This window comes from Meleagris gallopavo, chromosome 10 (genome assembly GCF_000146605.3).
Source record: "Meleagris gallopavo isolate NT-WF06-2002-E0010 breed Aviagen turkey brand Nicholas breeding stock chromosome 10, Turkey_5.1, whole genome shotgun sequence".
Taxonomy (NCBI): Eukaryota; Metazoa; Chordata; class Aves; order Galliformes; family Phasianidae; genus Meleagris; species Meleagris gallopavo.
In genome coordinates, this window is record NC_015020.2 from 23,625,744 (window position 1) to 23,687,851 (window position 62,108).

The following is a 62,108-nucleotide window of genomic DNA, read 5'->3' on the forward strand; positions in this document are numbered from 1 at the left end:
ATATTTAAAAACAAAAGAAAAGAGTGGATAGCCATAAGGGAATCCAATTGAACACCAAATCTGTATCTGTTTTGCAATACTTAGTTAAGTTAATAGTATCCTAGGAGGCTTACACCTGTATTACGAGTGATCTCAAAGCTATTAATGGTTAGCTTTGGAAATTAATTATAAGCTTGCAATAGAAAAAAGCTCTAGATTTATACAATACTTTCCATTCTTTGTAAAGGAGTTAACAAATTAATAATAATATTTATTAATAATAAATTATTATTATTACTCAGCTTCATTTCTTGGGGGGGGGAGGGAGGGCAGGGAGGAAGAGAGAAAAGGATTTAAATATTCAAACATATAAGTGCCTAGAAGATAATAAGGAAAGGAGTTGCACCCAACAATGATTCTCTCAGGATGTTGCCTTGCCAAGAAAACATCATTTACTTGCTATTAGGTAACGTGACCAGTTAAAAAAGATAGATGCTAAAGAAAAGATATCTGAGAAGGGGTGTTAATACTTAAAAGACACTCTTGTGTAAAAAATAAAAATAAAAAATCATGCAAACAGAAAAAGAACAACATACACCCCATGTCCTTGAGAACTGAACAAGACATACTCAGCTAATGCAGAAATAGCCAAGTTAAACTGAGAAAAAACACACCAACACAGGCAGTGCAGCCCTGGAATATGTTGCTTATGGCAGACTGAGTTTCCCACAACTGAGGTCTTTAACAGAGGTCAACAAAATACTACCAGAAAAGACAGGATGGTGCTAAGTGGGGGGCTGCAGCCAACTCAGATCCCCGTGCTGCTAAAGAAGCATGTTTGCTTCTAGGCTGCCAAGAGGCATTCTGTAGCCAAGGGGCAAACGTACAAGATTCTCACGGCAAAGACAAGATTTCTTTATGGTAGCACTTACCAGCAAAGGAAAGATGCCTATGCAGATTTTTATGAAATATATTTATGTCATTTTCTTGTCTTGCACGGACTGCTGCAAGCTTCTGCCTTCATTCTCTCCTTCACATTTGGAAAATGTGCTTTTACACTGGAACTTCTGAGTTTGGGAATAATTCCAGTTGCACTATTTGTGAGAGAATGCCAAAAGCAGATTGGATTATCACTTGCAGATACTTGGCTATGCCCACAGTATAGGACCTGGGAGTTCTTCCCAGATCCTCAGCCCAACTCAACACTTCATTCACCTCCTGACTCCACCACACGAGACAAACCAGATGGGGAAAAGCTTTTTCTCACCTTACACATCACCTTGGAGAATGCATAAAGGCATACAAGTCAGGGAGAAACAGGGTCCCCATCGCAAAGATAGACTGAGCACATAGATAACCAATATATAATAAATAATGCCTGACTTTTCAAACTGAGACCACTCTCTAGAATCAGGCTACAATGCTTTTGCACAAGATTCTGGAACTGTTTTTGTATGTGCATTTATGTTTCAGTAACACATTTACGTTTCTTTTTAAGACATCACTCAGGTTGTTTCCACACCCGAAGTCACAGCTGTTAGCTGCAGTGAATCTAAGCCAATCAATAGTTTGATTCCATTCAGTTGCTGCTACAGAAAAAAAAAATGGAAGCAAGAAAGAAAGGAAGGAGTAACAGAAAGCTGGCCTGGTGAATAGCTGTGCTGCTCTACTCATTTCCTGTGTGTCTGCTGCAAAGTGAATCATTCTTTATTAGCACTGAGATCAGCAGCATTACTGAGGCAGAAGTCCTGCAGGAGTCACATCTACTCTGCAGCTGGTCTGAAGAAAAGGGCAAAAAACTCTCAAAAAATTGTCAGTTATTTACTATTCGAACAGAAAAGCTCATAAGATATTTGCAAATCCTGCAAAGTCTTCATAGTACTGATTTATACCAACAAATCCACACATTGTGTCATATACCCAAACTCTGTGAGAATAGTTCATTCTTAAAAGAAACACACAGGAGGTAACAAATGCTTAAAATTCCTCTGTTCCTGCCAAACAACTGATTTATCGCACTGAAAACACAGTAGGATTCACACAACTTATTTAGTGATACCTATGTAACAAAGCATTTTGGATAGGTGAACAGAGGAATCTATGGGAGGTGTTGAATCAACAGTCTGTGACAACACAATGATGTTACTTCTGATGTGGCATGCTACTGCCTGCAGAAGCACATCTTTGCCTCAAGATCCTGCCTGCATACCCTAAACACCTTTCTGTGCAAGAGCAGCTCATTCTTAGCAGCCTCAATATTAAAGCCACAAGTTTGTGTTGTCCTGGTTAGATTTTTGACATGTAACCATTTTTATTGAATAGAGGAATGAAAAAAATCTCATGGTACAAGAGTTTTAGACTGTAGTCTATCCTACAACAATGCTAGACACCTGATAAGACAGTCCAGTTGCAGACTATATCAAAACAAACCCTGAAAGCAATACCTTTGAGCAGTGGTAGCAATAATTTCTTTCTATTTCAATAAAAGCTTTCCATCACTGTATCTCAAAAGGCTTTTTAAATATTAATCAAGCCTCTGAGCAACCCTCGAGATGCTAAAATACTGCAGTCAATGATCAATTAAACTGCACACAGTTTATCCAGTTTACAGCCAAGTTATGGCACAAGTGAAGAAATACCCAAAATTGCGCAGCCAGCTCAGTGGCCAGGAGCCACTTTAGCATCTGAATCACCTTGTTCAGTGTGTCCCATGGTAGCTGCACCATCCAGGTTTGTCCATTTATGCCAAGCATCCAAACCTCTACCAGAAAAGTGACTACAACTTCTATTTTATCACAGACGAGAGACTGAGGTACAAGGAGATAAATAATTTGCCCAAGGTCACAAAGAGGCCTGTAACAGAAAATAGGGGATTGCTCAGTATTCCTGTTTCTTCACCATAGCTCAAATAGTCCTTTTTAAAACATTTCTTTTTCTGTATAGTCCAGAGGGTATTGAATCAATCTGAATGATGTGTTATCCTGGCAGCATGGGGATTTTTTTTTTTTTTTTTACAGTTTTGACATGTGCAATGAGTAAAACATTCTGTACTTGTAGCATTATTTATCCTCTAGTCTTAACTGCAGTGTTCAAAAACTAACACTGACTGCACCTTTCAGAGCACATGCAAGAATAGCATGTTATTTGTCAAAGCTCACAAAGGCACTGCTGATAGTGCAAGCTTTGTTTATGAGACAGAACACTCTTCCCCTTTTTATGCTGTGGAGTTCTGGGCAATGTCAATACCAGTTTAAGAGGTCTCCCATTCTCCAGACTCCCTCTGTCATGCGTTGACATCTTCTAGGAATCAGCAGATTTTATGCCTCTATTCAATCCACTTGACCTGACTCTAAATATGTTCCTGGCATCTGAAAAGCCATTCCCCACACAAACATATGATGAGGTAGAGATCAATAACACAGGATAAAAACAAACAAGCAAACTAAGGCAAGTCTGAAGAGGTATCCACAGACGCTCCTATCTGGACTGTTCAATATGAAGTTCTGAATTGCACACAGCAGGATTTCATTTGCTACAAATAGCTTTGCACCAGCAGCATCTTCAATAATTTTATCACGCAGTGTTCCCTAGATAGGACAATATTTCATTTAATAAACAGCAAATTAAAATAGCAAATATAGTGAAAGACAAAGCATGAATAGATTTGTTTCCAAGTTTTAAAGGGAACATTGATTTCTTTTTATTATTTTTTTTTTTAGTATTTCTGTATTTACTTATAAGGTCACCTTCATGACAATTCCAACAGGGGTTTATCTTGTAGTGCTCACTCTGACATACAGCCTGATGATTTATTATTGCTTAGTTCTTGATACTGTTCACTGCACAATCCAATCTAAGAGACACACATATTTCTCAATTCAGGGACTTCTTTTATTTTATGAAAAATCAGCTTAGTGTTTTGTGGTAAAAACTAGAGCTGGCATTTGATCTTAATTTTTTTTTAAGTATTTTTCTATTCTGTGTTTCTTTGCTGTATCTTTGATGTATTCCAGAATCATTTCTGTTTTCTTCTTCTTTGCTTTTCTTCTCTTATACCCTATTTTAGTAGCTGCACTCATAACAAAAATCTGCCACAGCTGCAGCTCCTTCCAGCTATTCTTATCTAGATTTCTGTTCCCTATAAGTAGGTGACATAGTGATAGATTTCATAGGTTTCCTCTCCTCATCTGGGAGGGGGAATATAATTATGCAAAGGAAGGTTAGATGGACAGTAGAAATATATCACTATTAACCCACCAGAGCTCATGTAGATTTACTGTGGTTATGTGCTTAAAGAAAAAACCTTCCCATGCTCGATGAGGGTGTTTTTTTTCTCCTCTTGTATTAATGTCAATTCAAAGGGAAGTCAACAATTCTCATTGTGTCGCCCCTACGTCTACAGTCCTATGAACAGTGCTACTGAAACCCTGTGTGATAGCAAAGCTGCCTCCAGTACTCCTATAGACTCCGCCATTTGGTGCCATTAACCCTCGTGGTCTGGGCTGCCCGCCATTCAGCTGCGTTCCTTTAAGTCTGCCAGTCATTAGTTGGTACGTTAAGTAGCTAATGGTGCTCTCACAATATCTGCTGCATCATGCAGGTGCAACAGAACAAACATTTCTTTTCCACTGGTGCTTTGCCCTAAATCATTAAAGACCCAGTCCTGTAAAGATTTATGTGTGTGAATAAGTTTACCCACATGAGCAATTTCAAGCCTCTGAAACACATGTTTGTAGGGCGAGAGCCTTGATGATCAAACTCAGTACCAGGCACACTGTTAAAGGCTTTTTAGGAAATGCTGAGCAGCAGCCCAAAACGCCAAAAACATTTTCTGCTCTGTATTTCGTTTTACCAAAAAAATATTTACAAAAGCATTTTTTCAGGAACAAAGATTAATAGCCACACTTGCTATTCTATGACCTTGTTATTTTCTCACTAATTGATCACTATATAAAAAATATATAGCAAGGCAGTACGAATATTCCCCAACTAATTGCTTGCTTGTAAGGGAGATTAACCGAGGGTACATAAATTATTAACGCCATAAACTGCTTCTGGAGCCTCCTTGCTCTCCTGGGTGAGGGTGGGGGATCAGCTGGCTGTCCCCAGTGGGGCAGAGCTGGAGCAAGGTTAAGCAAGCAACCCCATCTCCACGTCTGCATCTATCAGACACCTTTGCTGACTCTCTGGCGCCAAGAAGCCAGGCGCCAGCCACCCTCTGCACTCAGAGAAGCACAGGAGGTTGCAAATGGTAAATTTAATACCGCAGCAGGAGGTGCCATTTACAGTCCCAAAGGATAAGTCTCCCCCTCTTCTCTTTCATTCTCATATAAACAAATTGTGGCTGAGGCAATTTTGAATTCTGTTGTCCTATTTTATTTTTAAATATGTAATTTACTCTTTATTTCAGTGTCTATGCAGGGTAAAATTAAAGGATTTTTGTACACATGACTGACGGCTAAAATATAATGAGGATTTATACTTTATGAAACCATTAAAGCATTGATGAATACAAGCAAAAAACTGGGAGACATTAGTAACACACAATTTAAAAGAAAAGGAGATTAAGGTGTCTGAATAACCAAACCTGAACACAGTGTTGTCCTTAACTTATTTTAAAAGAAAAACCAAGTGTGTGGCAGAAAAGAACTATCAAATATTTATGTTATGTTTGCCTGATTTGCTATACCTATGATGACATGTCCTGATTTCTTTCATTCTCAGAACAATGTGTTAGGGTGGCAAAATTCATGTAATTTTTTTTTTTTGACATATTATTGGGCACTCTTCGGAAGACTAAAATGAAAATTTAGTGAAAACTGCCTCTTCAGTAACCAAAGCCATCCCCATCTGCACAATGCTGGAAAAAAATACAAGAGAGCATTTTTTGTACAATCAGAAATGGGGGGAAAAAAGATTATTTACAGTCTATATGGCAAGGAAACCACAAATCAATATTTTTACAGAGGCTGCTTACATTTAATGCAGATTGGAGGGGTGTGAGAAGGAAGGAAATATGTGGTTGTAATGCCAGATTCAGAGAGCAAAAGTGAACATATCTAAAGAAAAGATTGACGTATCATAGATTTTTGATGCTCATGGGACTGTATGAGTTCTTTGGTCCAATTGCCAGAGAATATGGTGGCCAGAGAACGCCACTCAGTGATTTCTAAATCATGCCCAGTCATGTGAAACTGAACCATAACATCAGTGTTAGAAGGATAACAGTGCTGGCGTTAATTGACTACAGAACCTACTTCATTTCCAGGCAAATCCTTGCAGCCATCCAGTTGCTCTCACTGTTAAAGTAAATGGGGCAGCAGAAGCAAAAGAAGAGCTCTGACAGCCCTGAGTGACGGAGTAGATGGCAAGAATGGAAGAGACGTGGAGGAAAATAGGCCAAAAAAGTATCTAGAATCAGAAGAGCAGGCCAGTACATTTGCAGGAAACATCATTTCTCTTGTCAGCATAAATATCTGAGACGCTTCAGCCATAAATTGCACGGTCCATGACAGGCCACAGGGTCCTAGCTTCTGTTCTATATTGTATTACAGCACATCCATTAGCACTGAGTTAGATTTATCAGCAAAACTGTTAAGCCTACAAGATGAGACAGAACATCTGACCACTAGAACTACGGAAGAGAGAAAATGGGATCCGGTGTGGTTTCAGCAGACTATCTTACAAAAAGCAGACTCAGGGCTGTGCACATCAAATGCAGGCATTCAGACAGTAAATAATTAAGTATAACACATTGATTCAAACACAGAAGAAGGGAGAACCTAAGGACACGAAAAATGTTTAACTCACATATCTCACGCACAGGCTTCTCAGTGCAGGCAAGGAGAGTTGTGAAGGCACGCAGCCTCCCAGTCCACTCATTGCTGCACAGAGCACATGTCTTGGGCACAAGCTACAAGGACAGGCTCCTAGCTCACAACCTCACCACCCGCACCTCTCTCCATCTATACATTAGCTACATCAAGGCCAGTCTCTATGCATGCAGGGCAGATTTACAGTACTATTTAACCCTTCCTCTTCTCCTTTTTGTCCACAGATAAAATGCAAAATCCATCTCTGCTTCTCTTTTAGTGTAAGGAAAGGACTGCGCTTGACTATCTTTGACATATCACAACGATACGGAATTTTCATTAAAGATTTATAGCAACATCAAGCATTCTGTTTTACTTTCAATTTTGTCACATAATTCCAATAAAACGGTGATTTAGCCATATCTGTTAAAGTTATTTGTCACTGCTTAGTCCTTCCTGTATCATTAATGACACATACACGTAAGCCAAAGAATGAAGTCAGTCTCCACGGGGTCTGGCTCTTTTGGGAGAATTTTAAATGTTTTCTTCTGCAGAAATCCATAGCTGCCAGTCATTCTGTGCTGTATATTATTTAGGCTTTCCAGTAAAGGAATAAAAAGAACTTTTAAGTAATGCATTAGTGTTATTCTTATCTAGCGAAAGCTTGTGGGACTGAGCGAAAAGATAAAGGAAATAACAGGGACATGAGGCAGTGCTAATGTTAATATTTGATTAGAAATATTCCAAACACGATGTCAAGACAAATTCAGTTCTTGTTATCCAAACATACACCAGCCTGGTAAGGCTGAAGTTGTACATTCAGGAGTGCCGTTTAGAAGACAAATAATCTGAAAATAGTTTGTGTTCATAAAATTAAGATACAAGTCTCAAACCAAACAAATAAACAAAACAACACCCTAAAACTTCTAATGCAATGTTTAGAATTAATTATCAAAACAAGCACTATTGGAATCAGCTTTGTACCTGTTTCTCCTTTACTACTTGAAGTTGTTTAATTTAGAATAACACTGCACAACACCTAACCACTTAACTTAGCCTACCTAAAGTCTTAAATTAAATAATGAAAGTGTCTAAAGTCCTCATAGTTAACACATTTTCAATTTTTGTTTTTTTAACCTTAGTTGCTACAGGCATAATCTCCTGAAACTTAAAAGTGGTACAACAGCGCTGTTTTCTTCTACATCATGTCAGCACACTCACCGCTTTCAGATAGTTTTCTGTGTTTGTTAGCTGTAACTGTTTCTCTACAGGACTTGTCTATTGCAGCACAGAAGAAAACAGAATCACCAAGAAAAAAACCTGCCTCAGGTTGCAAGTCACAGTGATGGTGTCAATATTGTCATTGTCGACAATGACATGCAAGGAGAAGATGGAGAAAGAAAGGCATACAATTAAGTTTAAGCTGATGGCATAATACCCAGGAGCAATTGTCAGATAGAGAAACAAGAAGATGGGATTGGATGGAGACCAGTCAGAAGCAGAGGAACAGAACTGCATCTCAACTGTGTAAAAACAACAGGTAAAATTATATGACTGGACAAGACCATCCAGAGAGAAAGCAGACAAAATAAAATACTGGCAAAATAATTCAAAAATAAGTATGGGAAGAGGGAACTAAAGGAGAAATGTGTTGCTGAGTGCGATCGGGAACAATGAACGCTAAGTGCCAAGGAAAGCTGGGATGTTAAGACTGAAGAATGATGCAGAAAGATCAGGCAGGCTGGATGTGGAAGTCTGGATGGTTGAGATCTTGGTAAAAGCCCATCTGAACTCAGCCCTGAGCCTGGGTGCAATTGCAGATGAGAAATTTGCAACAAGAGTTCCTGGCTCTCTCACGGCTTTATCAAAAGACACCTTTGGTAGGAGTTAGGTTACTGGGTACATCTGCCTGTTCCCTCTGTGTGAAACTCCCCAGTGATGCAATTTAAATAATTCTTCACTGCATGGTAATTTTGTAGAAATTAAGGTTGGAAGCAGTCAGTAATGGAGCCATATAAAGACATACAACAAGCACAAGCAGTTCAAGAAAAGAAAATGGTAAAGGATGTCTTTCTTAACAATGAGTAAAGAAGTCAGCAGCAGCCAGAAATCAGGAAAACTGAAGGCAAGCCCAAGGCAGTAGGGCTAGAGAAAATTGCTAAGGGGCATATGGCATGGATAAGGAGTGTTCCTAGTTTAAGCAAGCCATGTTACCATGCATCTGTTACAATCCCTTACCCTTTTAATATAGATTTCCTCTTCTCTTTAAGATACTTCCATAAAAATTTTTACCGTCATTTCAGGTGTCTGTCCTTATTTTAAAATGTCTGCATGTCAGCTTTAACTCATTTATCAAAGGTATTTCACAGAAGACTCTTAAGGCAAAAGAAAAGAATCAGAAGCAGGAATCAAAATCCAATAATGCTTAATTAGACAGCATCCAATTATTTTATGATCCATGAGGTTGCCTATAATAATTTGGTCGGTGAAACAAATACATGTTGGATGATTTCTTTCCACGATAAAGCAATTCTTTCATAATGTTTTAATAGCATTATGACACACTAATAAATGAATGCAACATTTTCAAAGACAGTTGTGAAAGAATCTATAATATAAACCACAGAAGAATTTGTGATATATTTGCTTCTGCTTACCTCCAAGCAGGACTAGCCTAAAATAAAAAAAGAAAATAAGATATAGCTAAAACTGATCTTGGTTTTGTTGAGGGAAATCACTGATAAGATCTGGTGGGAAAAAATACAGGCTAGTGAAAAACAAATCCTTTTTATGTTAAGAAATGTCAAGTTAACATCAGAAATATCGGACTTTGCAACGATATTCTCTCTCAGGCATTTGTTAAGCTTAACAGGCTGAAATAAAGGGGGAGGGGCTGGTTGTAAGCATGATGATGATTTTTCCATGCTGAGAAACAGTGAAAAGCCAGTAGTTTTAAATTTGAGTATTACTGAAAGATATTTGCAAATCATTCAGCAGCTCTGGCAGTGCCAGGCATTATGCATTTCAGCACTTCCATGGTTGTAACACCAGCATAAGTTTGTAGAATCTAAACTAATTCCTCATCAAACGTATCACAGATTTATTGAGAGAAGAACATTCATCCCTTCCATCTCCTGATTGGCGAAGAAGAGACCATAGTAGCAGCTCTCTGAAATATTTCTGGCACAATGACAGGTTTTTTTTTTGCAGTATTACTGCATCCTAATGAGCAAGACTCCAGCCTCTGTAAGGGCTGTTTCTCTCTTACCAAGCAAGATTTTGTGCACGTATATGTGACTTTTCTGAGAATAAATTGTGAACACTGCATTTCCATGTATAAATACTGTGTTTTTGAGGCATTGTGTCTTCCTCCTAAGGCAGCAGGCTACTGGTTGTCACATTGTGTTTCAATCTTAGATGACAGCATATTTTCAAGTGTCCCTGCTTTTACCTTAAAGTTTCCTCTCTTGACAAAGTTGCTCCTAAACAAGCATGAAAGCGTCAGATTCTCTCAAAAGCCCTCAACAGATTTTTGCTCTGTCCCCGCTCCTTCCTTTTTTTTTTTTCTCCTCTTTCTTTTCCTCCTTTTTTTCCTTTTTCTGGGTGGAGAAGGAGCTCCTCCCAGCTTGCATTTCTTCACACTTCCTTCAATAAAGGAACAGTACTCCAACCCTACCAATCCTATTTATATTTAAACAAAAAAACTCAGAAGAAAAGGGACAGAAAACAAACTGAATAGAAGATGCTCTTATTGTGCCCTTAAACAAAATGGATTAAATCTCTTGTAAAGAGACCAAGAACATGACTTCAAAGCAGAAGCCCTCAAGTAACAAATCCTGCTTGATTCATGATGGCTTCATCTCACAGACCAACTGGTTGATCTTTACTATTGCATAGAGAAAACGAGAGGCAACTACAAGATCCTTAAACACAGGCCTGGCCAGTAATTACAGTTGCATCCAGATACAAACCAGAAGTTATTACACTTTCAGATGTATAATAGCATGTTACATATTTCTGAAACAAAACACCTCATATGATTAGCTGCAACTCTCTCCAGCTCAGTGCCTTTTTACTTTTAATTCGACTGCAGTCTTTGTGAGCTATCAGAGGTATTAGTTATCTGAGGACTATGTTTCTGAAGTGACAATGTGGTTATAAATAAGAAACAGGGTGTCTTTACTGCAAATATCAACCCAAACTAGTTGAAAGACCAGAAAAGGGAAGGTTGTCTTCAACATAATTTCCTGAAGTCTCCTATTTGGGGAATGAGCTCAGGAGAAAAAGCTACAGATGACATCTTCTGGGCTTACAGTTCATGTCTTTCTTCAAACTTGGGTAAACTTGCTAGCTTTCCAAAATTAAAGCCTTGAGTTTACCCAACCAAAATATTTTAGAGTAAAACTTTCATGGTTTTGCCACGTTATGTTTTCTTTATTGTTCCTCCAGCCACATTAAATACTTGGAGTATTTCTTTCTTATTGATTACCATTGCAGACTGTTCCTGTAACAGAATTCATGCAGCGAGGTGTAGGCATCATTTCTATATGGTAGCCTTAAAAATGATCTTTTAATATTGCTAGCAATACTCCTTATGGATACTGATACCTGAAAAAATATTGAAATGTGAAATAGAAAAGGAAATAGAAAAGGAATGTGAAAAACTGTTTCATAAAATGTTGTGCTGCTTGCCAATATCGACATTCAGAAAGCATTTAAGTTTTTTGGTTTTTTTTTCAATGCATCTATTTTGGTAGAATTACAACTACAATGTGAAGCAGCAGAAATATTTCTCAATCAGCTCTAAGTGCTGCAGTGCAAGTCTGAGGACTCACTTATCTTAGTTGCAACATATTCCATAAACATGATTGTGTCCTAATGATACCACTGTCCTTTAGCAAAGCCCTGGGGCCACGCAAAGTATTCAATGCCATGGACAGAAGCTAATGTTTTGCACACTGCCTAAGGCCTAAATAGGCCTTTCATACACAGGCCAGATGTTCACTCTTTCTTAGGCCAGCTTAAGGCTAGAACAAACCTTTTCAACCAGGGTTTATCAGAGTTTCTAAATTACATACTGGGAAGAAATTTAATTGGTTTAATTAAGAAAGTTTATTTCATGGTAATTCAGTTTTGTTATGCTGCAAGACTTAATGTGTCCTCTGGTATGAGTGATTTGTTATAAATATTTGCAGCAACCCTCTTGCCAACCAAATTGAAAATAAAAAATATTTAAGTCTAAAGCTGCAAATAAAAAAAATGCCTTTAAATGATTAGAATATAACTGACCAAATCTTCGCACAGTAGCATCCATGATTACTGAAGTCATGATAATCATTGTCTCTGCATAGTTCACATAGTGCTCACGCAGCGCTCACCAATTTAACTCTATTTCACTCTATTTGACACAGATATGTTAAAAGCAACAATGTGAGCACTTCAGTATTTTCTCCACAAACTTTTAGCCATGAGTTTTCTCGGCCATGCTCAGATTGCTGAGTTTCTCTCTTTTTTTCCCCAAAAGCACTGTTAGAAACCAATCAATTTATTTATTGCAATTCACAATAAATATTTTAAAATTGATTTAATGTGCTTGGAAGTGGTCCATCCTTAAGACACCAGCACCACATTTCTGTACCACACCTCCAAGGTTAGAAAAGTACTGTGAAAGGGAGACCATTCTACCTTTTAAGGTCATGATTTAATCCTTCACACTCAACAGACACAGTGACTTAGCAAAAAATCCAAGTTCAGAGGCATCAATCACCACTATAATAGACCTGTGCGTCAGGGGAGACAACAGGAAGAAAACTAATGTTGATTCAGTTAGATTCTTCTGAGACACGGACATCCTTCACACTGTTCTTTTTTTGCCCCTCATCGCTAATCATTACCAAAGTGAGGAGAGCGCAAGGAAAGTTCATATGCTGAACGTATAGCTCTCCAGTTGCAGCACAGATCCATATGGATCAATAGTGGGTTCATTCTTTCAGCAGCAAATTTAGCACAGGCAAACGGTGCTCGCTGACAGCACCGATGGCCTCTGCTCATAATAGCACCGTGTAGGAGGACTGGAGCCATCGCTGTCTACCTGGTCTTGTCACTGTATCCCCAGTCCCAAAATGGAGGCATGAGGCAAAGACTTGACCTTATAAATCAAAATTGAGAAGTCCCTCAATCTTTGTTGTCAGTGTTTGTGCTAGTCTACCCCATAAGCTCCTCACTCTACGTCCATTTTTGCTTGTTGCTGTTCAAGCACAGATGGAAATACCATTTTCCAAAAGATCAGGTTCTAATGTTTTAAAAAGAAAATGAAAAAAGCAGAGAACAATCAGGCATGCTAGGATGTTGCACACAAAAGTGACTGTAACGTTACAGGGCAACTATTTTTAATCAGAACAACCCAGAGTGCTCTGGGTTTATGTTTATTATGTTTAACTCCATTTAGCAACTTTTTCATAAAAAACAACTCAAGGCTTCCAAAACCCTGTGCTAGACACAGCATGACTCTAAAAGTCATTTATTCTGTGTGTCTCAGTTTGGACTTGAGATAGAGGGATTTTAACACTTATTGCTCAAATTTGCATTATTTCCTTAAGGCTTTTAAAAACTGCAGCTTTCAGATATGAGCTAACATATAGGCATTTTTTTCCAAATACTTTAAATTTCTAGGAAGTTATAGAATGCAAATATATCAGGATTATTTATAAGGGTCTGCAGTGGCAACTGAGGTCAGGAGCTACACTGAACAAAAACAGTGAATACTTTGCTCTCAAAGTCTGTTTTCACTCATACAATTTGCAGCAGCCCAAGCACACCTCTTGATTCTATACCTGAGATGGGTGCTGCTGTAGACAACAACAACAAAAGACATTTCCACTGTATTTTTGATTATTTTAATTACTTTCTCATGTAAAAAAAAATAATAATACCTTTAGGAATTACAGAACCAGTATCTAGATAAGGGTCGTTATTACATCAATTAATTACATTAGCTTTACAGGAATGGATTTGGGATGGCTTCACTCATATATATGGCCAAAAGAGACTCAGAATGAAAGGTAAGAACAATTGTATTTTAAGGGATGTGTGCTTTCCTTTTCTTTTCTCCTTTGCTATATTTATTACTATACCGTGCAGAACATTTCATCAGCCAGTCCCTAGGAAAGCTGCAGCGCTTTCTTTCTGGAATTCATGCCAAAAGGAAAAAAACACTTTTTAGTAGACAGGTCAACTTTTTCTTAGCTGTTTAAATTAGGAAAGTGATGAGCTGTCCCTGGGTTACTAAAATCCATAAATCAGATATCTTGACAACACCTGCACCAAATCATAGGAAGAAAAACAAATCCATTTACAAAAACAAAAATTGGATTGATTCAAGTGGTGCTTTCTTTCCACTTCCCATGGCTATATGGGTATTTTAAGCAACAAGATGGAATTAATAACCTTTAACATTGCTATGGACATATTTCAGAATAAGTAGCAGTATCCATCTATTCTTTTTATATCAAAACAAAAGAGGATAAAATACAACAAAGCTGAGTCTTACTGCCAGAGTGTAGGAGGAATCCAGAATACGTAGCTGACACTACTGCTAGGAAGGAAACAATCTACCTTCACAGCTGGCCTATCAGCATTTTGAGGTTAGAGTAGTGCAGTGGAGGTTAGAGAAGTGTAGTTTTATTCCACAAACAAAATGTGCCAGCCTGTCAGAGCACTGCAGACAATAGGTGGTTGTGTGACTACTTACTCTCTACCAGTTCATGATGACAGCTCTCTCTCTCAAGTTTACCATATCTACATTCCCATAATGGCTTGTGACAATGCAGTAATCCATGTCTACCTGCACAGATGCACATTTATTCCTTCTGTTGACAGAAATTGAATTCATTTTTCAGAATCACCAATATAGTTCCCTGCAACCTGAGCTAGTGAAGAACTGTCACACAGCACTGAACTGAGTAGTTTTGAGGACAAACCACTGGGAGCAGACATTATGTAACCAAAGCATTCCAATTTCAAACATCTTCCTTTCAAGGAAACAAGTTTTGACCCAAAGAGCATTGTCTGACAAAAAGGTACCAAATACACGCTGTGCTCCAGAAATCCCATAGTTACTTTATACATCTGAGTGTAGTTTTAATCATTTGCAAGATAGAAATATAAGGAGAAACAACTGCTAGAAATCTCCTGTTTTTTGATGAGATGACTGATCTGCTTAAAGGAATGTAATAAGGAATGCGTGGGGTTGGAAAAGAGAAAAAAAATGGACAAAGATATCAGACTTTCACATGAATTTTTAAGTGTTGTAACAGAGAGGCAGAGATGGTAGAGGGTAACAGGAGAAATACGGGGAATTAACTTCAGTACTGGCTGCAAAAGAAAAAAATTGCATGAGGAGCAAAGCACTCCAGATGATGGAGGAGATCATTTCTGCTATGAATTTTGGAAAACATCAGAGAAATGAGCTACATGCACTGAGAACCAGAAGGAAACTTACAGGAGTCCAACTAGAGGCACCTGTACATGTCACCAGGAGGAACAGTTGGACTCCAAACATCTTGTGGGTTTTCATTTTGGTTCAATTTCAGGCAAACTTTGCTGTTCTTAAATAATATCCATTTGGCACCTACAGTTTAATTTGCTTAATTCACCCTCTTCCAGCATGCATTAAGTCACCGTATTAAAAATTTACTGTTAATACTCCCTATTCTAGAGTGCATAACTTGGTTATGAATCACTGCAAGCATTCTATACATTATCTCTAATTCACCTGCAGATTTGTCTGGGAACAAAAAGAGGTCCTTTTAACATTTTCCTACACTTCTACTACTGCTTTCAGTGGAATTTGGTATAATATATAGCTTTGGCTACACATTCTGTCACTCTGAGTACAGACACACCATTCAACCACAAATTAACTCTGCTTCTCATTACTAATATTCATTCACTGCATGCATTCTATGCAGGAACTACACCTTAAAGCAACATCAGCTCTCTGTGAAATTAGAAACTGAAGACTGTTTCATTAGCCACTTTTTTATTTGATGCAGACAGTGCATGGATTTTAGACTTAAGTTCATAACCTGTTCATAAGCAGTATTTTCTCAGTTCACTTGCTACTGTGGAAAAGAACCAAACCAATTAAGAATGCTAAAATTGCCATTTCATTTTCACTGAGGAAAGAGAGAGGTTCCGCTAATCTGGTAATAAAGAAAAAATATCTCACTACGAGAATTATCCAATTTGACTAGATAGGTCATTTCATTAACTAAAAAGTAACAACATCTCTAATCAGACTTTCTCACCTATAAATTACCATTTTTATCTCTTCAAATCTTCTTTAATTCACTGTTGCTTTTCTTCCCATTTGCTATCAACTGCTGCCTTTGAAATACTACCGTCAACCACACTAAAGGCAATTTTTAAAAAGGGGAGAGGAGGTTGTTTCAGAATGCGCTGCTCTTGGACCATTTTCTCACTACTGCTATATTTTATCACATATTTCCTCCAACCAGAGAGACAACATGTCATTCAAAGCATACACAGTGCATCATAGGAGACTGTCTCTGTGTCAAGTAAAACTTGTCCACCAGACTTCTCTCCAAGCACAAGAAACGGCAACATGAGCACAGTTCTGCTGTTCTGAGAGCAAGGTGAACGCAGTCCCAAAGGTGCCTTCTGAGGGAATGGTGCAAAGAAGTGAAGGGAAGAAAATAGACACATCAGCAATGGAAGATGCTATGTCCAGAAACACTAAAATGGAATACACATATGTATGTATGCATGTTTTGGTGAATGTATATACATATTACTTATACATATGTATAAAAGACAAACATGCAAGTTAAAGCTCCCTCCAGAAAATTTGAATTTATGGGATGGATAACCTCATGCAAACATTGACCTCGATAGTACTGGGATCCTGGCACCAAACACCACAGATCACTGCTGTCATTGCTGCAGATACATTTCTATCTTGCTAGCTGTCTCCGAGGAAATTAAGACTGGATAAGTTAGAGCTGCAAGCAGGGTCTTATCAGTTCAGGTCCCTGTCTGAAATTCTACGTGTTCAGCAGAGCCCCGTCTTTGTCGTCAAAGCTCAGTGAGACCTTACTATTGAAAGGTCTCCCGTTTGACTGTTTTGCCTGCTCTCCCTTTTCCTCTCTTTTGGACTATCTTTCTCTCATTCCCCTTGCAATGAAATGCTGCTCTCACTGAAGCATTGAGTCCTCCTCTTTTCTGAGAATTCACTCATCTGCTCAGTGAACGTCTCAGGTGAACACAATCAGCACTCTAGACAATAGCAGAATAGGTAAGAAGCTTCAAACTTTCACTAAGGAAGCATCTCACAGAAGCTTCCAGCAGAATGTAGGCACAAGAAGCCCCAGTAATGCTTTAATGACATTTAGAAAATAATCCAGAAACAAGTCAGAGTCACACAATTACAGCATTGGTAGGTCAGCCTCATACCATCTCAGAGACATTAACCACCACTCTCAAATTACTGTCAAGGGTTCACTTCTGTTTATCCTCACTGAAGAAAGCGAGTAAGTCCACTGACAGTCTCCTCTCTCATTCTGAACAACTTGCTCTGATGAAACTGATATCAGAAGCCATGGAATCCTCTTCTTTGGTACACACAAAAGTACTGAGCAATGAAGAAAGGGGCAAATTTCTCTAGAAAAGTTGGAAAAGCCTTTTTTCCACCCCAGAAACTGCTCAGAAAGAGTATCACTACAATTTCCTTCTTTGTTGCAACAAATTGCCTCTTAAGTATAAGTGAATATGATTTTCAGCTTTTCAGTGTACTATAGGAGAAGCATGTCACTTATTTGCTTTATGCAGTACTTTTAAAAGACCAAGAGTAGACCTATGAGCCAAGGAGATTTTGGGATGCAAATTTCCCTGAGTTAACTGACTTATGCACAAGCTTTTTCTTTCAGTTTTCTTTCAGAAAACAACTGAATCACTTCAGTCCCAGAATGGTTAGGTACTTATAAATAGGACCCTGATTCTCATTGTGTAGATCCTATCATGCTACTGAACTGACCTGAATATCCCAGTCTTGCTCCCAGATCCTAACCTCCTATGTGTTAGTATGATGATCAGTTTAATTACTAATACAGTAGTTCACAAATAGGATTCAGCTGATCATGTAGAAACAGGCTTAAAAAATAGAACAATATATTTTTCACCTATTAGGAGTCAATTCCTAAGGCTAGAAAGCAGATGAAGCACAGTCTTGGCAGATCAAGAGAATTTATCCTTCAGCAAGGAATCATTTTTGTCTGTTCTCTAATCTCTTCAATATTATATGATATAACTGATAGCATGCAACTGTTTTTGTAGTTCTTGCCATTGACTCAGTTTTCCTGAAGACAGAATGAAATCTAGGAAAAAAGGTACAATCAATCTGTATTTTTTCCTGCCTTAGTCTTCATTTTCATCTGAATGGAAGATCATAGGTAGATTATATAAAATTCAAGGTTTCTGAAACATTGTCATTTATATACTTATACATAAACATTCTAAGCTGTAATAGTTGGCTACCACACCATTTTAGCAATGCACCTTTAATCTGTCAAATTCCAATGAACCTTTTCCCATTTGCTTTATTCTGCTAACAGAAGTGCTTTTTTCTCTTAGCTTGAAGTACTTTCTACGAATATCCATGCAATAATTAAAATAAAAGCCTAACAATTAGTAATACCACCTGGCATTTGTTTCAGATTTTTTCTAATTCAAACGTGTCATGACACTGGGTAACCATTATTAACTGCAGCTTATAACAGATAGAAAAAAATGATTTCTGTAGAAGTGAAGTGCTCTGTCACGTGACACACAGCCTGCCAAAGGCATAACGAGGACTAAAATATTGAATTTCAATCACTGAGATTAATGCTTATACCAATGGTGGATCATAAATGGTCACATGCCTATCCAAACCATTACAAAGAGCTATAGGTATCAGCAGTTGGAGGAAGCATTTGGGGGTGCAACTTCTGTTCTGGTCTAACTCATCGAGATCTTCAGCAAACAATTCCAGCATGCCTTGGCTTCCCCATCTGTAAAATGCAGATATCTACATACAATAACATTTTCACCACAGGGCTAAAAAAAATTGTTTTCTCTTTGGTTTTTGTATAGTGCATCACATTACTTTTACATTTCTTTTGACTGCAGTGTGAAACTGCTTAATTCACATGGGATCTAACAGGATGTGAGATACTGAGCTGAGTTATCTTTCAAATATCATTCAGTATTACAAACAGCATCACCAAGCTGCTGAAAATTATTGCATTTAAACAATGTCAATGAAAAATAAGGAGCCAGAATTTGTCTTCTTGCTTGGATGCAGCACATGACTCAGTGCAATGATATCTGACATTACAGGTCAAATGGAAAACAAATTTGCTGTTGGAGTCACAATTTGCAGAAGATTTAAAACAAATTTTAAAACTTCAATTGCACAAACACTTTAAATCACATCAAGGAAGAAGCAAATTTTTAAGTCATTAATAAATATCAGATGATGTCCCTGAAATCTGGTAGAAATGTATCTTCTCTACTTCTGTATTTTAACAGAGCTTTGAAAAGGTACCTGCTGCACTGAATAAATGAATTTTCTTTCAGGCTCATGGCAGCTATTGGACATATCATTCCCACCTTTACTTTCCCTCAGAGCAGAGAAACATGGATGAAATCAGAGAGAGAGCTTTCTAAATGAAACCTCTTCACACATGGAATAGGTAAAACACCAACTTTTTCTGTTGTTAGCAGAGTTGCACTCAGTGCCTATAACTTCTAGTAAGCCACTTCAGTAGCAGCCTCCTCCCCTGCCTATAAGTGGAACAGTTTGTTCCAAGTGCAAAAGGACTGAGCACGAAGCTCCACTTGTTCTGTTCCCAGTTCTGTCACTGCCTGCATGACTTACATGACTTTGTCCTTAACACTCAGACTTCTTTGCCCTCATTTACAGATCCATAGTAGCTGTGTACAGCTATGTATGTACCCTATAGAGATTATAACTAATTTCCAGGCATAATACTAATTACCATTCAGGTCTTAATAATTTTTATACAATTTTATATAAGCACAAAAGAAATTTGGTGTATTATTTTAAAAAAGAAAGGATTTTAGCTATCCCATGTAATTACAAAGTAGATAAGAATATGGCAGTGGGAAAGCATCAATTTGGGCTTTCTTTTCTGCTCTGGAGGCAATTAAAAAAAGAATTTTCAGACTACAGCATGGTCTATTATAGACCTGCATTATGGTTTTGTTTTTAGATGATGCCTTGTGTGATATCAGAAGGCTTCACATCACTCTCTAATTTGGTTCCTGTTAGCTTCTTTTATTTTAGAGTATTTTATACACACTATTCAGAGATAACTTCTTTCATTTCCTGCTTGTGGTCAATTTTTTGTTGGTACATTGGAAAAGAATGGCATCACTTCTAGGGGAAGGAAAAAAAAAAACCCTCCAGAGCTCTTTCCCTGTGGTTCTGTTGTTTGTCCATTTTGCTTAGATCTTAGTCTCTTTGTTCAGAACTCTGATAAAAGGATTTGAAACGTTTGGTTTTATAGATATCTACTTCTTCTACTTTATAGTCAAGAAGGAATTTTATCTAGACTATTTTAGTCTGTATTGCTACACTTTTCTCACTCAGATTGCTTATGAAAATTCAGTCTGCTCAGTGAGCATCCAGACCACCATCTTCTATACTCCTCATTTGTTGAAAAGTACTACAGTTTTGCATTTTACAGTGGAACAACTCTCTCTTTAGTTCTCCTGTATTTTCAAATTTTCGTAACCATTACAGAAAGAATGAAAACAAAGCTCTGACATCCATCCTGCTGAAAAATCTAGCCTTGTTTTTCAGTAGAACCATAGAGAGATTGCCTGCCAATCAAGAAGCAAAAGTGAATTATTCAGAGTGTATTTTGTCCATTTCCAAAAAGCAGCTTGCAAATATGTCCAAGTGCAATAAATTTCTTGTGTTCCAATGTATTTATGGAAGTGAGTAATCAGCAGTCAATTTTAAACGAGCTCTTTTTAATTTCATGTCTTCCCCAATACTGTTCAATCCTGTGCCAAAGAGAGAGCTACCCTAAACAGCATCATTTTGCCATATCACAGCTGCCAGCGTCTTAGTGGTTTAACAATTTGCTGATGGGTATTGGGAAGGAGGGGGAGTGTAAATGGTACAGTCCTCAAGTCCTCACCACTACCACTTTTTTCCTTTTTTCTCCTAACTCTGCATTTTAAATGCCATAGCAATGTATTGAAAATACACACATTGAAAAAAGAAATAAAAAGAATATATGCCTATGCTAGCTACACTTGCTCCTTCACCTGCCGCACTCCTTCACTCTGCTCTACAATCATAAAATAAAACCCTCTCCATCCTCACAGGTTCAATGGAAGCAGCTGGAGATCGGCAGAACTGGAGCCAGTTACGCACTTGCCACACACTTTTAGATCTGGACCAAATTTATAGCTGAAAAACACTGCCCTCCGCAGGCTGAGAGCTCCAGAAGCACAGCACAGCAGCATTAGCTCTGCTATTTGGGGTAACCTGCAAACGCACAGAGCAAAGCTCTGTGTTTACACCAGTGATTCTTCCTGTGGATGCAGGAAAGGGGTGTGTGGAAAAGCCTCAAAAGAAAAAAATTAAATGAAATTAAAACACTGCAGCTTCTACAGCACAGTGTGAGCAGTGATACAGAAATGCACCAGGATGACAGCAGCCAAGTGTTTTCTCTGCCTCCACCCAGGAACTCAAGGTCTGCATGAAAGCTGCTCACTAACCTGTACAGCTGACAAAGGCTTTCATCCTTAGTGTCAGGCTCCAAATTCACTGCAAACAATGAGAACGTAGACGCAGAGTGTTGGCTCGTGCCTGTCATGATCAGGGAATGACTTACTTGAGGGAGATGACTGGGCCTGTAAAGGGAAACATACATCAAATGTAGACGACTGTGAGGAAATAGGACTAGGAGCAACTGACCCAAACAAAAAATCCATATTAAACGGAACAATTATGCACATACTGTAGGAAAAGGATTTAAGGACAATTTCTAAAAGCCCTAGTTTTAGGTTTAGGACTACAGTTTCAGAATAAAAAATACAACAATAATAAATAACAAATAAAAATAATAACACAGAAACATAGGTGGTGATAGAGGATCCAGAAATGTATTGAGAGTTGAGAAAAATGCAAAGCACTTCTGGCTGCTGTAGCTTAGCAAGGTACCAAAAGGACCATCAGAGGGACAGTCACCATTTGTCACTGATTCAGAGAGGACTTCAAAGTGGTGCAGCAGCACCTGCCAGAACATTTGCTGAATGTGGAGGCTGAATGTGCTTGCTGTGTTCTCAGATATCGCTAGCACCAGCACAGCCAGCTACATATCTGCTTATATCACAGATTACATTTGCTTCTTCCTCCTAATTCTTCCAGCACCTAAAGTAATTGGGATTCCATCCAGGATAGAGAAGATAGGGATAGGACCTCTCAGGCTCTTTCTATGCCTGAGCGAGATAAAAATAAAAGGAACAAGAGTGTTGAGCTAAGTGGCTTTTCCATTCTAACCATCTTCATGGCCTTGAAATTTAGTTTGAAATAGAGCAGTCCGCTATTTCCACATCAAAAAATCAATACAATCAACAAGTTAAAACATTCTCAGTTACAATGAAAAAGTATCTGGGGAAATAATACATGATACCTTAATGAACATCTGAAAATTTAAAGGCCATCAGAAAATAGAAAATCTCTCTGCTTGCCCAAGGCACAGACATGGCATCACACAGAAACTGGAGGAGATAGGGTGTCTATTCCCAGCCCTGTTGTCTTACTGCTCTGTGACCTTGGGCAAGTCACTTCACTGTCCCCTGCCACCAAAAATTATTATTTTTTTAGTTCGCTAAAATTTCTCATGATCTGTACTTAAAATCGTATTTCTCTTACATTCAATGATTCTACGCCTCTAAATATCAGGAGTATATGCATAATTTAATAAAGTGACAGTATTTAGCACAAAGCTGCAGTAGGAAAGAACTTCCACAGACTCTCTGACTTGCAGTAACATATCCAAATGATATTCTTGAGAATATTGTGAACATGCAGTAAAAGTCTACTTTTTATTCACACAGCATAAAAATGAAGCAGCTTTGCACAAAGGCAGTCAGATGAATCAGACTGTGTCTTTTCCCAATAAATTTAAGGGAAAAAGATGTTGCTTTTACTCTTCTCGTGTTAAAGAACTGACAACAGCCTAGTTTTAACTCCTTTCTTAATGTCTGCTGCCAAAGCATCCAGCTGCCTTAGAGATCCAGGCTCGCTCACAGCTCATAGCATTTCTTCAGCTGAGCATCAGCTCCTGGAGAGCTGTAGGGAAACCTTCTTGCCCTCCACCCACCTTGAGATAATAAAACAGAATCGTTTTATAGGTCTGTTTTTAAACATTCGTTCATCTGACCCTTCTTTTTAATAAGAACTGATATCTATGATGAGGATATGGTAAATATGGTAATGAGACTTTTTAAACAGTCTGCTAAGGTGTGGATTATAAGCTCTGTGAATTCCATATACATAGATACAAGGAGGTGTGTGGGTGGGTGTGTAAATAAAATGGCCTAGTTTAGAGCATCTTTAATAACCAATATTTGACTAATTGAACCAAATGGGTGTGAGCTCCCCCTGCTGACTCAGAAGCGAAAAGAAAGGAAACGACTTCGGAAAGCTTTGCAAATCCTTTTGATATTGGCTCAAGGTCAAAGGAGTGGACAGGATAAGGATGTTAATTTAAACACAGCTAACAACACAGGCCAAAAGCTAGCAACAAGAGCATTATCTGCTTTATTTTTATTCCCCTGTGCTGCTTTTACCGATTTTGGAGAAAGCGATCTTGATTTACAGAGGAACAGAAAAGAACCATTTAATAAAAACCTTCACACTCCTAAAAAAAATAGAAATATCAAATTTTAAAATGTTGTCATTAAAAGACAACAATGCATATTCTTCTAATTTAGGTATGAACAAAATATATATCCAACTGCAGGCCAACACCTGCCATCTCATCCATCAGCTGTAACACACGGCACGTGCTGCACTTCTTGTGCTAAAAAATAACCATGTAAGACCACAGCCCTCACATTTTAAAAAAATATGCCAGAGTTTTAACATTCATAGAGGTGCGTCATGCAATGGCCTGATCAAAGATTATCTTTATATATAATCTTTAAAACAGAGTATATTTAATATTTCATAGCTGCCAAGAATTTCTCTGCATTTCTTAATGCCACTTTCACAAGCAGCCAGGAGGAGGCTGTTCGTCCTCATTTGCTGGCTATATTTTATCCAGCTCCTGCTTTGGGGGGCAAATATTTTATATCATATAAGTTTGGATGCGAACAAGTCAGTTCATTTACTGCTGCAATCCCAGAGCCGTTTGAAAAGGAACTGCTGACATCTACTGGCTTGAATTTTAAAAGACTCAATTTATTGTTACTCTCATAAAAAGTAACGGCTAGATTTCATTCTCAGATGATGACAAAAGAGGGAATTCTGTAGAAATTAACAGAAATAAACCCATTCTCTGACATTTAGCAGTCCATCAAGAAAATGTAGAGAGAGGAGTAAGGAAATGCACCTACCAGGCATCAACAATGTTGTGAACATAAAAGACACAACAGCTTGGCATCCGCACATTTTATGTTGAAGATTCCCAAAGGATTTTGCACACCTGGTGAGAAGCTCAATGAGCATCCTTATCCTCACCCTTTTCTCAGAAGTGACCCAGCTCTCACTCAGCATTGTATTTCTGACTCTTGAAGCTGCTGACCAGGAGCTTCCAAGACAAGCTGGGCACTCAGGCTCCCCACAGAATGCACACGATGCTGAGGAACCAGGGAATATGGGGAGAAGAGGAGTGAGGCTGCAGTGCTCCAAGAAACAAACTGAGATTTTGGACTGAGGAGCCTTAAACTGCTCCCTCCATCCCTTGCATGGATCATTCACCAAGCATCTATTCTCTCACAGTTCTGTGCTCAAGCAAAGCCAGCTGCTTCAGGTGACCACATCTTAACAAATATAATAACTCTCTTACCCTCACTCTGTATTCATTCATACCTGCTCAAAGCAGCCACAATACTGTCCTTTAACTTAGCTCTCTCCTCTTATCCTTTTGGATGTAGGGAATGGAAATTGCATTCTATTCAAAAGATGTATTTTCTCGCTGCATTTCAGAAACCTGGTTAAAGAGCTCAAACAGGAACTGCAAAAAGCTTGGTAGCAGTAGAATGGCATTACCCCACAGGCAGCTTAGTGAATGCCACCTGAGGGAAAAATAGGCACCCATAAGGCCAGGGGGCAATTCTGCTTTTAGAATATTTCTTAAGTAGAGGACTGACTGTAGTATGTTAGAGAAGCAGACAGTTACATGAGGGTCTTTGCAGATATGGATCAAGTGAAGCCTATTTAGCATGCAGATATGAGACAACTTCCCACATAAAGTCCTGAGGTTTTATTTATACTGGGCATCTCCTACATGATTCTTTGTTCTTCACAAATCAAAACACACAGTTACTTTGCATAATGCAATTATTGTTACAGTTTTACCAGATACTTACTTTCAGGTAGTCTTTCAAAGATGCCGTCAAGATAGAAAAATATGTTTCACCGAAGCAGTTTTCAGCATTTTAAACACACTCTTAAGATAGTACATTTATACAGGAAAGTAGGAAAGTAAAAAAGGAATTATAGGAATGCAGCTGAGTTTGAGACGACTGGAAAACACAAACAGAATAACCAAAAAAAAACACATTCAGAGGACGATGTTAAAATAAATGCCAGATAGGAAGAAAGCTCCAGCAAACCAGCAAACAGATGCAGGAAAGTATCATCCCCGGTCCATTTCTGTAGTGCCAACAACAGGAACGTAACCGTCTAGCAGTCCCAGTACAACACTTTTTTCCAAAGAAATCCTTTAAGAGTGGATCTGCAGGATAGAAGAGGTCACTATAGAAAACTAGTGTGAATAAGAGAAGCTAGCACAAAATTCCATCTTTTTTTCCTTCTTAGAGTACTAGACCTGATTCTAAAGGAAAGCATAATCGTGCCTCTGTTCTACTGAATGTTTTGTTGCAGAATTAAATTAGAAAGTTGGCCAGGTAAAGAGGAAAGAAAATTGATGGAAAATGAGAATGTAATTTTGGGTCAAGGAGAACTGAAGGAAAAAACAGTAAGAAAGGAGATAGGCAGATAGACAGACAATGCACTTTAATGACTACACAGAGACCCATTTCAAACAGTGCTTTATAACCTTCCTACTGCTCATCAAGTCTCAGCCAGCCAGTAGAGAATGTGCTTGACATGCTGCAGTGAATAGAAAGGTTCAAACATTAATTAATGCACACCAAGATGTGTCCTGCCCTAAGGGCACGCAGTTTAAATTGGACAAATCTAGAACATGAGGGAAGATAAAGAAAAACAATAGAGGATAGACAAAAGTTGAGAAGTATAAAGCAACTTACACATCTTTTGTAGGTTTCTGGGTTTGGGGTTTTTTTTAATATAAATATCTGTGTTAGAGCAAGAATAAAGAGCCAGACAACAGTGAACTGATAGCAGCAAAAAGGGATACCACAGGTGCTTTCACATTCTGGTTCAACAAGCTTTTGATCAGGAAAGCGAGTAAGCCACAGAAGGGCAAAAGATACACAAGTAGTCATTTCAGGTGGAAAAATGACTTTTTGTTTCCTGACAGTTATTAAATAGCATCACATTTGTTTGAGTCAGCTAATGCAGAGACATGCAGCCATTGTAAGAGATGTTCAGTCATTTGTGCTTAGTTCGAAGAGAATGAAGGCCAAGACAAACCTTTTCAAAGTCAAGAATAACTTGGGATTTATGGGTAAGAACACTACACAGATAAAAGACCAGCTGCTGTAGAAGGTAAGATCCAGACCTGTATTGTCCAAGACAGGCCCTTTCAAAGTTCCAGGGTATTTGCTGCGTGTTTCTGTGATGGCAATAAGCAAATATGGCTCAAGATCAGCCCTCAATTATATAGATTGTCCTCTGTTCAGAGGCCCATTAAACATAGACAGTTTTGCCAAAGACTTGGTATCCAAACAGCAGAACTGCTTGAATTTTGGAAAGAGATAAAGTGGGAGGCCTTAAAGAATAAGTCATATTTTGGAGAACTGTACTTGGATTTAGTTAAAACAGAATCATATCTCCTCAGATGCAGCATACAAAATCTTGAGACTGTGGGCCATGCATGGCCAGTCTCTACAGATAATACAAGGCAGATGTTTTTATTAATTGGCCATTTCAGTCTTTTGTTCAGTTACTTTTGGAGACAAACGTTCTTATGCCATTTGGCTGCATCCACAGCAAGGATAGAAGACTGTCATCATTTCATCACACTAACAAGACAGTAATAAAAAAGAACTGGCAGTCTGGAAAGAAACTGTAGAAAATGTTAATGGTGGAGCCACAGCACTGATGCCAAATGTTTCCAGTAAAGGGGTATAATTATTTTCAGGTACTTACTCCATGACAGGAAAGAAATGAAGAGCTTTTCTTTTTGGATCTTTGCTCCTAAAGCAGCAGTGGTAAGGTGTACAGAGTGCTCACAACAATGAGCCTGTCTTAGAGCTTCAGCTTCTGGCATCAGAAGCTGGAGTGACTGAAGAGGCCAGGAGATTATAAAGCTGCTGAGCTTTTCAATTTGAATCACCTGATACTTAACACATCCGTTAAGGCCAAGCATATGGTTAGGAAATTCTGAGCGACTCAAAGTTTTCTCTCTTAATCTGTTGGGTGACTTGTGACAAGTGTCTCAGGCTGCATATAACAGGACACAGAGGGAGAATCTACTGAATACAAATCACCTAAAGAGAGGCTACATAGCATTCCTCCCAACTTTCAAACAAAAAGCTCAGTACTGTGTGGGAAAGAGAAATGGTATGTGAGGAAAAGTCCTGAACAGCAAAATAAATGACAAATGGGGGAAAAATAATCTACTGTAAGAAAGTAATCCTTAATCAGATACTAAATGTTCTTTCTGGAGCATGCACTATACAGACAAGGAGCTCTTTTCCAACATTAAGAGCTTTCTCTATGAGTTTGCAACAAGGTCTGTGCTATTTTGCCTCAGTGAGAAAAGTAGTACATTTTTGGAAGACAGGAGCAAACAGCCGAGTGAGATTGCAAATCACTACAGCAGACCTAACAAACCTTACTCAGATGGCCTCAGGCTTAGAAAAGGAATAATGCAGATCTCACCCCAAAAGCACTCCCTGGCAATTTCTTGTTAATGGCAAGGCTGAGTTTATCCTTAGCTTAGTCACAGACTTTCTGAAATGCTGGGCAAAGCATCAAATGCCACCCTTCTATTCCCCACCTGTAAAATGGGCACACTTCCCCTTTGCCCACACTACCTCAAGGCCTGAGCCACACACACACAGCTAAAGGTACAGGCAACTCCATCCTTTCAGAATACTGTTAAGTCGTAAAGCTTAAGTCTTAAAGTTTCTGTTGCTTTCCGGGCCATCTGCAAAATCCACGCGGGTGTAAAATTTACTCCTGAACAGCGTGAGAATGGTTGTGTTCAGAAATTCATCTGGAGCCCTTTACTTGTTCCCCTTCCTCTACAACTTCCAGAAATAAGTATAGACTATGCCTCAGGAAAACAAAGCTATTTGAAAAGAGAACAGCTGCCATGGTGCTGAGTCAATACAGACAGACCAAATAAAATAAAATAAAAAACCACGCTGCATCTGTGGCAATGTGTTTTTCCCCTCCATAACAATATCCCCAATGCATAACGCCTTGGCAACACTTTAGTAAACAACAGTTCAAGCGTGAGTTTCAAAGAAATGCATCCAAGCCCTGGCATCATTAAAACTATACACTAATTCCTGCAATGGGGCATCCAAGCAGCTGGTATTGCAGCACTTTGCTTTGGAACTCTCTCCTCTGACTCACTCACATTCCTCTTAATCATCTGCTTCAAAGCACCTACAAAAATGAACTGTGAGGTTGTGCAACAGTTATTTATTGCTGTTAGCAACAGTAAGGGCAAAACTCTCCACCATCTTTCCCTAGGCATTAGTAGAGTGGCACTGCTCATCCTCTCCTGTTTACAGAGAATATTTAACCGAGGTTTTCACAAGAGAATTCTCCCTCCATTGCAGCTATTTGCACAGCATGGTACAGGGTTATGTACACTTGAAATTTCTGTTGGTAAATCATAATCAGCGAAAGAAAGAAAAGCAGGACGTAACTCTTGGTCCATACAAAGACCGTCACACTCATCTTATCCAGTGGTCAAGCAATTAGGGAAAACATTAGAAATGTTTTCTCATGACCAGGATATTAACAGTAGCATCCCTCACTCACTCACTCTACTAAGCTTATTAGAACATGCACTAACCAAGAGGATATAAAGTCAAGTAAATGCATCCTTGTGGATGTCCAGAAACACTGAATTTAAGTAAGAAAAGTGTGTGGCATTCTGTCCAGGGAGCTCAGGCTTTTGGATCATTCCTTCAAACTTTTGCTAGATTTGAATGTTCTGTTTATGTAAAAAGACACATTAAAAAAAAAAAAAAAAACCTGCATTAAAAAGTGGGGAAAATCATGCTATGTATTCAGACTTTTAAAAATGGCAGCTTTGTGAACGTTCTGAACCGTAAACTGGTTTTGTGAATATTATGAAAAGCAAAACGTACATTAGCAAATTGCAGCATTCATGCTCTGTGAAAGAGAATTTGTACAGCTGCAGACCGGTACATTTGATCTGCAAAACTTCAGTAGAACAGTTTTTCACAGGAACAAGCCAAATTCTTTAAAAATCTTTAATTGCGTGGGAATAAGGCCTCTTAGAAACTAATAGGCTCATTTTTATTGTTCTGCCCTTGTTCTGAAAAGCATTCTCATGGATGTAAAGGACTTTTCACTGGGGCATAAAGCAGAGCACCAGACACGGTTGAACTAGCACCTAATAACACTAACACTTAAACAAAATTCCTTATGACTTTGTACAGTACATCTTATCCTCCACACCACCAAAACAAGGACAGGGCACTGTTTCAGTCTGCTCCCCTTAAGTCTTTTGGAGGCTGAGTCATTTCTTAAGGTTTCCACTGTATTGTCACCTCCTGCAGAGGGAAGGCTGGATGGGATGCCCCTCTCTGCAATTTGATGTCTGACTACATGAATGAATATTACACAAAAATGAAAGTGAAGGAAAAAAAAACAGGAAAATGTATTTTATGGATACAGATTAGGAATCTTGACACTACCAATCATCACTTTATGGGGCAGGATATAATTAACATGTCAAAAAGTAATAAATTTGCACCAAAATAGAGTGATTTTTATTATTAAAGCTTTCATGTCCATAAAGAACTTTCTCTACTGCACAGAAAGCTTCCTTGATGTAAGAGAACAAAATACATTAGACTTTTATTATCATTTATATCAGCTTTTTTGTACTTTTCTAGCAGCATAAAGGAATCTATATTGCAAACTAGTAACCTACATTTAGCCTTGGCTGGTGGTATTATAGGACTGGTATAAGAAAGCCTTGTGATGAAGATCATACTATACATGTTTGCAATAGTTTTATTCAGGGATGCCCTTGTTAATGGCAAGAAACTGTATCGTCTGTGCTATAATTAGAGAGACTCATAGCAAAGGTATTTTAATATTCCTTTACACATAGCTAGATCAAGCAGCTCTGAGGTTTTATTATTATTCTTATGATACATGTGTATCTACCATCCCCTAGCAGGTATTCAGTGATGAACAATATGGGGTCTCCACTGACAGTTCTAATCACAAAAGGAATCTTGAAAACAGTGCAGTAAAAGCTCAAATTTCTGGAGTTTCTTTGACAGCAAACTCTGAGGTATTTAGGCAAGTGTATCTTAGTCTTTATGCAAAGGCTTGCTGTAACTATGCAAAACTTGGGGCTGCAACTCATATTTATTTATTTTTTCATTTAAACATCACCAGTTAACAGCTCAGCTATTTCTAGGGGCAGGATTATATCAAAATACTTGCTTAAAACTTTGTCATTGATTATCTGTAGTTGGTAGATTCCTGTCTGCTCTATTTCCACATCGACCAGGAATCTCCACAATGACCTTGTTATAAATATACCAGGCTTCTATGTTTTTCTTAGCCTGCAAGTAGGCAAGCGCAAGTAACTTTACTCATACAAGCAGTGCCAATTGCCAAACATGGCTACTCATCAAATACATATGCTGTGCATCTAGTGTGTGCAAGACTGATGAGCTGATCTATAACATTAACTACGAAACTGCATTTCTTCTGTCTTGGAACACAAAAAAAGAATAACTGATGAGAAATTATTCAACTATTATATATAGTTTGGGAAGGCTTTTTTGTCTTAAAAAAAAAACAAACAGATTTTAGTAGTATATCCATTATTTTCCATTTCTATAATTCTATGTAAAAATATTTCTAAAAGGTGAAGGAAGAATAAATAGAATCCCTCACAGAGTACCTGAACACATGGCTCTCTTAATTAACCTGGCCCTTGAAAAGCTGTAAGGAAAACACACCACCAAGTGTGAAACCACTTCATCATCACAAGAGAAGTGGATTTGGTATTTTATGTACCTACTCAGATGACCACATTAAAGTGTTCTTTATGCAATCTTCATAACCATTGAAAAATATTCTCATCTCTACCAAGAGCTCGTTTAAACCAAAAAGGTTGATGCACATTTATTTTGAAGGAAAGAGACAGGGAGACATTATAACCATTCTCTCTGCATTAGCTCAATGCCATCTTCTGGATACCAGAGTTTAAAAGAAAAGGATGTGACTAAAAAGAAAGGTTAACAATAATGTACATTATGTGCAGTGCTTTCACTGCCAAAGTCAGTCTAATAAACTGTACCAACAACCACTTTGTTAATTTGAAGTATTCCAATACATTTAAACTTATTATTAAGAACAGAACAGAATTGTACCTACCAGCTCTGGGCCAGCACTAAGGTTAGTCTCAGTTTAGTGTCACTTCAAACTAATACCTTCCATGAACTGAGTTTGCTGTCCCCATTGTTGGGTTATCTGAACAAGGAGGAGCTTAAGCTTAACTCACATTGATTGAACATCTACATTCCCATGTATATAAACTCTATCCACTCCTATACTTTCTTTCATAGTATAAGGTTGCACAAGGATGGGATGGGTTTTTGTTTTTAGCTACACTTCTATCCTGCTTACAGTGAATTTAAATATGAGGTTTCAATCTCAGAAGTGTTTGCCCATCCTCACGTTTTTAAGAAAAAAAACTTTGCTTCCTTTATTCTTTTTGTTTGTTTGTTTGTTTTAATTGTTTCACAATCTCAAGAGCACAAATTCTTGCTACCAGATGCCTGGGTTAATGCAGAAGCAAAGCTCTAAGTCATTCTCTCTTTAAAATTAAAGTAGTGAAGCAAGAAATACCATTAGCATAAGTGGAAGAGTCAACAACTTAAAGTGGTTTAAAAACCTTATCAGTTTACCAAAAAATATTTCACAGGGAAATGAAAAAGGCACATAAAATACAGAAAGCCATAACAATGTCTGCCAAAATCTAGATGCAAATATATTTAGGATTGGTTCCACTTCATGTTTGTTTTAGTTCCGCTGTAATGTTCAGATTTGCCTGAAGCTGACTCATACAGCTTCTGAAAAGAAACAAACTTTAACGTCTCAATTGAAGAGTGCAATCTGCCCAGAGACTGCATCTCCATGGCTTTTACTGACCAAGGAAAATTATCTGATTTATAAAATGCTTGACATCTTCTAAGAGCTTCTCCACAGGCCCAAATGCCTTGCCCAGGCTGAATTAGCTATAGCAGATAATTCTGCAGAAATGTTTAGCAAGCTTATTAGGCCCTTGCATATTAACACAAAGGAAAAAAAACTATTGCCATGGCTATTGGATCCTTCATGTAAAATATTCTTCAGTACAAAGATGACAGCAGAGCGCTTTATTGCTTTTAGCTTCTGTCACCAGCCTCAGTTTAATTCAAAGTTTATTAAAGTAAATTGGAGTCGGGAATTCAATAAACTTACAAAATGCAACTATTTTGTACTTTCCCTTGGTGGGGTGCTTCAGAACAAGGTACATCTCGAGAAAAGACACAGGCAGATTGCACTATTCCATTGCAAAATCTGGTTCATTCCAAAGATTTCCAAGTTGAGGGGAAAAAAAAAAATTTAGAAAGAAACTATATGAAATAAACAGAAATGGCTGTATAGAGAAATGCACACAAACACACACACACACACACACACACACACATATATAGTTTAAGGCCTAAAGTAAAGTCCAACCAGATCAGTATTCTCCTGGAGTTCACTTACAGCGATTTCTGCAAGTATTTGCTCAGAGCTGCACTGAGCTGGGCTCAGCTGCGTGTGTCATGTCCCATCAGAAATGCTCCTGGTCTCTGTCACTTCTTTTCAAGCTCACAAAAGCCAGCACCCTCCCCAGTGCTCCAGCCTTAGTTGTGGGCACCCAAACCCATACCCACATTACAGCAGGCAGAGTTTATGTCCCAAACCGCTGCACTGTCAGGCCAGGTGGGATAGCACATCCTAGAGAAAGGCTTTGAAAGTAATGTGAGGTTTATTTGCAGGCACTCTGCCCAATCACATGTTTATTCACTTATATTTTTGTCCTAGAAAAGCATGAGACTGTTTGGACTTATGTGATAACATCTGAAGGTGCAGATAGGTGCATCTATTTTTCTGCCATCACCACTCTAAGGTGCTGAGGATCCCATTAACATATAAATCTTCCCCATCTTTGCCTGACACTTGAATTTTTCAAAATAATTTAGCATCCCGTTTGTCACCTGCAGGGCAATTCTCTTCCTTTTAAATGGAAATCAGGAGTTCTGTGGTTTAGCCTGAAGTGTTAAATTCGGAACCATTTATCAGTTTCTCTCACCTTCCCATTCATCTCTCAATCACCACGTTAGAGAAGATCAAACTGTCCTCCATCAAGAATTCTAATCAATAACCAAGGAAATTAAGCAATATAAAATACTCCATGTCTGGGTGACAGAAAGGTTTTGTTGGTGCTCTTTTTGATGGGCTACACAATTTCAGTTCTGGGCTTACCATTCACAGTCATCAAGAGAAGTCTGGGAATCCATGCCATTGTTGTATAACAGCAGCAGCCACGGAGCTCCACATCCTTGCACTTTTCCCTTTGGAACACCAGGTTATCAGATATCCTTGCATGCTCCCAGTGATATTTTGGTTCCACTGCTTGGCAAACACCTATCAACACTGGCGGATCAGGATTTATCCTGCATAGTTTGTACATCGCCTAGAATATGACAGTGACCCACGCTGCTCCAGAGTTTGCATATTTCCTATTAACATATATGCATATATTTGCCATGTTTCTACTTTAAACAATAAGATATGGATATGCCAGGAGCTATTTCAACACCATGAAGCTGATAGAAATATAAATATCAGCTTTACTTATTTATATAAATCAAAGCTTACAGTTTGAATTTAACAAGCAGCTAATGGATAACTTGGCTGAAAAGCCTTCAGAAAGGCTTCCTTTGACTTCAGAAGTTCTAGCACCACAAGAAGATTCAGACAGCACAGCAGCAGCAACCCAAAACAGTGCCATCCCACTGCTGCTGCCTGACAGAGGGCTCAACAGCAGAAAACAGTGTAAAATGAACAGAAAAACCAACGTTTGTTCTGTCAGCTGTACCTGCCTATCAAGTCATGTTGCCCATTAGAAGTTATCTTCCAAAATATCTTAAATAATCATAATATACACAAAGGTACTTATGCTTCTATGAAATACTGCAAGTGCTGGAGCACTTGACTACCAAATCCAGTAGTTTGCTCTCACTGCCAGAGGATTCTAACTCATGGCAGAAGTGAGTAGAAAGGCAGAAGTTTTTGCAATGGTTTTTGGAGAGAAACAGATCCCATATCAGAGCAAAGGGGTTGAAAATTGCATTTCCCTTCCTCCCTCTCTGTTACGTAAGAGTTAAATGTCTCCATTAAGTGTTTACAAACCACGTTATCCAGCAGGCACAGAGCAATAGGTTTAAATAAACAAAACCAAAAGTTCACACAATTTGATGTGAGCGTACACACACACACAAAACAGGTTTGTTTCAGTCTGTTACACTAAATAACTGCCTCAGATGCTGTTATGGGCACTCATCTCTGACATGGGACATTTAATTCCCCATCAGAATCAATTAACTCGTGGTTGAGATTACAACTGCAGGGAATACTAATTAATAACTATTAATTAGTCAATTAAAGGTTGGGACGGCCTGTCAGCCTCTGTCTCAGGTGAGTGTTATACAATACAAGGCTCACTAGAACAACCAGTTTGAAACTAAGCACATTTTCCTTTTGGGAAAGTAATTAATCTGCTGCTTGTAATTCTGCTCAGTTTCTTCATTAAAAGCAGCATTCGTCCTCCTTTGCTGCAGACTCTGCCTAGCAGATAATCTTCCTTGCTGTGCTCACCTGCATCACAACACCAAGACACACAACTCTGGTCATGGTCCATTACATCATCATTAGATCCTGCAGCAAGGGGAACTGCTGCCTAACCAGCCATCACAGCTAAACACCAGCTGTAATGCTCCAACATACTGGAAGCCCTGTCTACAAGCTGAGAGGAGGGTATTGCTGTGTGAGGAGATGCTGGCCTATGTATTTGCCAGCTTGGAAGAGGAATTTGCTTCACCTCCGAACAGCTGACAGATTGAGAATCCCAGATGCAAAGGAGGAGGTCAAAAGCCCCAAGAACAACACAAAGCCACTAGCCCTCGGCAGAGCCACCTTCTAAAAACAGAATGCTGAAGGAGGAGTTCTGCAGGGCCTTGTTTGCTGAGCTGCTGCACACCTGTGGAGCAACAAGAACAGCTCTATGCAAGAATATTAAAATAGCTTGTTAGCATCTCAATGTGAAGGACAGGGGAAATTGGGTAGGATCACAGAAATAAGCAAGATTTACAAATAACTTTGGGGAAAAAATAAAAAAAGTGCAAAACACAACCCAAGAACATTCTCCACATTTTTCTCATATGAGATTTCATTAAAGGCAGCCTTGAAAATAACCAGTAAAAAATGTATTTGGAAAATTAGTGCAGCCATCATACACTGCTCTTTTAGAAAATGTGTGTGCTTTATGTGAAAAGTTAAAGAACAGAATCTAATGTGCTCTTCCAATTTCTAAACAGGACATCGTCCTAATAAATTCACTAATGAAAGCCATGCCGAAAGCAGGCAAAGTGGCTGAAACCCCTGACCCTGTATCGTTCCGTGTATATACACATTGCACCACTGCACAGTTATGCAATTACAATTCATAGGGAAAAGCACATACCAAATACATTCCAACTATAGCAGCATTTATGAAATCTTTCTCCTTTACAAAGGAATCTGTGTGGCTCTTGCCAAGAAAAATGAGCAAGTAAAAGACAACCTCGACTCTTTCTCTCAGTGTAATGGAGACTTAAAGATATGTTTTACTATATTTGCCTGCCCTGTGTCATTAGCAGTACAAAAAAGGATGTCCAAGCCACGTATGCTTCATCATTCCTTAGGGCCTTTCCATGTACTTTCTCTCTAATTTTGATCAACTCAGATATTTAAGTGAAAAGGAAATACTCCTGGTCCTTCCTTACTCAGTTTTGAGACCTTCCATCAGAACCGTATGAGAGCTTTCTCCCCAGAAGCACACAGCCTGCAGCTACACTCCCTGCGAGCCTCAAAACATTCACTCTCCTTCCCCAAACCTAACAATTATGAGAAACTCAGACATATCTAAGAATGGGATCCACCAAATTGGGAGGTCTGCAATTATCTATCACATAGAAATGGGCCATGGTTATTTAGATATAAAATAGCTATGACTACTCAAGATTTCTAGAGGTAATAAAAGTCTTTATTTAAAGCACAGAGTCAAAAAAAAAAAAAAACCAAAGGGAAAAGGAAATTAAAGTAAATCTTGCACCGCTGAGCTGGCACTGACAACTAGATCAATGCCAGCACGCAGCTCTGCTGTATGGGAGCTCTGCATTCTGATCACTAGCAGTCTGCATGTAAATGAATTGCTAAAGGAAGAACAAAGAACAAAGAGAAAGCAAATACAAATGCATATGCCCAATCATTCAATTTGGGTTTATTCATAAAAAGAATTTAAGTCCTTGCTTCCGCTTCTGAAGCAACGTGATGGCTCTTTCTGCATTTGAAATACAGCAAATTTCAGTGCTTCACAATTACACATTTGTGTACGTGTGCTATGAAAGCTGCACCCATCCTTTCTAAAAGTAAAAATGAATTTGCTTTTTCTCTAAACACATGCTCCAGAGAAATGATGTCTAAGAGGAATCTTTTCTCTTGTCAGCACCCCAGCATGCAGTCAGTACCTGGACTGAGGAAGAGGGGAAGCAGTTTAGTTTTTTTGTCAAATTTCTGCAGTACTGAAGGGTTCCTACCTCCAACAGGACAAACAGTTGGGCTTTGGGCTTTCTGATATTCGGAATTTGATTTCTGAACAAGTTTCCTGCTTTCCATAATGTATCTCTAACAGCACAATAACTTTTAAATGATTAATAATAGTAAGCAGGTTTTTAAAGGCTCTCCAGCACCAAACAGAGCAGATAAGCACCTAGAGATTTTTTGCAGTGCATCAAGGAATCCATTTTCCATTGCACCCAGACATTGTTTTGTGTTTGTAAAGATATGTAAACGGTACTCCCAAACTTAGGGGTAGGAATGAACAGGATCCTAGACAAAATCAGTGACTTATTCACCTCAAAACACTGCCATTCCGGTAAAAGCATACTCTTCTACATAGCTGAAAGTAACACAGATCACTCAGTAAAACACATCCAGGCCTGCAGCTTCTGTGCTCAATTCCAGTTCTGACATCAATAGACAGCACAGGTAGGGAAAACAATTTTGGGTACCTAAACAACAGGGTCCCAGCTTTATTTATTTTTTTCTTCCACTTCTACTCACTGAAATACCTTGGCATCAAAACACTTCCTTGCTGCATAGACACAGCATACACTGTGCACAGCATTGGCCCCTAGCACAGAGGAGATTTGTACTGGGACTCAGTGGCAGCAAAGCAAGGACCCATCATGCACAACTTGGACACTTCTGGATAGCACAAGGCAACCTCCTTACACAGATCCGGAAAGGAAGCCCACTGAAAACAAATGCTTATTGAGGAGTCAAAGTTATCCTTTCACTCATTAAAGCTAATTAAATAATCAGACACATTTTGTTCTCTCTAATCAAGCTACTGTCCAAATTACCCTTGACATGTGAAAAGATTGAATTTACTTTTTATTTACTTCTTTAATAACTGAATGTGTGATGCCCCATTTGTTATGTATTTCTTGCTCACACTGTTCCAAAAAGCAAATACAAATTTTAATATTGTTTATGTTACTATCATTTGAAAATTAATAGCTTTTCATATATCTTTTGACTTCCTACTGGCTAAAAGGAAAAAAAATCTCAAATATATTCAAGGCTAAGTGTCATTTAAACTGCCTTTGATATACATGTATTATAGTAAATTACCATAAACATGCTATGCAGTGATGGAGACAAATGCCCAAAGAGAAAACCCATGTAAACAAGATAAGTAAAACTGTCTTATACATATTTAAGGGAGCCATAAATGAGAACTACTCATAAACTTGATAAAGGTAATAGAAGATGTATGTGAAACTTCATTGCCATAAAATTCAGGTTAAAAAGGTGATATAAATATTTTAGTCTTTTATCCAAGACTATCTTTAAAAATTTAGTCTCTTTTCATCTGCTTTGGGGGTGGGCAGAGGAAGGGTAGAGGATTTCTTTTTTCCTTTTTCTCTCTTTTCTCTCTCCACCTTCTGTTAGTTATTTCAAGTCCTATTTCTTTCTTACCAAATTTCTTAGAGAGCTTGTTCAATGTTGATGCAATATATACAGGAATATATGCACACACCCACAGAGTTACTAAATGCTGGTACTCTGATGAAACGGCTTCCAAACATTGGCATCCATTTGTGTTTAGGATTTCTATAACCTGTTCCCTGATACAGCTGCTGTGTACACAGTAACACGCATCTATATCCTCCAGGGTCCTCGCTCATCATCTCCAAAAACCAGATATTCAGGTTTTATGAAACACATACTCAACTCTACCAATGCAACGGTCTTGTATATTAGTCAGTAAAATGAACTTGAGGTTGATTTATTGCATCTAAAATTTGGGATGGATCTTTATATTCTACACATTATCGTTTGGAGAAAATTCCACTGGAACACCATGAGAGCACGTTGGTATTTAGAGTCCTGCTTTCTTGCTCCATCTCCCAGTGATTTCCTCCTCAAGTCAGTTCAATTTTCACATGTTCCCCACCTCAGTCCCAGCAGCCACTCATGAAGATCACCTAGCTCTAAAAACCAAGCAAGGTTTTTTCTGGCTTATGTATTAGCAGCAGCAGATTTTGTGAAATCAGATTGGTTAATAAGATACCAGGAGAGTCTGAACTGTCACTACAGTCCCAGCAGGAGTAGTAACACTGACTTAGCCAGTTAAGTAACAGAGGATAACTCTAAACATACCCAAGTAGCAGAAAACCATAGGATTAAGAATAAAAAATAAAAAAAAAAAAAAAGCAGTCATTCATAAGCAATTGCTTTGGAAACAGAAACCATGGAAAATACACTAAAGTACTCTGACATTTTGCCAATAGAGTTTAAATTTCCAGTGGTATTCATTTCAGATCCTATCCTTAAGGGGAATAGGAGAATTTTTTCACCTTTCTTGCTGTTTTGAACTTCTCGTATTTAATTTGAGCAAAGTTGGGCCAGAACCAAAGACTGTGATCCAAGTATTCCCACACTTTCTGCTCTTCCAAATCAAAATCTATACATTATGCCTGTGATCCATTTCTCACCTTAATGACTGTCTTGTTTCTCTTATTCCCTATCTGAGCCTGCTTGCCAGTCTGTTTGTTTTCTCTTCATCAACTTTTTTGGGAAGAGGCCATTTCATTTTCCATCAAGTCTCTTCTCTCTTCCATCGATTCTTATTCCGTATTTCTCCCTTTTGCCCTCACACAGCACTACACACATTTTCCTCTCCATTAAGTTAACTCACAATTCATCAAGATTGTGCACTCCAGAGCCAAACAGATACGGAGCTGTTTTAGAAGAAAAGGCAGAGATTGCTCCAGCTCGCTAATAAAGGGTATCAATCTTGCTCCCTTTTAAATGAAACATGTTGTAAGCTTCTCTTAGTCACACTAATGAAAGTATTTTGCCAAGTTAATCCCTAGCGTGAGTCCCAGACCAAGTAGCAAGGGAGGAAAGGGGTACAGCATTGAGAATAATGAATGTATCTTTTTAGTTAATGGATATTACATATTAGAAGAACTGAGAACCTTTTTTTTTTTTTTTGCACTAGAAATAGGACAATAATGTGCACTTTGTATTTGAAACAAAGGGCCAGGACCCTCACTCTAAGAGGCATATATAACAGCTCTGCAGACTCCACAATATTTCATGAGGTCAGTTAGAAGGCAATTCTTTTCTGACCACTTCTATAAAAGCCTTGGGAAGTTTTAGGGACTTTATTCCATAATTCAAAGGGTTTTATACCTTCAAAGCCAGGAGAACTGAACACAGCTAGCGCAGACATCCCTCCTCACAATTCCTCTTTCATTCCTCTTGCCGATATTCGTCGCAAAACACTTGCCTAACTTGATGGCACTCTGTTCTCATGTGGCAGCTCAGGAACTGAAGCTCCCACTAATACCATATATGCTCCCCATATACAAGGAGGGAAGTGTCTCTATGAAGTTCTTCAGGAGAGGAGGAGTTACTCTCCAAGGACTGGCAGGTCCCTCACAGCAAAAGATAAGAACTATGTCTGGAGAACCAAGAAGCTCTATTTTCTTTTTAGTTGTATTCTAGTCTAGAGATTGTGGGAGAGTGAAAAGGGTTGAGTAAATAGCACCTTATCAAGATCATCAAACACTGCAGATCTTAAGCTTCATCCAAAAAAAGAGGAAAAAAAAAAAAACTAAAATACAATGGAAACGAGGACACAGCATTGAGCTCCGAGGTACCAACAGCATCTGGGAATCAGCTGAAAGGATGACTTCTCACTGCAATGGCCACTGAAATCTACCTCTGTATCACTTAGCAGAGCTGGTGTGGCAAACGTGCATGCATAACCTGGTATTGAGAGTTTGTAAGCATAAATATTAATAGAGAAACTATGGCATAGAATGACAAGATAATGGGTAAAGTGGAAAAAACAACAAAGCATCTTCTGCATAAAAGTTTTACTTGTGACTGTTGGCCTGTCTTTCTGCTCCTCAACAGGCACTTATGTACTGGAGAGGTCTGGAATGGATCTCTTTTCACCTGCCTCAATTCCTCTGCTGCAAAGAGCTTAATAGATTCAAAGCACAATAGCAGAAACAGGCAAATAATATTTGTCCAAATGTCTTATATCTCTTCTGCAAAGAATCAGTTTGAATTAAATGGAAATAACTTCCATAGTTCATGCTTTTAAAAGGATAAAATTTTCTTGCCTTTGTCTTAGCCTACAGTTTTCATCAGATTCTGCTGTTTTTCAAAACTAAAAAAAAAAAAGATGATTTTTAAAGTACCCTTCCAAAATACAGCTATATAATTATTTTAGAAAAATATTAAAATACTGCAATACTTTGGCACTAGTGAAAAAACTTCCTTCATTATTTATCAGAATGTTTTGACATCATTTAAGTTTTCCCTATCATGTCCCCCCCCATATTTTTTTTTCCCCTCAGAATAAGGTATTTTCCAATTCTCAAATATTTTCTCATCTCTCCAAAGATTGATTTTTTGATTCATCAGTTAATGTTGCAAACAGGAAAAGTCAACTTTGTTCAACTCAGGAGTCAGCACAGCTCCAAGAACATGGTCTAACACCCTCATTTCAATACACTGCACATCTTATGCCAGATGCCACGCTAAAGAAAAAAAGTTAAATAATAAAGTGATAGAGTCTAACTCCATCCTATAATCCTAATTTAATACGAGCTCTGTGCACACAGCTGAGGACTGCATTTTTAAAGTCACTTCGCTTTCCTGCTAACATCACTTTAGGGACTTAAAATCCATTTCCCCCTCCCAAATTAAATTCTACTTTCCTTGTTTCTGCTCTATCTGCTCCCCACACCAGCACTTAGCGAGCACTGATACAGTCTAACACCAACTGTGCAGCCCGTGACTTGCTCTGTATTCTCCATGTATTCCTTCCCCTATGTTTCTTAAGACAGGAACAGCAAAAGAGATTTTTCTCCTTTCCAGCTCTAAGAGTTACTCAATAAGGGTCTACTGAACCATTGTGCATCCTTTCCTCCTCCATCATCTTGCTCCCACCAGCATGATTCTTCCCACTGGCATTGCTATTGCCCACTGCCTCAAATGCTCCCCCTACGCCCAGCCACACGAGTGTCTGTCAAAGGGCTCAGGAGCCAAGAGAGCAGGGCTTCTCACACACCTCACTGGTCTACTGTACCCATCGGGTGCTCAGTGCCAGCCCAGCAGGTGCATTATTGCAAGCGAGAAAGATGAAATCACCTCAGCCTCACCTGACATCTTTTCCTATTTCCAGCTAAACTTCTATATCATTATAATAGTCCTCATTATTGCTCTTAATTCCTTATTCCTTTGAGAAACATTGTCTTCCTTCATCCTGAAATAATATGACATATCATCACCAGTTATTGCAAATGACAATTTCTGTCTCTCCTGAGGAGCATATTTTATACCTGCTTCCTTTTCTGCAGCACATCAATGTGACAGAACTTAAGGAAACAACTGAAAATAGAGAAAAGCCAGTCTGCATGAGTCTTTAAACTATACCTTGAAGAAAAAAAAATGCACAATGGGAGGAAAAGCTCAGGATACAGAACCTTAGCATCCACAAGTTGACAGCTATCAAAAAGATCAACTCAGCTGGATGGGAGAACACAGACAGCACTTCTAATTTTGGTAAGCACAAAACTTGAGATGCTATAAGTTGTTGGATTTAGGTGTTTTTTGTTTTGATTTTGTTTCTTAATGACAAATGAACTGCTCAGTTGTTCTCTTTCTTCTGATTGCTTTGAAAAGAGAGACTGTACAATGGCATGGAGCAATTGAATTGTAAAGACAGAGGCACAGATGGATAACAACTCTCTGTCATTTGTTCCTGAAACTTCCTAAATGAAATTCACATCAAAATGTGAAAATCTGTAAAGCATCATTAATTTCAAGGGATCCAAGCAAGATTTTAAGCAGGAACTATGAAATAGTTTCTGTGTGTACTCTTCTGATGTCTTTCCTATTTCATCTAATTAACAATAAAACAGATGTCCCGTGACAAAATCAGCTTTTTCATCCAATAACACTCTGATGATCTAAAAATGCCATCCCTTCACATATGTAAGTTAAATGTCGCTGGAGACAGTTGATGCAATTTAGAGATAAAAGCAAAGAGAATATTAACACTGGGTAACTACCACCAGGGGTGCAAAATCTTATTGCTGCCCTCCAAAGTTAGAAATCTCCAGTGCAGTTACTTCTGGACTAAGTACTTACACTTCTTAACATGTCTTCTTACAACAGTAAGAATTAAGTTGGTAAGTTACAAACCTTAACACAAAGGATGCTCCAAAAATACTGCCTCCTGTTTCATTATGTTGGCCAGTGACATTGCAGGTGAATGTTGGTGGTATGGCAGGAGGGGTTGGACCTTCCTGCCAGCATTCCGTTACGTGTTGCTGCTGTGCAACAGATGGCAGCAGAGGAGCAGTGTGACAAAATAACATCCAACAAGTGCAGATGAAGCAAAGGTGCGTCGCTGAATTCCTCCATGCAGAAAAAATGCACCCACAGACATTCACTGATACTTACTGAATGTTTACAGAGATCAAACAGTAGTTTTGAGCACGGTGAAGGATGGGTGGTATGTTTCAGCAGTGGCAATAGGAAGATGAAAGCCACACTCCAGACAGCCATAACAATTTTTTTTTTTTTTACAAGGGCAGCATGAGGGCTTTTGTTCATCACTGGTGAAAATGTATAGCTAATGGTGATGACTAGTTGAAAGTTAGTGTTTTGTAGCTGAGAATTTGCTCTATCAGTGTTAATGTGCTTGTTGTATCTTTTGTAGTTTCCACCAAAATAAATAGGAGGCATTACTTTCAGAGCAAATTACTCTTATAAAGGCTCATGATCAACAGCAAAAGTGGTCTATATTCTCTGTTGCTAAGTTGTGAGAGCCAGGAACAAAAGAAGATTAAACTTCAGCTCAGCAAGGTGAACCAGTAAGACAAGAGAAGAAAAGCTAGTTTCTTTTACCAGACTGCATAAACACAGGAAAACTCACTGCATTGGTATACACTTCAAATGCATGGCTGAAATACACCAGCATGATAAACATTCATTCGTAATGACTCACTGACAGCTTATATCTACTGCTAATTTACCACCTGCCCACCTCGAGATGCTGCAAAGCTAACTCACATGTAGGCTGCTCTCATGGAGGAAATTCACTGCTGGTTTACACTGTTGTTGGTGTGGTGGTAGGAAGTACACATGGAGGAAGAGAGCAAGACTACTTCACATGGAGCTACCTCCTTTTAAGGGCGCTTCTGTGAAGAACTGCACCCTCAAGTGGCAGCTCTGAGTTAGGCTGATTTGCTCTCAGAAGTTGATTTGTAGTTAAAACACTGATCCCCCTTATGCTCACCTTTTTTTTAATTAAGACCAAAGTGTATCTTTCTTTCTTAGTCTCTTTAATTTTGTTGTCTCTGGTGCTGTTCCAGCCACTTTAGAAACAAATGCAGAACTTCTGTTGCTGAGTCTATGTAACACAATGGAAAAAAAGAAAAAAAACCACTCAACTTGATTTTCCAAATATTAAATAAAGTCTTCTGAATTTTGTTATGAATGTTCATTAACTCACTATGCCATCTTCACTCTCGTTTAGTGCAGGTGTCACAGCCAATCCCTCCAACAATCCTTCCTGCCCTCAAGCAAAGCATTAATCTCTGAAAATTTGCCCCACTTGGTCATAAGTTATTTCCTGCTGTCAGACATGCTCTTTATTAATTCCCTCTTAATTGTTTACACGTGTCAAGTGAATATTATCTTAGCTGACCCTATTTCAGAAATCTTTACAACTTTCAGTTTAAGAATGTCTCTTCATCTCATCCCTCTTACGTCCCCTCAAAGAAAATGGAGTTATTTTGACATTCAAAAGATACCCTTCAGAAGAATACAATTATTCTGAAGATTCTACAACTCTTTATGAAATGTGATATACAGTACTCAGAGCGACTCTGAAGAAGTTAATCATAGTTGCAATCATGTGTCTTACCCAATTCACACAGTTGTGTGATTGACAGTAACTCCCAAAGCAGAATTCAATTAAGTATAATTTTGATTCTCATAAGACAAGCCTGCCTTTGTTGTAAAACTAAAATCAGTTCTGAAACACAGATAAAACAGATATTAAATAATGTAATCTGCAGCTGCTCATACAGAATAAATGCCACCAATAATAATTCTGCCACAGTTACTTTCTGCAGACTTCAGAGCTGGTTTTCTTCAAAATTGAAATATAAGTATGTCAAGCTATAGTATACTGTGAGGTGTACTTTCAAAGGTTTTAAATTATCTAAAAGTGGAAAAAAAAAATACATAGGGATTTTCAGAAGCATCAAGACTCTTACTTCCACCATCAAATCAACAGAATTTGCAAATTCTTAGTTATTGGGCATATGCACATATACAGAGATGGCATCTCCTTCAGCAAGTGACAAGGTCTGTGTCACATCCTCTGTATAAAGGAATGCTTTGGGAACTCTGGATACAGCAGTGCACAGTCTGTGGGAGTAATAACCATGATTGGTCATTCAAAATGCCAAATAACTTCTGCATAATCATAGAACCATAGAATTGCTCAGATTAGAATAGACCTTAAAGATCATCAAGTCCAATCACAACCTAACCTCTAACACTACCCCACCTCTAACAACCCTCCACTAAATCATGTCCCTTAACATCACAGCCAAACGGTTTTTAAACACACCCAGGGATGGTGACTCAGCCACCTCCCTGGGGAGCCTATTCCAGTGCTTAACAACCCTTTCTGTAAAGAAGTTTTTCCTGATATCCAGGACACAACTTAAGTTGTGACCCTGGCACAACTTAAGGCCATTTCCCATCGCCCTGTCACCAGTGAGAAGAGACCAGCCCTGCTCTCGCTGTAAGCACCTTTCAGATATTGGAAGAGAGCAATAAGGTCTCCCTTCAGCCTCCTTTTCCCCAGACTAATCATAATAGTACTTTAACAAGTTAATCAGCGGACAAGTCTCAGTCGCTTCATTCTCTCGTGCTACATCAGGCAGAAACTCACAATGCCAAAAAAGATGAGTTCTGTTGGCACTTTTTACTCATGTTGAGTAATAAGATAAAAAAGCCCCTGAGTTTTCCCCCTGAAACAAAGTCTGAAGTGGTCTGTGCAAGACTGGGGACAGGAATTGATGCCACTTGCCCATTGAGTGCCCACTGTTTCTCATTGCCTGGTTGTTTTATCCACCTGCTGTCTCTCTTTGGTTGGTGCCAAGAACCCTGGCAGCCACATCAATTGCACTGCAGTAATTGTGTTTTAGAAATACAGATAGATAGTTCTGCTCCATTCAAGCACCTTCATTCTCTTTTTTGCTGAGAACATACTCAACTGAAGGGATAAAATCCCTCAGATATCACTGTAGACAGACTCACTAGAAGAGTATACCAGCCATTATTTAAAAAAACATTTCCAGTTAAGGGGGAAGGAAAAAAAAAAAAAAAAAAAATCAGAAATCCAGTTTGGGTCATGAGTGCCCAAAGCATATTTAGATGAGCATCTTCCCTAACTTGCTACTTGCAGTTAAAACAAATCACAGTCAAAAAAAAAAAAGTACACATTCCACTGGACTACTATACATCAGAGAAACCTGAGGGCATATAAAGTTGATTCTTGAACAAAACAATGGGGGGGGCAGGGGGGGAAGAGAGGGGAGATAGGGGGGTGCCTCTTAAAAAAGAGGCAGCCTAACCTCCAGCTGCCAGACGCTGTCTCCTCTTCCAAGTCGTTTAAAACGAGGGACAACCGGCGGCTTTAACGCAGTCTCTGCTGCCCTCTAGTGGTCACTCCAGCTATCGCTCAGCCGTAGGAGCAGTGATCCATTCCAGCCGCAATTAGAAACTTACATTATTACGTATTATTAACATAGAGGTTTATAGGTTTACTTCCAAGGCTCCTTTGAGTTAGAAAAGCAAATCCCGAGATCCTCTACTCTGTACTATCATCTATGAATTAACACAATGCTATTGTAATAATCATCTTGTTGTATATATAGAAACACCTTGATTGCAGCATACTGTAGCCTGCATCTCCAGGGGGCAACACCACAACGCTGTTCCTTAATGTAAACACCCAGGAAATTGGAAATATTACATAAGATGTGACCAAGGCTTTCCTTAAATAAGAAAAAAAAAAAAGTACTTTTAAAGGGTCACATTATAAACTCACTTTATATTCACTCACCCATCTATATTCCTCATCTCGTGCTTAATAAAAGCATTTCACAAAATCCCATGAAAGTATAATCAAGGTGACAAACACGTTGGCACAGAAGAAGGGTGGGTAGCTCAATCCACCCATGAATGGGCAAAAAGCCTCTACTAGTTACAAGAGACGAGTTTGGCACTGGAAAGGGCTTCTATTTTTAACCCAGTTTCCAAGGGAAATGTATTTTATGCAACCATCCTACATGCAAATGTTGTGTGCCGGTCACCCTCACTGCTATCACTACTCTGTCTAAACAACAAGCTGCAGCCAAAGTCTCATAAATTACAGAAATTCAAAAGAACTTAGTTTGTGCAGCTTTATAGAAGAGAGAGTCCTTGTAACCACCTTCCCTGCAAAGCTGCCAGCCAACATCACACTTACACATAAGGCTGGAGGCTTTGGTGCTAACTCCTATTTATTTTATAATAAAAATAATCAAATGGTAAATAATAAGCCAGTAAAAAAAAAAAAAGATCAAACTTACCCATTTGTGTTGGGATGCCATTATGCTGCAAATGCAAAGTAATTCACACAATTTATTTCAGAGCAAATGGAGAGAAAAAGTAAACAGGTCAGCATGAGAATGAAATGGGTTATGGCAAAATGTTAAGGACAGAGGGCCAGGAACAGCCAGTGGTGTCCAAGTGGTGGGCAGAAATCCCATTCCCCAAGTCAGGGTTAGCTGAGATATTGCATAGCCCTGCAAAAACAGTCCCTTCCCAAAAGCTCTGTGGATTCTACAACACAAAGTGGAAAACTGGAGAGAACACAGTAAGTATGAAGCCAAGATTGGACCTGAGGTCACTGGATGACTGCAAGTCAGTTTTATATTTGTGACATATTTGTTTTCATCTGAATTGAAGAAGGACTTTTTAAAGCTGCAGATATAGTCCTTTGATTTATTTAAATTGCCTTTCACATTGCGTTAGTAGAAGTGTTGCATGACATTCTCAGCCTGCTTTTCCCTTAGCAGCTGGAATGCTCTCCCTCTGTCAATTTCTAGAGCTGACATTTTATTCTTTTTAATCTTTGGGCTCAAGGCGCATTTCTTCAACCTGATTTCCTTACAAATATTTGGGGCTTGCTCCTGCATTCCTTGAAGCCAAAATCCTGAATGAACAAGGAATGCAGAACAAAACCACAGAGTAATTTACATTTTCTATTTTACTTGCTTTGAAAGACCCTGAAGACATATTGCTGTTTATTACTACAATAAAACATTTCTAATTCACTCAAGTGAATTAATAACTGAGAAACCTCCTGGATATTACTAAACTGGCAAAACAAAGTGATTACTATATTATTTTCTGAAGCAAAACTAATATAAGCCTTTTTTTTCTTGTTAAGTACACCTGTACTTGATTATTTCTTACAGTCATTTACTGCTCAGTACGACAGGTTCTGCTGTGTGCTTTGTTAAAACCTCAAAAACATGCAAGGCTATGAAAGTTCTACTACATTTCAACCCTACAAACATAGGAGAAGCCAGTATTTTTCTGGGGGGTGGGGAGGAATTGTGGCATTAATGAAATCCCTTCCTTCAAGGCTCTGATTTCAAGCATGTGTGTCTATGAGAAGGTTTTTCCTTGCCATGTCCATTTTATGTTTGTTACATGTGGTCATAGTATCAAATTATGAGCTGAGGAAGGGATGGTTTGTCAGTTTTTCCTGGCCTAATACCTACTCAGCACAACAGCCCCTTATTTCTAAAAGTGCATCTGGATGCTCCAGTAAGACGTATAAAGAATCTGTTAAGTCAGTGCATTTACTCTCCATCTTCAGTTCTGTGGAGGAGAATCACACGTTGGATCACAACTGATGGTTCCATGCAAATCCTGGTGGAAAACAGCAATATCTGAAGCAGCAGCTCTGCTTTGACCACACAGTGGCAGCAGAATCAAGACTCTGCTCAAAAGACTTCTTTCAACAAATGGGATCTGCTGTTGGTGCCACAGTAGCAAACTTTCTAAGGCTCCAGCCCACTTATTACACCGGATCCTTGCAGAACAGTGGGAGTTCTGCTAAGCAGACAAAAGTAAAATCCAAGCTTTCTTAAGAGCAGAACTAATAAATATGCTGTAACAGGAAACACAAGCAGAGGGCCTGATCCCACTCTCATAATTAAGTCAGGAACGACCAATTCAGTGACTATTTATGCTTCCCACAGCCAATGGGATTTGAAGAAGCTTGGAACTGCAAAGGTGCAGGGTGAGCCCAGCTCATTTCTGATGGTCACCAGAAAAAGATAGCACACAGGATCTCCTCCCTACCACCAAGTACATGAATAGTGTTCTACAACAGAGCAATGTCCCAGGACAGTCTGGGGTCTTTCTGAGTAAATATCACAACCCACAAGACCAGTGCATCTCAGCTGTCATGTAACAGTGAAAGTTAATGTAGCTTAGAGCCTGCAGATCTACATGGCCTTTGCTACACAGCATCTGCCTGTCAAAACAGCCAGGGAAAGGCTCCCATAGTATTCAAATGGGGCAATCAAGAGGCAGTGCAGCAAAACAAACACCAGATGGAATGGTAAGAGGAATAATGTTTGGAAAAAAAGAAGAAGAAAAAAAAAAAAGTGCTATGTAGACTCTGCAAAGCCTCATTGAGGAAGCGAGCAGAATTGCGGAGACGGGAAGGAAGGGTGAGGTAAGAGATGGAGTATTTTCCGTCTTCTTGAAGAGCCTGCAGGGACCCTGCCCAAAGCCAGCACTGCCCTTCTCTGCACACCCCTGCTGGGCTGTTCCAGCTCCCACCAGGACAGACAGTGGGGCTGGCAGCTTGGAGGGGAAAGGAGAACATCTAGGACACTGTGCCTGTCCCAGAAATCTGTCACAGGGCAGGCAATGTGCATAGGCCAGTGTGGAAGGCACATCAGCTTCCATAGCTCTTAGGAAGGAAAACTGTGGCTTCTGGATCCTCACTGCACAGAAAAGCAAAATGCTGCTTTCCTCTGAACCAAGCATGCTGTTGCAGCCAGGTGTGTGGCAAGAAATGGTGAAGCACTTTTTTTTAAAAAAAGTGAAATATCCACAGCATTAAACAGGATTGTCAGGGAATCAATGCACACAAACTTCAGAAGGGCAGAGCAGTGCGTATGCAACATACACATTTTTCAGTTGTCTGTGACCATTGTAACTGGAGAGGGAGTCATCTGCCTTAATCATTACTATTAAATTTATTATTCATTAACCACATAAATAATTTAAATTTAAGACTAAAGATCCTGGAAGTCAGTGTGAGACACTACCTGCTGTCTGTTTCTGATAGCTGGCAAAAGCCTGTCTTCTGGTGCTTCCAGCCTGGATTCCTTAACAACAGGTCAGATCTGGTCTTGGACTTCCAGGAAGAATGTGATGTTTAAAGCAATGTCATTCCCTCAATTTTGTCAAGCCTTTGTGATTGGTGACTTCATTTTTTCTCCCTCAACCAGGTTGTCAAAAGTTTACTTGAAAGCAAACTGAGATTCTCATGGACTACCAGGAATTCAAGAGTCAGATTTCACAGAAATCCTTTGAGTAGTAGAAGATATTCAGCAAGTCACCTTGACCAGTACTCATAGGTGCGGTAATTATTCTTGTTTCTGTCTTTCAAACTCCATCCAGTCACTGTATGTGACAATTTGGGCAGGAATTCACTCCAGTCCCCTGGTGACCCTTCTCTCATGCACATGGGAACTGTTTGACAGAGCAGGAAATTCAACCAAAGCCTTCTGAGTTTCAGCCAGATGCCCAAACCACAGCACCACCGTCTGAATTTACTTGTCAAAGAGGCACCTCTTAACCTCTGCACTTCCACTACGGACATTTGAACAAGAGCTCAGCATGCACGGATGGCACCTTTAAGGTTTTAGCCATGATTGTTAAAACAAAGAGGATTAGGGTAAACTACCACTACTACAAACTGATCTCCTGCATTCTCCTAATCACTCTTTTAGCCTTTCTCAGGACAGAGGCAGCTTCCTGAGCCCTTTCAAGCATCCTACACCACTGCTCTGTGACTAAATCTCAGCAAGGAAGAAACAGGCTGAAGACACAGCGCCTGGTGAGATATTCAAAAGGATTGTAATGGCAATTAGGTAGAAGACACTTTGAAAACTGTATCACGTGCAATCACAGGAATCTGCTACCTAACCTGGAGAGGAGGGCCAAAGTTTTAGGAGGCAGAACAAGAGTTGGTGAAGAGATTCTGTTAAAGACAGACACGCCAATTAAAGTACAAAGCACATAGAGGAGAAAACAGTATTGCTGCAGAAGGACAAAGAAGAAATGCCTTCTTTTAGCTAGATTATGAGCTGTTCATTAAAAACTTTCAGTGCAAAACTTAACATGTAGTTTTATGGCTAGAGGCCTTTCACAGCAATGGTAATTTAAAAAAAAAAGCACTGGATAACAACTATAATGTTAAAAAAAAATTAAGAAAGGTCTAAACTAATATCCAGTCTCCTCAAAAAGTCTGAGGTTTTGGATTGCCTTCCTATATAATTGTGATATATCTGAAGGAAATCTTTTCTTTATTTTTTCCCCTTTCTTCTTAATATTTTTCTAGGAATGCAGCTTTCTACTTCTGAAATAAATAGAGAAAAAAATAAAAATATTTATAAATAAGTAATATAGAAAATGAATTTTTAAACAGAGATGTAATAAAAGATAGGAAAAAAAAAAAAAAGATACATCTTAAGATGACTTAATTTTACTTACCCCAAAATAGATCACTAATAGAAACCAGATATGCTTGTAACTTCATTTTATACTCTTTTGGCCCACATACTTTTTTTCTAGTTATTAGTAGATAACCCTGAGACACATATTAAGAGGTCTGCCAAAATTGTTCTTTTTTTCCTTTGTGAGAACTTATTTCTCTTAAATACATCAGATTTCATTTTGACAAAGCTCCAGTTAATAAGATGAAATTCAATATGCGTACTGCACATCCCTTCTGCAATTCCTTATTTATATTCTGTGGTGCATTTCTGGAAAGGTAAGGAGCCCATTGGGTTATATTCATATAAATCTGCTTAGTCATCAAGAAAGAACTACATGAAGGATGCAAGAAAAATGAGACTAGTGACTTTTTTGTTTGGTTTTTAGTTTTCACTATCAGTAAAATAACATGAAATCCCAAGAGATCTTTGAAGGAAAAAAAAAGAAAAGAAAAAAGAAAGCCTTCCCTTTTTCTCAGGTGTGTTTTTCTTGACTATAAATTACTTTCCTCTTCACTATCAGTTCTACTGCACTGATAACTGAAACATTAGTCTGTGTACATGAAGAAGCAACATATTCACAAGGTTAGCACCCAACCTGCTTTTCCTCACCAATGTTTAAAAAAAAAAAAATCTAACTTGTTATTATTGAGTTTTGTGTTTTGGTGAATTCCTGAGGACACACAGAAGAAGCATTCCTGCATTGTCTAGACTGTGAAATCTTCAAAGACACAGGAAAGAAGTCAGTATGAAAGTCACTCAGACAAAAAAAAGAGAGAGAGATTTGTTAGGAATTTACAAGCTCATGTCTAACACATTGCCTTTGGTATTTCAAGTTTAAAATTGGCTATCAGGTCTACCACCTTACTTTTTATCTTACCTTTGAAGTATAGATTTCATAGAGCTGGTTCAGGTATAGATTTTGATCTTAATGTCACATTCCAATTTCTCATATGTATTATAGAATTGGAGGGGTTGTAAGGCACTTCAAGAGATGATCAAGTCCTACACCTCTGCTAAAGCAGGTACCCTACAATAGGTCACACAGATAGGTGTTCAGATGGGTCTTGAATATCTCCACAGAAGGAGACTCCACCACCTCTCTGGGCAGCCTGTTCCGATACTCCATCACCCTTACCATAAAAATGATCTTCCACATGTTCGTATGCTCAAGTTTTAGGTCATTACTCCTTGTCCTATTGCTATGCACCACTGAGAAGAACCTGGCCTCATCCATTTGCCTCCCACTTCCCTTTAGACATTTATAAACATTCGTCAGATCCCTTCTCAGTATTCTTTTTTCCCCAGGCTGAACAGACCCAGATCACTCAGCCTTTCCTCATAAGGAGATGCTCCAGTCCCCTTATCATCTTTGTGGCCCTCTGCTGGACTCTCTCTAGAAGATCCCTGTCTTTTTTTAACTGGACACAGTAATCTAACTGTAACCTCATCACAACAAAGTAGAAGTGGAGGATCATCTCCCTATCGTTATCTTCCCAACATACACAACACAACCTTCACAAAACACCACTTTCTCACTGATCTCCTGAGAACACATTTGCTGGACCCATGGGTGCCACTGAGCCCTGCCAAGGCTGTTTGCACCTGGCTGCAAGGCTCTGTGCAACCTGCTGCTTGCTTACAAAGTCAGAAATGCACTGCAAAAAGACACAAGTAATATCCCACATTGATTTCAACACTTTTCTCAAAAGACCACAACAATGAAAACAGAAAACAGTAATGTAATTTCACATGGCAAGAGTCAGTGCCACCTACCAGATCTGTCTTATCTTAGATACAGCAGGTATGCCTGCTTATACTTTAAAATATTTTAAGCCAACAGTAACCCAAAATCTCAAATAAAAAGATTACCGTATCTTGTTTCCACCACCCTTCTGTGTTTGATGAATTGCAGTGTGCTTCTACAACACTGCGAAAAAAAAAAATCACACCCATGCTTAACAAAAGTTGCTTAATAGAAGATAGAACTCAAGATATACACATGAAAATAAATCAAATACTCACAAAATGAAGAATTGGGTCCTCCAGACTGCAAAGGCCGGAGAAGGTTTCCCAGGAAGCTCCTCTCTGGGGCAGGAGCTGCTGAGGGAGCTGAAGCACAGGGCACTCTGCCGCCATTTTGTTGCAATCAGGAAATGGCGGGAAGCCAAACGAACCCCCTACCTCAGCCACAACCATCAAGAGCTGCCAAGAGCTTGGGCAGGGGGTGCAGAGGCAGCTTTAGGACCTGGGGCTGAATCCTTGGGGGGAGAAGGAGGCAGTGGAGTGTTGCTGAGTCTCCCACAGCTGCACACATCAACAGGTGCACCCAGCAGGTGCAATCATCAGGGCGGCACTGAGGGGGGTCTTCCCGCCCAAAGCAGAGTCAAGCAGCTACTGCACCTTACCTCACGCAGCAGCAAAATGCTGACTTTGGCTCCAGCAAGATTGTAAAAGGATGATAATCTTTTATAATGCAGTGCATTATAAAAGCTGAAATGCTTGTTAATTGTACAGGATGCGACTAAAATTGTTGGACACTGTTGTCATCTTATAGTTGGCATTCACATCACCACTATGTTTTTTTCATGCTTCATCACAGGGGTTGTTCATCGCTGGTTTTGTTTTTCTCCTTAGTGGGGTTTTCCTCTCACTGTCATCCTCTTATAAAACACTGAGTCATCACAGCAGTATTTCTCTCCTCAGCTATCACACATAGAACTGTTTAGATGAGATTTTCCTACGTTCCCTCTCAGCAGACTAAATTCCACCTTCAATTTTTGAGTCTTATACCATAAGAAAAAACCTTCTTAAGCCATGGCCCCATATCCTAATTTTCTTGTCTATTAAAGAGTCCTACAGCATTGCCAGCACTGGAACGATGTTTTGACAGTAGGTCTCACATTCCCACTTTCTTTGAGTACTTTCTCATTCCTTCAGACCTCAGAATCAAGACAGATAGGTTTGTTGGAGGGCCAACAGGATTTCCCCCACTTCCATCAACATGAATGTCTTTATTGTTCATCAAATGCCTTTCTGCAAAATGGTATTTCTGTAGCATTAATGTTAGAAGCCTAGTTATTATTTTTGTTCTCCACTCCATACTCCATCCTGTTAAGTCTACTGACTTGATAAAACAAGCCACCTACAATTATTCATCATTTTTAATCTCAGTAAGGTAATGCCAGTAGGAATAGCCATTTTCAGTGCAAGTTCTCTAGGTGAAGAACTCATAAATCGTTGTCTGCCTAAGGAGCTCTCTAAGGAGAAAGTTTGCTCTTCTTCATCTTGTTTGCTCTGTTGGTTGATTGGCACATATCTCTGTATATAACTATATCTGTGGCACAATGTTATAATAGCAAGGAAAACAAAATTATTACCCCTGCCTGACATTTCATCAGCGGTGCTTGGGAAATACTGTCCCTGAAAAACATGGAACAAAGGGTTACAATTAACACTAAGAAGTGTTAATTAGACAGAGCTGGAATTACTTATTATAAAGCAGAACGTATTTTACTTCTCCATGTCTCACAACAGTATAGCTTCCTGAACCAAGTCGGGGCTCTGCTGGTGAAGTGGGAAGTGAGGAAATATGTAACCCCTTGTTGCTATACTTTCTCACTGAACAAGTACTTATTAACAAGCTTATTCTTTGGCACATGTTAGTTTATAGTCAGGACATAGGGTCTCTTTTGCCATTGTTAGAGCTCTGCTCTAAACTCCGAGGAATTTGACACATTTTAATGAATGAAGACAGAGTCCAGGAGAGCTTTCCTGTAATAGAGATTGCATGATTAATTAGGACCCTTATTAAAAATAAATACTCAAGTAACACAGAAGTCTGCAACTTAAGCCCTATACATCTCATGTTAAAACTGAAAAATTGACATTTATTTTTAATATAAATTGTTTTGAGTAGCTCAAGGTCACACAGTGTTGATAAATAAGCAGCAGAATTTAGTACACAAACCAAATCTTCTGAGACTCATGTGCAGTTTTCACTACAAAACCTCACATCTCCCTTCATTTACAAGGTCCCAATGCTCCTCTGCAACTGCAGTATCTCATTCTTATTCCACGAGAATAAGCCAGAGAAAGTTAAACAAACCAACCTGTAAAGAGAAGGGATAATTGTGCCTTTTTAAAGACTTGGTATAAGAAATAAACATGATTTACTTTAAATGTATCACATTCATGGAAATGTCAGTCCTGCCTATTTCAAGAATAACTTCATTTAATTAATCTCTGAACAGATCAGGAGCCTGCACCCATTGAGCACCAGCAATACATTGCTACCACAGGAAGCACTTCTGTGCTTTGCATCCTGCTTCAAGGCAATATTCAATGCTTGGTTTTTTGAAGAAACAAAGGTGAGCCCAGAATCTGTAAATATAACATGTGAGACCCCCACATGCACCAAAAATTAAACTGAAGGAAAAGAAACTAAATCACAGCCACTTGCATCACAATAAAACCCAATTATTGCCAATCAGGGCATTACGCTAATACAATATTGTAATTGTTTTTATTGCTCACAAGGCCTTCCAAAGATTTAATATAAATAACCACAATATATTATTATTTAAAAAAAAAAAACAATGCTCAGAAAAGAAATAAATAACATTGAAAGTTTTCACCTGTTCAAATATTTTTTATGAAATTTAACAAAAATAGTAGTTGGAAAGCAAAAAATATATATATAGTTGAGACAAAATGATCTGAGGATCTGTCTAAAAAATTGTTCTCTTTGAGATAAAAAGCAATTTTTGCTATGATGAAGTTAATTCTTGGATTGATAAAGCATGAGTTTCGGTTAAGGCTGGAAAAAGATTCATGATGCCACAAACATCTGCAAAGCAATAGACACAGTCAACAAAGATGGCTCTGTGCAAAATATTTACTGAAATCACCAACAGGATCCCTTTCTCTGTTGCATTTTGGATGCCAGATGGCTGGAGGGAGTTCCAGCAGGCAGTTTCTTAATGAGAGAGCCTCTGTCCAATATCTTCCACATCCATCAGATGCAGCATCTACCCTGCTAGGCACCCAAGAGAAATAGAGGCTTTACCAGTGACTCCACCACATCAGTCTTAGCTTTTTACAGTTTATGGCGTATCGTTTGATCTCGTTCAATTCAGCCCACCTAACCACAACTAACTCAGTGAAGAGTAATATTCGTAAAATAACATGGGAGATAAGGATTACAGGTCAGCCTTGATTTTAGTACATGTGAGTATTGCTCATTGCCCTCATCACACAGACTTGCAGCTAAACAGAACCATCTCCTATTTGATAGCTGAGTACCTCATTTTGCCAGCTCTGTTCTACAGTTAGGAACAACCCTACTCTCCAAATATGATGGTGAACACACATTGCACAGGATTTGAGCTCACTGTAAATCAAAGATATACATATCCTCCCACATTAAGATAAAACAAGCTTTTCTTTTAGTGACCGGAGCACCAGGCACTGAAAAAACAGCTGGGCACTGTCCCAAGACTAGATATTAATAAGCTAAAATGGATAATTTCCCACTGGGACAGTTCAGAATCCTTAGACACTTTAATGTAACACTTGAGAAACAATTCAGAACGGTGAAGCACAGCATAATGTCTTCGCCAGCTTCTCCAGAGTCTGCCAAAGGTGTGGATACTTCAATACCATCTCAGTAATTTATAGTTAACCTGTTACTCTGGCGTACAAGAGATGACACTTGGAAGCTTTACAATAGATGAATTCCCAAATCCAGCAAGCCTTATATTTCTCCCCTTCATTCTGAAAAGTATGTTCCAGTGAATCTGGGAGGGGTGAGAGGGAGATAGGCAGAAAGATAATCAGCTGCAGTTTTGAGATCCTTTTTGCTCATTGCACAAGGAGATATAACTTGTAAAGAGGCCTTGTTAACTCTGAGCTGCAGTGGTTAAGGCGAAGCTTTCATGAAGAAGGCTGTGGATTTTAGAGAGGGAGTAGAGGGACTGTCCCAAGTTTGCCTGCCAGATGTACTAGAGTATTTTCTTACTCTTGGTCCCACTGTGTTAGGATTATCTTTTCTATGAAGGAGCAAGGAATCATGAGCAAAATTAACCATAATTCATCCCTCTAGGCATGAAAGGGCCAGACATATCTTGCAGTTTCATTCTAGTGTACTAGACTGAGCACTGCAGTTTTATTCCATCTTCTGTGTGCATGAACACCTGCCATTTACTCCTATTGAACAGGTCTTTAATTAAATTCTCATAACCAGTGTGAGATATCCAAGTCTTCCCTTGGAAAGCAAAAGCTCTTTAAATTATAATCTCCAGTGTTAGCCCCTTTCATTTGGCTGTAAATAGCTGTGGCTAACCTTTCAAGAGGGAGATTTAGAAAACTGGGGAAATCCATTGGTTCTACCAAAGAAAACCATGGAGTTCCCCAAGCCATAAGAATAAATCAATATCCTATATCCCATTTACAAGAAAGCAAGGTAACATTTTTACACCTTTGTTCCCCATAAAGCCATTTCATCAGCAAGTCAGTCCCTGCTGCACAAATCCAAGCTTGTTCTGACAGTGCCTTCTCCTGCTGCCCTAGATGCTCTTGGTTGGCATCTCATGGTGCCAGCTCTCTTCAGTAGGGGTCAGGCCCTCCTCCTTTCCCTGACTCCACAACCTGCTGACCTCTAAGCCCTTTTCAGAATCTGCCAAATGGTTTACAGGGGCATTGCCTCACCAGCCTTGCTAATGTCTTGTTGAATCTCTGTGAACCTCTTCTATATTCTGGGTCAGAGTAAGCAACCCACTGCACTTCCAAACATCTGATTTTAGTAGACCTCTGCATTTTAAGGCCAGCCAGTCTTGTTAAATCTCTCTGTAAACATAAACATAAACCCCAAACAGATCTTTTTAAAAGCCTTTGTAATTCATGCTTTCCATCTGCCTGTCAGACCTCATCAAAAGATTTACTCTGTTACTGGTTTTCTTTCCATTTCCTTCTTCCCTCCCAGCATCTGCCCTGCTGTCACAACCCCACACACATCTGTGCAGATCCTACCCATCACATATGCCAACTTCAACAGTCAGCTACTTTCTAAAGACACACATAGCAGATTTGCAACTATTGAGGGGCAGTGGGACTCTAGGTGACTGTTTTCTGGGACTTTCTACATCATTTTCTGCAACTAATCAAGATGTGTCTTCCCCAGTCATTTCTCGTCCATTCTTGTATTGAGAAATAATAATAATCACCACAGAGAACTCTTAACATAATTCTTACTAGCTTTACAGTACATTGACAAAGTTCAAAACAACAGTTATGAAAGAAAGGAGGGAACATAAGACAGGAAAAACATCTCCAAACTGACTTGCTGACAAACAGGAGCTCACTATCACATTAAGATGGAGCAAGCCTCCAATTTTGCCCTGGTTAGAAATGCTCAGCAGAGAACCCACTGTAGTTGGGGCTGTTAGTAATGCCTTCCTGTCTCTAAGCATTTCCATCTCTCCCACTTACTTGCTTCCACATGAGCTCTCTATGAGTCACTGTAAAAACTCCCATCACCATTTTACATTTTACAGCCTGCCCTGTGAGCGCATATGTAACTGAATCTCCCCATCTGCCATTATAACTGTAATTAAGAACTCCTAAATTTCCTTGAAAAAGAAAATCCTGCACAGAGCATCTTCCTTCTCTTAGCACTGCGCACGATCAAGTTCTGAAGGCTCCTCCAGGCAGGGCTCTTTCTAGCAGCCTCACCCTTGTCTTTCCCAGCCTCCCACCCGCTGCACTGAACTCTCCTTTAGCTCCTATAAACCCAACTCCCTGCTGGCCCTGAGCTGCCATTCTGCTCTGGGTCCCGCCTCACAGTTACTGCTCGGCACAGGAGCTGTGCAAACAAAGGCCTTTCGCTACTTTCTACTTCGTACCTTCCTTCTTCCACCAGCACAGCAACTTCTCCACGCAGCTCCACCTCCCCCGCTAAACCCCTCGCACCTTCCCTGGGGCGGACCTGCACCCTGCCCCGCCCCGCACTCATCCCGGTCGGCTCCCAGCACTGACGTTGCCCTCAGTAATTCCCATCAAATCCCGAGGCTTCGAGGAGCGGGCAGAACCGCGGCGGGATCGGCAGCAGTTGTCGGTACGGGCTGCTCCTGCCTGTAAGCGTCGTGCGCCGCGCCGAGCCATGCGGTACCATGCAGAGCCATGCAGTGCCAACGTAGTGCCGAGCCGTGCCAAGCCATGCGGTGTCATGCAATGCTATACAGTGCAGAGCCGTGCAGTGCAGTGCCATGCAGTGCCCATGTAGTGCCCTGCCGAGCCGAGCCGAACTGTGCCATGCAGGGCAGTGCCCCGGTATGCAGTGCTGAGCCGTGCAGTGCCGAGCTGTGCCCTGCAGTTCAGTGCCCGGCAGCATGTTTGGCCCTCGGGTCAAGAGAGTTCCTTCAGTTTGGCTTCTTTCCTACTTATGCAGGAAACGCAGGGAGCTGGTTGACGGGACAGCTTTTAGATGAAAACGACTGCCAGCATTCATTTTCTTTTTTTTTTTTTTCTTTTTCCCGAGAATGAGAAGCTCGTTTTAGAAATGAAAAAGGCAAAGCATTGTGTACATTTATTTTGAGTTTTGTCTCTCTTTTCTTCTAACTCAGACCCAGCAGTGGGTTTTCGTTCTTTCTCTATTAGAAAGGTGGATGGGAGGAGGGTGTGGGGGAAGGATGCTGGAAAAGAACAGTAACGAGGCAAGAATGTTTTTTGCAAAAAAAGAGCTGGCATTTCTGGTGGAACCCAGCTGAAAAGAGATGGACATCGCGATGGATCTTCACGTGTCTTCATGGACACCAAAAGCGGCAGCGAACCGCGGAGCGGCCGCCGGGCTCCAGCAGCGCCGCTGGCCCCCGGGATGCACGGAGCCTCGGGGCCGCCCTCGGGCCGCGGAGCTGCTCCTTCTCGGGGTCCTCACCTGCTATTCGCATGGAGACATAGGAAATGCTTTCGGGTCGTCGTAGTTCTGGCACGGGGGTGACTGCTGCAGTTGCTATGGGGATGTTATGGCAGCACGGGTAGTGCCCTCTACTTAAGGACAGGCAGAGGTGTCCCTTCTCCCGGGGAACGTGGCAGTCGGTGTGCGGCACGGGTCCGAGCTACGTGCTCCCACCTCGGGACCAGCCCAGAACAGGGACGCGCCGCTGGGGGAAACGAAAGGGACACGTCCCACGGAGGCAGCGGGGTGAGGGGACGGGGAGAGCCGCTCCCAACCCAGCTGGGCGCTGCGCAGAGCCTCGGACGGAGCGCCAGGCAAAACGCGGAGCCGGAGGGAAGCGATCCCCGGCCCTCTTTACCTCCGTATGGGGACGCGGCTTTGGCGCAGGGTGGGACAGGAACGGCCCCAACGGCTCGGAGCTGCTGCGAGCAGCCTCCCGCGAACGGGCACCGAGCGGTTCATTTTAGGTGAGGGAATGTCATTTCGCTACTAAATGGTTAGTCTAATTTGATCTTTATTATGCTGTGGATTAGGACTGATTCATATTAAACACTGCAGCAGTTCATGTAACTGCGGAACGTGTCCCGCTGTATGTACAGCCGCCTCCGTCCCTGAGACCGCCGGATTAAGATTTAATTAACAGCGAAGTTTACGAGCAGCCACCGGCTCACAAATAATTGATAGGCGATTCCGCGGATTTTTATTCAAGTGACGGCATTTTATTTCATTCTGAAAGAGCGCTGAATAGTTGATGCGTGCCAGAGGCTTCCTTATGCAGATCTCCAAACTCAAGGTTTTGGGATTTTTGCGATGCCCAGAGGAATGACACCCATAGGGACTCACCCCCTCCTCCTCCTGTCCCCATATGAGAATTAATGGTTGCGATCCCCTGTTACCAGCTCTACGAACCCAAGCCCAAGGCACGGCAGTTCTGGTAACGCTCCACTCTGCCA

The 62,108-nt window shown here is 39.5% G+C and overlaps 1 long non-coding RNA gene across 1 annotated transcript; it reads right to left on the reverse strand.

Moving 5' to 3' along the window:
• Positions 1–13,731: 13,731 nt before the first annotated feature.
• LOC116216999 lies at positions 13,732–54,570 on the reverse strand. Its single transcript, XR_004160823.1, has 4 exons — positions 54,228–54,570; positions 54,075–54,132; positions 21,606–21,740; positions 13,732–18,859 (listed from the first exon to the last, which is right to left on the reverse strand). It is a non-coding gene; the product is annotated as an uncharacterized LOC116216999 (long non-coding RNA).
• Positions 54,571–62,108: the final 7,538 nt, after the last annotated feature.